Source organism: Lynx rufus, unplaced genomic scaffold (assembly GCF_022079265.1).
Source record: "Lynx rufus isolate CCGP_SWC_20201006 ecotype Redwood Valley unplaced genomic scaffold, mLynRuf1.p SCAF_2, whole genome shotgun sequence".
NCBI lineage: Eukaryota > Metazoa > Chordata > Mammalia > Carnivora > Felidae > Lynx > Lynx rufus.
In genome coordinates this window covers 221,214,950-221,285,530 of record NW_025814834.1, presented here as the reverse complement: position 1 = coordinate 221,285,530, position 70,581 = coordinate 221,214,950, and the positions used below count along the sequence as shown (strand labels likewise).

The following is a 70,581-nucleotide window of genomic DNA, read 5'->3' as shown; positions in this document are numbered from 1 at the left end:
GACGATGTTTTCTTTCCTCAAAGCCCCCCTCTCTGCCCCCCCCGGTCAGACTGAGTCAGGCAAGTGCTGGCTCACTGCCACGATGCTAGCTCTGAAGGACCAGAGTGGCCCAGTGGCCCGTACTAGCCCACGGGGCCACGCAGACCGCCCTCCTCAGCCCCATCCGGGCCTCGGGAAGGCCAACGGGCAGACAGGTGGGCCGACAGGGGTCCCAAGGGAGCCGGGTGCGGGCGGCCGGCCCGGCAGGGGAGCCCGGGGGTCAGGCGTGCCCAGCTCTGCCCTCTGGCCCCGCTCCTGGCTGAGGGCTTGGCCTTCCTCCGTCCCCGCCCTGGTGCAGGCGGGCATCGGCGGGCAGATCCAGATGTGGGATGTGGGTGGAGCCACGAACTCCCTCACCAGGTGCTCTGGGCAGGTCGGCCCCAGTCCGGGGGACACGCGGGGTCCCAGCCCAGAGGACTGCTCGGGGAGCCCAGGGGAGACCCCGCAGGGAGGAGGCCACGGGGACGGGCAGCCCCGAGGCCCGCGGAGCCCTGGCCTCCTCATGCCCTCTGTCACCGACCTGTCACCTCCCTTGGCGGGCAGGCCCCAGGGTCCTCGGAGAGTCCGCCCCGTGCCAGCCTCAACTGTCAGCCTCCGTGCGAGCGCCTGAGAAGCCTTTTTTGGGGGCTGAATTGCCTCGATTTTCCCCCCTCGGCTGGGCCCGCTCCAGGGCTGTGCGTCCATGAGTGAACAGGCAGCTTTGTTTCATTAATTTTCCCCGTTGGAAAACTCCGGTATTAATATTTATGAGAAATGACCTAATATCCACGCTGCCTGCCGTGTGTTTGCTTAACATATTTAACGTGATTTGGGGGCTATGTTTACTTTTTAACTGCCTCAGTGAGGGGGCCTGACCTGCGTCTCCCCACCGTGGAGAAGCGGCGATGTGAGCCCCGTGGCCTCCAAAGTCCGCGTCTGTGACGCCTCGGGGAAGGCGCCCGGGACCCCCCACTTGGCCCGGCCCTCGGGAGGGAGTCCTGCGGGAGCCGTGGCGCCGGGTGGGGGTCCCCTGAGCTCTGCAGCTGTGTGCCATCCAGGTCCCAGCCTGGCAAACCTGGGGCAGGAGCAAGGGGGATTTCTCCGGGAAGAGAAGAAAAAACATTTGAGCGGTTTCTGAAAATAGCTCCTTAGGCAGTTATAAGACAGCAATTTAAGTAAGTGCTTTCTCCCAGTTTCTCCTGAACATAAAGGTAATTGTTTTTGCCCTGGAATAGATGGCCGGTTTTACTATAAATCGATTCTTTTCTTTAACATCCCTTTGTGCACTGCATTAGCTAATGTGGTGTGGCGGGCCAGCCCCACGGGGGTGGCAGGGACCGCGGGTGCCCTGGCCCGGGCCGTCCGACCCGACACCAGGAAGGATGTGTTCTGGGAAGACCCGGACCCGTGCGGCTGGATCCGGCTCTGCTGTGGCACCTTCCTGAGCCCCCGCCGGGTAGGGGGGCATGAGGACAAGGACCGCCTCTGGCCCCAGTTGTTGGCGTGAGTGTTAGAAACGGTGCCCCGTCCACTCTGGCCCTGCGTGGGTGGTTGGAACGGCCAACCTGGGCGGCCGTGGGGACCTGGGACCCACCTCTCCCATGTGGCTCAGAGACTCCAGGAGCTGTTCCCAAGGGGCTCCCGCAGGGTTGCCCTCCCTCCGCCCCGGCGAGCCTGGCAGGCGACACCTCAAAGCCAGCCTGTTGCCTCGGAGACCCCGAGGTGGGTCTGGACAGGGAGGGGCCCGTGCCCGGCCCAGGGGTCACCACGCGGGGGCGATTAGGACCAACACGTTCACCGAGTGCCATCCTGAGCGTTCCGGGCCGCGAGGTCTCTGCGATGTGTCCAGGGACATTCTAACGGAGAGACCCGTGTCCTGACTGCTCACCTAATAAGGAATAAAAGGGGACATCGAGAGCGACCCCTCCACCCCCACCACGAGGTGCCCCTTCCTAGGCTTGAGACATGCACCACACCTCCCCCCACGGGGCACAGAAATGACGTGGGAGGGGGAGGGGGAGGGTGTCCCGGTGCCGCCTGCCTGCTGGGGGTCCGGCAGCCAGGGGTGGGATGTCCCCGTGATGCTCGAAGCCCACCGCAGGAGACCGGGCAGAACCGGTGGCCGGTCGTGACCTGGGCCCCGTGGTCAAGCTGAACACCTGTCGTGCCTCAGCCACGCGGAGGGGTGGACGCCGTCTCCCCATTTTATCGCCTCAGCACGGAGGCTTCCGGGACTTTCGAAGCCAAAGCCCACAGCTTCCTGGGCCTCTCAAGCGCACCTGCTCACGGTACAGCCTCAGACATAAGACATCAGACGAAACCGCTGCCCCTGCTCCGGGGTGTCGGTCAGCCGCCTGGACCTGTCCGCTCCCTCCCGACCCAGCCGCCCCGTTGTCTGTCTTCTTTTGCCCGGGGAAGGGGTGACACCCACAGCCCCCCCCCCCCCCCAGGGAGCCAGCACGGCAGGGTGGGCAGTGAGACCTGAAGGGGAGAGGGGCCGGGACCCGGCAGGGGACCCTGCACGTGTGCCGGAATCTTTCCCTGCGGAATAAAGATGTGGCTCCCGGCCCCGATCCGGCTGCCCGCCGAGCCCGGCCCCAAGGCCCCCGGGAGAGGACACCAGCACGCGTGATCAATCAGCCCAACGCTTCCCAACGTGCTTCTCGAGTTACACGCCACAGGGATGAGGTCATAGCGGCTGCCAGCCCGAGCCAGGGAAGGAAGAGGCCCCTCTTTTTCAAACCAAGGGCCAGCACAGGCCAGCTCTTAGTGCCTCAGAATCCCTCTTCTTGGCTTTGGGAAGGGGACGGCTAGTGCTGGAATCCCTGTCTCAGGTCATGGGAGCAATTCATGCTCACTGCGGAGGATTTGGAAGATCCAGAAAAGCAAGAGGAGAAAGACAATATTCAGAATCTCACTCCATTACATTGCCTTCTAGTGTTTTCCATCACACGGCTCTACTTACCTGCCTACCTACTACTCATTAATCCATCCATCCGCCTTCCTTCCTTCCTTCCATCCATCATCCATCCATCCATCCATCCATCCTTCCATCCATCTGTCCATCGTTCTATCCATCCAGTCATCCATGTAGCCACCATTGTTCCTTCCTTCCTTCCTTCCTTCCTTCCTTCCTTCCTTCCTTCCAAACATCCATCCATCCATCCATCTACCTTCTGTCCACACACCTCTCCATCCAACCATTCACTTGCATGCACTGACGCACCTCCATCCATCCATCCACCCTTCCTTCCTTCCTTCCTTCCTTCTATCCATCCATGCTTCCTTCCTTCCTTCTTCCTTCCTTCCATCATCCATCCATCCATCCATCCATCCATCCATGCATCCATCCTTCTATCCATCTGTCCGTCCATCCATCTATCCATCCATCCATCTGTCCATTCAACCATCCACCCATCCATCCATCCTTCCATCCATCTGTCCATCGTTCTATCCATCCAGTCATCCATGTAGCCACCATTGTTCCTTCCTTCCTTCCTTCCTTCCTTCCTTCCTTCCTTCCAAACATCCATCCATCCATCCATCTACCTTCTGTCCACACACCTCTCCATCCAACCATTCACTTGCATGCACTGACGCACCTCCATCCATCCATCCACCCTTCCTTCCTTCCTTCCTTCCTTCTATCCATCCATGCTTCCTTCCTTCCTTCTTCCTTCCTTCCATCATCCATCCATCCATCCATCCATGCATCCATCCTTCTATCCATCTGTCCGTCCATCCATCTATCCATCCATCCATCTGTCCATTCAACCATCCACCCATCCATCCATCCTTCCATCCATCTGTCCATCGTTCTATCCATCCAGTCATCCATGTAGCCACCATTGTTCCTTCCTTCCTTCCTTCCTTCCTTCCTTCCTTCCTTCCTTCCTTCCAAACATCCATCCATCCATCCATCTACCTTCTGTCCACACACCTCTCCATCCAACCATTCACTTGCATGCACTGACGCACCTCCATCCATCCATCCACCCTTCCTTCCTTCCTTCCTTCCTTCTATCCATCCATGCTTCCTTCCTTCCTTCTTCCTTCCTTCCATCATCCATCCATCCATCCATCCATCCATGCATCCATCCTTCTATCCATCTGTCCGTCCATCCATCTATCCATCCATCCATCTGTCCATTCAACCATCCACCCATCCATCCATCCTTCCATCCATCTGTCCATCGTTCTATCCATCCAGTCATCCATGTAGCCACCATTGTTCCTTCCTTCCTTCCTTCCTTCCTTCCTTCCTTCCTTCCAAACATCCATCCATCCATCCATCCATCCACTGGTTCATCCATCCATTCATATTTTCTTTCATCCATCCATTTATCCATCTGTCATCTTTTCAAACATCCTTTCTTCTTGATGATACCCCTCAATTTGCCCGAACGTATTTCCTAGATTCAGCTGCGGAGGAAAAACAGCAGGTCATGAAATAATGTGCTGGTCACAGGAGGTATGGGGGTGGGAGGGAGCGGCGATAGTGTGATACCTTGTTTTGTGTGTGTGAGAAGGACTGTGTGTGAATGTATGCGTGTGCGTGTGACTGTGTGCACATCAGTATGTGTGTCTGAGTGTGTACAAGTGTGTATGCTTGCCCCCACAGTGGGGGGGGGCTTGGAGGATGCAGCTGGTGGGTACGGTGGGAACCCCGCGTGGGCCTCCCGTGAGAACTCCCTCGGCCCTGCCGTCAGCCAGGACGTCCATCTTTCAGGCCCCAGGGAGCCGCCCCACACCCTGCTCTGGCCACCTTGTTTGGGCCAGGGGCGCGTCCAAAGTCAAGATGGATGAACACGTCTTTGCTTGTCATGCAGCCGGCCGTGCGTGTCGGAGCCCGCTCTCCCACACATGGTCCACGTTAGCTGCCTCCCCTGACTTGTGTCCATGAAGCGCCTGGCCCTGGTGGTCAGTCCCCGCCCCCACCACCAGCCTACCTCCATTTCTAATTGGGCCGCAAAGCCGTTTAATGGTGTCTGCGAGGCTGCAGGCTGCTCGGAGCAGAACAATGCGCTATTCATGTCCAAACAGAACACTAGTGATCGGGCTAATATCTTGAAGCTAAAAAGCAAGGCTTAATTGCGACAGATGCTGCAAATTCCAGTGCAAAAGGCCAGCTCCTATGTGATCTAAACCAGGTATGTGCCAGGGGTTCATTTTAATAGCGGCTTTTATTTTTTTTATTGGCATATGCAAAACTCACTAACGTTCTGCACAACAGACCAGCAACGGTCTCTTAGGAAACCTCCCCAGGGAAGAGCCCCGCAGACCTCGGTTGCTATTGTGGGGGTTACAGGAGACCCCCTACCATTTGGCCAGCTGTGTCCTGGCGGACCCTGGTCTCTCCTCTTCCCTGGGCCAAGATTTCGCGTCTTTCTAGACCACTGCAGCCACCGGTGCATCTGCCAAACGTGCTCAGAGGCTGCGGGTCCTCGCGGATGTGGCCTCCCCTTTGCTAGACAGCGTCCTACCCTCCCAACGCCCACCGGGCTCTTTCCTGCTGGTATGCTCCTGACGTGCAAACACCTGGCTTTACTCTGAAACTGTAGCTATTGGACAGGGTGCTCCTGTTTTTAATATCTTAGCTGAATCTTCCAATCGAGGAGGAAAGTTCCGGAAGCCGGGGCTGCTTGTGGTTTCTACAGTGTCTAGGACCTTGCTGAGAAGAATGGGCTTCAGTTTTCATGACTTCCACTTTCTCAGAAAAAGATGCCTCCCCGGGACTTGGGGAGGGCCTGTGTCCTTGCTGTTCCAAAAGGGCCCTTGCCCTGTGTGCCCCATCCCGTCTGGGGTGGACTCAGAATATTCCTAAAAGTGAGCCCGACAAGGAGGGCCTGGAAGCTGAATCCAAAGCTCACTGTTGCTCAGACAACTGAAGCTGCCACCTCCTGACCCACTTCTGGAGGTATGGAAACTGCTTTGGATTCCTTAGAACATGCTTTCTGTTGTCGTAAAAGCTAAACTGAATGTGGCTTCCTGGCCAGTGAGGACTGTGATTCCATTCACTGGGGCTCCTGAGACCCCAAGGGAGCTGTTGGTGGGAGTTTTCTGAATAAATACCCCAAGAGGAAACCTCGGCTTCAGGTAGAGTCAAAAGTTGCAGAGACTGCCATCAATTTACTCGTCTATTTACCATTTACTTATCCCTTCATCCAACTGTTCTCCTACCCAACCGTCCATCTACTCATCCAACCATCCATCCATCCACCCATCCATTCACCCAATCATTCATCTGTTCACCTGCCCACCCATCCACTTATCCAGCCAGCCAGCCAGCCATCCATCCGTTCATCTATCCATCTATCCACTCATACATACATACATTCATTCATCTGTCCATCCATACGTCCATCCATCTGTCCACCCACCCACCAACCCACTCATTCATCTTTCCATCCATCCATCCATCCATCCATCCATCCACCCACCAACCCACTCATTTCATCTATCCATCCATTCATCCATCCATCCACCCACCCACCCACCAATGCACTCATTTCATCTATCCATCCATCCATCCATCCATCTACCCACCCACCAACCCACCCATTCATCCATCCATCCATCCATCCATCCATCCACCCACCCACCAACCCACTCATTTCATCTATCCATACATTCATCCATCCATCCACCCACCCACCCACCAATCCACTCATTTCATCTATCCATCCATCCATCCATCCACCCACCCACCAACCCACTCATTCATCCATCCATCCACCCATCCATTCACCCAATCATTCATCTGTTCACCTGCCCACCCATCCACTTATCCAGCCAGCCAGCCAGCCAGCCATCCATCCATCCGTTCATCTATCCATCTATCCACTCATACATACATACATTCATTCATCTGTCCATCCATACGTCCATTCATCTGTCCACCCACCCACCAACCCACTCATCCATCCATCCATCATCCATCCATCCATCCACCCACCCACCAACCCACTCATTTCATCTATCCATCCATCCATCCATCCATCCATCCACCCACCCACCAACCCACTCATTCATCCATCCATCCACCCATCCATTCACCCAATCATTCATCTGTTCACCTGCCCACCCATCCACTTATCCAGCCAGCCAGCCAGTCAGCCATCCAGCCAGCCAGGCACTCATCTATCCATCCATCCACTCATACATATATCCATCCATTCATCTGTCCATCCATACATCCATCCATCTGTCCACCCAGCCATCAACCCACTCATTCATCTATCCATTCATCCATCCATCCATCCGTCCATCCACCCACCCACCCACCAACCCACTCATTTCATCTATCCATACATTCATCCATCCATCCATCCACCCACCCACCCACCAACCCACTCATTTCATCTATCCATACATTCATCCATCCATCCATCCACCCACCCACCAACCCACTCATTCATCCATCCATCCACCCATCCATTCACCCAATCATTCATCTGTTCACCTGCCCACCCATCCACTTATCCAGCCAGCCAGCCAGTCAGCCATCCAGCCAGCCAGGCATTCATCTATCCATCCATCCACTCATACATATATCCATCCATCCATCCATCCACCCACCAACCCACTCATTTCATCCATCCATCCATCCATCCATCCATTCTCCCTCCCACCCACCCACCAACCCACTCATCCATCCATCCATCCATCCATCCATCCATCCAAGAAGTATTTACTTGGATCCTACTAGGTGTTCAACTGATGTGTGAATTCCCTTCTGGAATTATGGCAATACACCACCCTCTCTCGGGCTATGGGGTGGCCATGGGGCTTGCACCAGTGGCTGGTGGTTCAGTGAAGACCAGAAGAACCGGGAAGTCAGTGAATAAATTGCATGTGCACAGAGGCCAGATGAAGAACAAGCCCTCTGTCTGGGACTGGGGCCGGGCACCTGGAGGCCCTTCCTGCAGGAAAGGCTCTCCCTGTCCAAGCCAAATCCCCCAAGAAACCCCTTCTCAGGCCCAGGATCTGGAAAACCTCCAGATAATTAGTGGGCAGGGAGGAGGGGGGCTTAACACCGGGGAAGTGAGAGTCAGGGGCCATTAACTAGGGGTGGCCCAGGCTCCACAGCCTTCCTCTCCCTCCCTCTACGGTGCCCCGGGCCAGAGAAATACAGGCCAAGTGGAGCAGTGGCCCTCCTGTGACCCCCACCTGTGGGAACCTGGGCCCAGCATTCCATGAGCTTCGGACTCTCCTTTGAATGGTAGCCGAGCACTTGCCCACGGTCACAACAGGGATGGACCACAGTGACCGCTGTGGTCCAGGTGGCCTGACGCTCGGTCTGGCCGAGCGAGATCTCTGGTGGGGTGGCAGGCTGTAGGAGTCAGCGGCGTGGGGACAGCCTCCCCGTGCCAGCACTCATTCCATAGGCTTCCTGCGTGGTGTCCTCCGGTGGGGACAGTAAGATGGACTGGGGATACCTGGGGCCAGGGAGCTGGGACCAAAACCCAAGGCTGTTCCTCTAGAGACCCTTAGGAAGATGCACCGTACCACATCCCCGTGGGGGAGACGCAGGCAGAGGGGCACAGGGGCCTCGCTCGGGGGAGGGGAGCCAGGCTGTGTTCTCATTTCTGTTGGCTTCTTCACAGGACTCTTCCGCCTTGGAATCTTACAAGCGTAGAGAAAAGTACAGAGAACAACAGGCAAACCCCCTACTCACACTCCCGCCCACCTTTGTCACATTTATCTCGTTGGACAGCCCTTGATTCCGTCCTGTTTCCACTTGGAATCTCTCAGATTTGGTCTCGATCATTGCCAGGCCTGGTTTGTACTCTTCCGCTGGGCATCGCACGTTTAGTCCTGCTTTGCATGTGGTCTGGACGGGCTGTAAGTGGCTTCCCGTGTGATGTGCTGTCGGGTGGAGCACCTGTTGGGAGGAGCGAGGCTACACCCCGTGGTGTTCACCAGCTGTCCTGGCGATGGCATTCGGGGCTATTCCTGCACGCGATTCCTGGGTGCACACCAGTGAGCTCTTTTAGGGAACGCGCCTAATGGTGGGATTGCTGGCAGAAGGTGTGACTTTACCGACGAAGCTGGCCAAATGACACGGGGGGTTGTTGCACCGACTCGGGGGCCTCTGGCCCCAGCGGGGTGAGAGAGGTCGCCCCCGCTTGGTGCCTCAGACCCTGTGTGGCTGCCCATCTGGCATCTGTGGGGCGGCCTAATTAACATTCCCTCCTGCCTGCTGACTTCGAGCATCGCTGCCTCAATGCCCAGGCGGTTGTGTTTCTGCATCTATAAAACACTCATAGCCTTTGCCCATTTTTCTGTTGGAATGTCTTATCTTTTCTGTTTACTCTTGATTTTTAATTTTTTTATAATGTTTATTTTTGAGAGAGAGAGAGAGAGAGAGAGAGAGAGCATGAGCAGGGGAGGGGCAGAGAGAGACGGAGACACAGAATCCGAAGCAGGCTCCAGGCTCCGAGCTGTCAGCACAGAGCCCGACGTGGGGTTCGAATCCACGAAATGTGAGATCATGACCTGAGCCGAAGTCGGACGCTCAACCGCCTGAGCCACCCAGGTGCCCCATTCTTAATTTTTAAATGAACATTTATAAAAAGACAACACCATACAGAAAAAAAATGTGCAAGTCGTTAAGTGTGCGATTGAATGCATTTTCAACAACTGGGCGCACCCGTTCACTCGGAACCCAGACTGAGAAACAGAACATTCCAGAACCCCAGAAGACGGCTGGGTCCTTCCTGGGGAAGGACCTTTACACCCCCACCTTTGCACTGAAGGTAGTGACTGCCCTGACTTGCACTGCTGTGGACACGTTGCTATTCCTGAACTCTGCGCGAGTGGAGTCACGTAGCCTGCTCGGCCGTGTCTGGTCTCTTCTGTGCCATGTTTGTGTGTGGGGTGCACGGTGTCATTGCCAAGAATAATCACCAGGGCCTTCTTGTTAATAATCACTGTTGCCTTCTTGTGCTTTCATAGTGGCCCCTTGTTTAAATGCGTGATAGATTTGGGGCGCCTGGGTGGCTCAGTCGGTTGAGCGACCGACTCCAGCTCAGGTCATGATCTCGCGGTTTGTGAGTTCGAGCCCCGCGTCGGGCCCTGTGATGACAGCTCAGAACTTGGGACCTGCTTCAGATTCGGTGTCTCCCCCTCTCTCTACCCCTCCCCTGCTCGTGCTCCGTGTCTCTCTGTCTCTCAATAATAAATGTTAAACAAAATTTTAATGCACGATAGATTTGTACATTTTAACATTGATGAAGTCGGGTCGTTTCCGGTTTTATGATATTTTGATTGAGGGTCATATCAACCACCTTGTAAATGCCTTTTGACTCGCGTGGGCGCCATTTCTGTTGGGCATCAGCACCTGGATCTGAGTGACGTTCTGGTTTTAGCGGGACTTCCAAACAGTCTCTCACAGGGTCCGCCCTACTGCAGACCCTCTGGCCACGCACGGGGGGGCCTGTCGTTCCCCATCCTGCCAGCACACGGCCGGCTGAGGTGTGCGGTGGTGCTCACCGTGGCCTTGACTTGCATTTTGCTGCCGACTAAGAAGGCCGGGAGCTGTTCCGGGTCGTCTGGCCCTGTGGTGTCCCTCCCTCATCTGGGGCCTGTTCAAGACTTTTGCCCACCTTCCTGTAGGGTTGCCTGTTGTTTGTGTCCTCTGCGAACACCAATTGTATTGCCGCAGGGGTGCTGTTCCACATGCCGGCTTGCTCTTTGCTCTCATAGTAGCATTTTGTAATGATTGAAATTCAATTCTACACAGTTCAGTTTATTACTCCCTTTCTTATGGTTAGTCCTCTGAGTGCTGCTTAAAATCCCGGCCTGCCCACGGTCGTGAACATACTCCACGATGTCCTCTGGAAGCTTTATCGTTGTTCCTTTTACATTTACAGCTACACCCCATCTGGGTATATTTTTTTGCATGGTGTGAGGTAGGGACCAATTTTCATTTTCTTCTGCATGTGACTATCCAATTGACCCAGGACAATTGCTTAACAATGTCTTCCTGTCCCCACTCCTCTGTGCTGCTATTTTGTCAGAAGTCAAATGTCCATATGATGCATCTGCTTCCAGACTCTTCTGCTTCGTGAGTCTGTAAGGATGGGAATGACATTAAAATGGAGCTAGTCGCTTGTAAGCAGAGACAGAAAGTGTAGTAGCCCCCTAGGCTGCGTAACAAATACCACACATCGGGTGGCTCACAACACCCCCTTTTTATTACCTCAGAGTTTCTGAGTCAGGAGTCAGGGTACAGCCTGGCTGTTCTCTGCTCAGGACCTCACGTGACTTCAGCCAAGGTGTCGGCCAGATTGCGTTCCCTTCTGTTAGGGGTCTCTTTCAAACTTACGTCGTTGTTGGCAGGAGTCAGTGTTTCCTTGCTGGCTGGTCTGTTCTCAGCTCCCAGAAGCTACTCTCAAATCCTCACCATGTGGTCCCCTCCATCCTTAAACCCAGCAGCATAGACCATCCCTCTCATGCTTCAGATCTCTTCTGCCAGAACAAGCCTACTCCCTTTAAGGGACCACCTGATTAGGTGAGGCCCACCGGGGAACATTTCCCTATCAGCTGATTCGGCACTTAATCACATCTGCCCATGAAATTCCTGCTCCCACCATTGTGTTGTGGGTGTCTGTCTGGGGGGTATATGACGTGTCTTCTCCTGCTCTGTAGGGAGGCACATCCAGACCTGGAGGCGAGGCCCACATGTTGCCGAGAGATGGAAGCATATTTGCTCTCATAGCAGTAGAATTGTTGGCTGTGTGCTCAACATGACTCAGCTCAACATGATTCAGCTGCCCGAGGTAATAAGCCCCACAGCCCGGCCTCCCTTGTAGGCAGTCGTGGCCAAGCTAACGATGTCACTAACAGCGGTGGAGTGACACGTGCAATTCCAGGACTGTTTTGGGATTGTGCACGGAAGGATGTTCGGGCTTTTTGGTTGTTTGTGTTTTTGTTTTCTCAGCTTCTGCTCTACGCAGACATGCGGTTGTGATCTGAATCCTCTTGGACCAGACAGCTGAGGGCCGTACCCCGGAGGCGATGAAGACAAAGCAGAAGGAGGCTGGCTCCTCGGAAAATCTCCTGAAAGGGAGCTGCCATGCCGGCCAGATGGCCTCTCTCCAACTCTCCACGCAAGGGAGAATGAAACCTTATGTGTTCAAGCCACTTTTGTTCTGTCAAACGCTTTCAAACCTGAGCTCAGTTAATACTCATGGCAACTAATTTGAGTCAGACTTCCTACTGTTAAACCAGCCTTGCATTCCTCTGGTAAATCTACTTGGGTCATAATATTTTGTGTTTTGCTTGTATGCATGTTTCACATTGCCAGATTTAATCTTTAATTATTTATGATTTTCACTATGATCATAAACGAATTTAGCCTATAACTTGCCCCTTCTTGTGCGGTCCTTTCCCAATCTTGATTATCAAAGTGATTTTAGCTTCACTAGATGATTTGGGCGGGTGTTTCTTGTTTCTAGTTTCTGAAACAGTTGATTCAGAATCGCGATGTTATACTTATCAAATATTTCAGAGACCACCCTCTAAAATTCGTAGATTCTGATGATGTATTTTATGTGTATATTTGGAATTATCTTTAATGGGCAGAGATTTGTTTTTCCAGATAGTTATGTTTCCTTTTTTGCTTCTGTTTTTAAAAACCAAATGATGGACTTCGTTTGGATTTCACCAGGTTTCCTGCTAAGGTACTTGTTATGAGCCAGGACCCAGTCCCTGATCCCACAGGGATTTTGTTTTCTCATGGTTACATTGTGGTGGTGGATCTGGGGGGAGGGAATTCTATGCCCTCGATGCTGTATGTCAGGGAGCCTGGGCTGGTGCTACAGCTTGTAGCAGTGACATTAACCTTCATCTCTGTCAGGGTTTACACTGCAAAATCGCGATTTTCCGTTTGTATTTGAGGAATGCTTTAAGGCTGCCCAAACATCCCATTTCTCCGTAAGCTTTTACCCACTAATTCTAGCTTCCATGGGTGGATCTTGCCTACAGCGGTTATCACCACGGTTTTGTAGAGGTGATCTTAAAATTGCTGTCCATCCAACCATTTTACGTGTATTAATCGGAATATTACCATGAAGAAGAGTTGCCCGTTTCCTTCCTTCCTTCCTTCCTTCCTTCCTTCCTTCCTTCCTTCCCTTCTTTCTTTCTTTCTTTCTTTCTTTCTTTCTTTCTTTTTTCTTTCTTTCTTTCTTTCCTTATTAAAAGATTTTATTTTTTTATGTGATGTCTACACCCACTGTGGGGCTCGAACCCTCAACCCCAAGATCAAGAGTTGCCCGCTTCTCTGACTCAGCCAGCCAGGCGCCCCCTTCCCACATTTATTTATTTATTCAATCATTTGCTTATGGACTTGTAGATATCTTCCCCTCTGGGTTTTAATCAAATACTAGTATTATTTATTTTCTTATTCAAATTGTTTCAGCTTTGGCTGGTGAGCGCTCTTTCTGATTGGTTCCTGTGTCCTTGAGATATGCCTCGCTCAAATTTGTTCTTCTTCTCCCCTCCCAAGAATGTTTATTCTGGGCCTTTTGCATTTCCATATGACTTTTAGGATCATTTATCAGGTTCTGTTTTTTTTTTAATTTTATTTTATTTCTTTTTTTAAATTTTTAAAAAATGCTTTATTTTATTTTTGAGAGACAGAGAGAGACAACATGAGTGGGGGAAGAGCAGAGAGAGAGAGAGACACAGGATCCGAAGTAGGCTCCAGGCTCCGAGCCATCAGCACAGAGCCCAATGCGGGGCTCAAACCCACAGATTGCGAAATCGTGCCCTGAGCCGAAGTTGGTCGCTTAACCGACTGAGCCACCCAGGCACCCCTCAGGTTCTGTTTTTTCAAAAAGGCAACTGAGATTTGACAGGGATTTCATTGTCTCTGCAGACCAGTTAGGGAATGGTGCTATGTTCCCAGGATTAAGTCTTCTGATCCAGGATCACAGGTGTCTTTCCATTTATTTACGTCCTTTATTTCTTTCATTTAATCATGGTGTTCTCAGTGTGCAAGCAATAAATACCTTTTGTTACATGTACTCCTTACGATTTCATTCTTTTTGAAGTCATTACAAATCAAATGGTTTCCTTAATTTCATTTTCAGATAGTTCACTGATAGTATGTAGAACTATAATCCCTTTTTGTATGTTGATCAGTGTTCTTAGGTCTTATAGGTTTTTCTTTCTTAGGATTTTCTATGTACAAGATGATATTATCCGTGAATAAATGTAGTTTTGCTTTTTCTCCAACCCGGGTGCCTTTTATTTCTTTTTCTTGCCCATTTCTTTATTCGATTTATTCAATTTTTTTAAAAGTGAATTTTTGAAGTTCTTATTTTGAGAAAGAGAGAGAGCAAGCAGGGGAGGGGCAGAGAGAGAATCCCAAGAAGGCTCTGTGCATCGGTGCAGGACCCCAGGTGGGGCCGGATCCCATAAACTGTGAGATCATCACCTGAGCAGAAACTAAGAGTTGTACACTTAACCGACTGAGCCACCCAGGCGCCTCCAATGTTTTCTATCTGAGCGTAATTAACACACGATATAATAGCTGATTTCAATGTTTGTCTAGTAAGTCCAACAATGGGGCTTCCTGAGGGGCAGGAATACATTGTCCTAGTGTGTGTGTGTGTGTGTGTGTGTGTGTGTGTGCACGTGGCAAATTTTTGTTGAAAGATCAACATTTTAGGGGTGCCTGGGTGGCTCGGTGAAGCATCCCACTCTTGACTCCAGCTCAGGTCATGATCTCACAGTTTGTGAGATCGAGCCCCACATTGGGCTCTGGGCTCACAGAGCAGAGCCTGCTTGGGACTCTCTCTCTCCCTCTCTCTCTGCCCCTCCCCTACTTGTGCTCTCTCTCTCTCTCTCTCTCTCAAAATAAATAAATAAACTTAAAAAAAAAAGGCAGATCAACATTTTAGGTAATATAACATGGCAAGTCTGGAAATCAGATTCCCTTTTCCCCAGAGATTGGCTGCTGCTTCTCTTTCTTTTTTTTTTTTTTTTCAACGTTTATTTATTTTTGGGACAGAGAGAGACAGAGCATGAACAGGGGAGGGGCAGAGAGAGAGGGAGACACAGAATCGGAAACAGGCTCCAGGCTCTGAGCCATCAGCCCAGAGCCTGACGCGGGGCTCGAACTCACGGACCGCGAGATCGTGACCTGGCTGAAGTCGGACGCTCAACCGACTGCGCCACCCAGGCGCCCCTCTTTCTTTATTTAGTGACTTTCCCGAACTCATTCTATAAATTAGAAGTCAATTGTCCTTGTCGTGGCGGCCACAGAAACTTCTGCTTGGTTGCTTAGCAGGTCAGCTTACGTTTGGGAGAAGATGTCCTTAAATACCTTGAGCCAATAAGCGCTCCGGACTTTACTGAGAAGGACATCAGTGCCCCAGCAGGGTGGTTCTGAGTTCACCTTCAGTTCCTGCTCGTGCCGAGTCTCAAGGTCAGCGGGAGGTGAGAGATTCACACCCCCCCCCACCCAGGTCCTTGCTGGGCACAAGTCCCTGCACACGCACGTGGCCTTTGGCTCCTTGGGAACGCACTCACACGTCCCCCTGGTCTGTAGGCTGGTCTCTCACAGCCCACGTGCTGGTGTTCAGACTGTAACAGTGCCCAGGGGGTGGGGGGGGATGGCGAGCGAAAAGGCCACAAACGCCCTATTCTCATCCGGATTCAACCGTTTTATGAACAAATGCACTCCCAATTGTCGAGGCCTTAGGGGGAATTTCTAGAACTTTAAAAAGTTGATGTTGATGATTTTTGTGAGTGGCCCCCTTGCTTTTGTGGAGGAGCATTATTCTGAAAATGCTTCTTCTCAGGCTTTCAAACTTTCTATCTCAGTCCAGGTAATGACCGATGACGAGCCTGCTTGTGACATCCGTGTGCGGGCGGGCGGCTTTTGTTGGTTTGCTCCGTTCGCTGAGGTGGCTTCGCGCAGAAGCCGTTTCCCCAGCCTGCGCCCTAGGTGTCGCGGGGCCTCGTGCCCTGTCGTGGAAACACATTTCAAGCCCGTTTACATCACATTCCGCATCTGGGAGCCGGCCCCCAGGCAGCCGCGGCATTAGCTAACCTCGATTACTGGTTTGGGTCATGTTATTCACTTTTGGGCCCCTGGAAAATTCCATTACTCTTTTGCAAGCTCAGCTCTCTTTAAGAGATGTGTGTCATATTTTACCTGGCCATTCTAAGCTATTTCGTAAATAGGAGGGCTCTCGGGTTATCTCGACTGGAATCTTCCTGGACAGGAGAGCTCTCTCTCTCTTTAACACTCATGCAAACACACACACACACACACACACACACACACACACACCTGCCAGGCAGGGAGTGCTAAGCCGTGACAGGGACAGCGCGTGTGGTTCCCCAGCATGCGGACAAGTGAGCGTCTGACTTGGGTTCGGGGGTCTTCACGTGGTCCCCTCCAGAGGCGATTAGTGAGACAGGGATGAGGTTTCTGGGGTGTGTGGACAGGCAGGGGTTCCTGGAGTCCCAGGGCCTCTGCCCACCAGAAAGGGGCCTGCCTTTGCTGAAGCAGGACATTGGAGGCTTCAGGACTATTTGGGGGCCTCAGGAGCACCCCCTCAGCGTTCAGAGACAGCGAATGTGTCACCCTGAGGTGAGGGTGTTAGGAGGGGGGGCCTTGGGGAGCTGACCGTGTCTGAAGGGGGGGCCCACGATGGGGCTGGTGCCCTTGTGCAAGACCCCAGAGAGCTCTCTTGTCCCTTCTTGCAAGTGAGGATACAGGAGAACACATCGTCTATGAATCCGGAAGACGATCCCCACCGGGCTCTGAATCTGCCGGTGTCCCACTCTGGACTCCTGGCCTCCGGAGTGCGAGGGGTGAGCGTGTGCTGTTGATGTGTCCCCATCAGCTGAGTAGCCCCAGCTGGCACAGAGGGCGTGTCCCCAGCGGGCACAGAGGACGCGTCCCCAGAGGGACAGAGGACGCGTCCCCAGCGGGCACAGAGGGCACGTCCCCAGAGGGCACAGAGGACGTGTCCCCAGAGGGACAGAGGGCACATACCCAGCAGGCACAGAGGGCACATCCTGGGAGGACCCAGGACGAAGCTGGCACTCCCAGAAGCCACCCCGTTTGTATCAGAGGACTTTCCGAGCTGGGAGTGGGGACGATGGGACGGCTGGCCAAGGACGCCCAGTGGGGTGACAGGGTCCAAATCCAGAGGGAGAGGTGTGAGGACCAAGGGAGAACGGTGGTGGGTCGTTCAGACGGTGGATGTTTCCTTAGAAGAAGTGTGTGGGGACATCCCAGTCATCGGGATATAAATACCACGTCTCCCTCACCCCTGGCACTTGAACATATATACATATATGGGCACACAATTCTACTTTTCTTTTTTCCCCCGCTTTCCAGCCATTCAGTGGTTTTTATAAGCTCTAAATTTAGAAAGCAACAGAGTGTCTGGGACCGGGCTGCAGGCACTGGGGTTTCTGGGGCCCTGTTTCTGCCACAGCGACCGTTAGGAAGGCCGGCGAAGGATGAGGCCCCAGGGGGTCGAACCGGATCTCGGCCTCGTCCTCAGCGCTCTTGTCCCCGGGGACCTCTCGAGGTCTGTGTCACTCGGACCTCCCGGCCCCCCAGGGCCTCCCTTGCTCCCGGTGCCCCAGCCGCGGGGCACATGGTGTGTGTGTTCTCAGGCAGCGCTGGTCTGTGAAAGCCTGCGGGGGGACGGGAAGGGCCGGGGCCGGGCCCTGGGGCCTCAGAGAAGGCAGAGATGGCCGTGAGCCTCCCCAGGGGACAGCTGACTTCCGGGGCGGGGCGAGTCCTGCCCATCGACACTGGCGCACCGGGCAGACGGAGCCTCTGGTCCAGCGGGGGGTCCGAGCGGCCCCAGCAGCACCCACGCGCTCTTGTCTCAGGAAGCGCACCTTGCCCAGGCACGGGTCCCGGTGAGTCTGCGACCTCCATCCCTGCGGAATCTTCCGGAAAGGGAGCCGGTGCCATCGACCACAGCCCCACGGCCCCGACGGATCTCAGGACCGTGACAAGCACTCGCCGCGCCCCGTCCTCTGTCTTGCCTGCCCCGGGGCCGGGACTCCTCCTGGTCCAGCTGACCTGACAGCCTGGGTCCTACGCCTTTTCAGGCCGTCAACCCCAAGCTTACCCGTTCACAGCTACAGCCGGGCACTCGAGCACAGCAGGTGCACACGTGGGCGTGTCCCAGTCCCTGGCATCCCAGACACCAGACTCCTCAGGCTCGGCCGCCGCCAGAGTCAGCCTTTCGCGCCTGGGGGTCTCCTGGCACAGTCCGGCGAGAGCGACCAGGCAGGACCGTCCGAAACTCATGAGGGCTCTTCCTAGCGTGACCTCGGTGACACGCGTCCTCTGGGCACCAGAACGTCTGAACCCACAGGGGGTGGGGGGGTAGGGGGCTCACAGTCAGTCCCTCGGGATGGGTGGGACCACCTGCGTGCCCGCCCACTTCCCGAATCCGTGGATGCTACTACCGCGGCCACAGTGCCACCCACCTGTCGCTGGCTCCGGGAGGAGACCACGGGCAGAGGAGCGGCTCCGCATTCACAAAACGCCGTGTCTGCGCCGCATCTATAGGGGCCCGTCGTTCGGGAATCCCGTGTGCGGTGCTGGAAAAGCAGGAAGAGCAAGCCCGCGCCCGGAGCGCACGCCAGGCCCCAGGTGGAGAGCCGGCCTTCCCAGCCCGGAAGCGGTGCCACGGGACAAGGGCCGCCGAGCGGCCGGTTGGTATCTTTGAGGGGTGGTGTCTCAGCAGGGCCCAGGGTCAGTCTCCGATACCGAGACGGGTATCGGACGGGTCCAGACGATGGCGCCAACGTGCAGCCCAGCAGTGCCCCTTGGGACTTGATCCGCGCGTCTGTCGCTCGAACTCGGAGGAAGCCGGGGGAGGAGGTGGTGGGGAGTTGGCCCAGGCACCCCGCGCCCTCAGTTGCTGGTGCCCTCGCACAGCGGAAGCTCCCCGCGCATGCCGACGGGGGCCTGTGTGCCCACCCTCAGAGGCCCGTGCGCGCGCCCCGTGCCCAGCGCACCCCGTCCCTGAGCAGCTCCCCCCGCCGCGGCCCACTGTCCGCGAATCAGCCCGTCTGCTCCTGGGGCCGCTTCTCCCCACACAAAGCTCGGCCCATCGGGGGGTGGGGGCTCCCTCCCTGGTTCCACCTGTGCCTGGGGGGCCCGGTCCCCTTGCGGCTGGCGCCGCGGTTCCTAGGCTAAAGCCCCGAACCCCCACGGGGTGGCGGTAGGAGGCAGCACCTTGGGGGGGGTCATTCGGGTGAGATGAGGTCACGGGGTGAGCCCCCCGGGGGAGCAGGAGAAGACTGAGCTCTCCCCCCTTTCTCCCGCCCCCCCCGCCGACCCATGAGCAAGAGGGCAGCCGCCTGCCAGGAAGGGAGCGCTCATGGAAATGGAACGTGCTGGCGCCTTGATCATGGGCGTCCAGCCTCCAGATCAGCGAGAAGGAGATGTCTGTCCTTGAAGCCTCGGGTCCTGGGTGTGTTCCAGCAGCCCGAGCGGACCCCCCGAATCCCACCTCTAGGACTGGACCCCAAAAAGCCGAGGACGCCCCGGGCAAAGGTGCGTGCGTGAGGGGGTCCACTGCCCACTGCTCACCTCTTCCGGCTCTGAGCAGGCCGGACGGACCCTCGGCAGGTTCGCAAACCCTGCCCGAGGTGTGGGGGGCCCCAGCCGGGGCGTGGGGAGCACTCGGCAAAGGTGCAGGCCAACAGCCAGCGCAGATGGGGCCCCTCGGGGCCTGCCCGTCGGGATTTCAGCTCTTCCTGGGAGCGTCCATCCCCAGCGGCCCAGGCCTTGTGGCCACGTCCTGGGGGAGGGCCCGGCTGTGGCTGCATTCCCAGGGAGCAGAGAGGGGCCGGAGACCAGGGCACCTGCGCCCTGGGGCCTGGCCCACAGTACGGGCTCCCAGCTGCCGCAAACCCAGCGTGGCCCTGACCCCGGGGCCTGGACACCACACGTGGCTGCCTCTCTGGCCGGGTTTGGTGGTGATGCGTCCCCCCGCAGGGGCCTCTTTAATATACCAGGTCAGGGCTGGTCAGGAAATACCCTAAGCCAGAGAGCCAGTGCTATGACAGGCAAAGAGCCAGGGAGGGTGACACGATTCCTGCCCCAGGGCCTTTGCCCGCCCCATGCCGCTCCCTTGCCATGCTGGAATGCTCTGTTTCCAGGTCTCCCTTGTGCTCTTGGCCTCGGCTTTGGGGTCTCAGCTCAGGGGGGACACCCCCGACCACCTGGTTTAACTTGTCCCCCAGCCCAGTCTGTGCTGACCGTGTTTCACGTTATGTGTTATTTTCCTCATGGCATATCTGCCCCTCCGACACCATCTGGACGCGTGTTTGTTAACTGGCCTCTGCCCCACCCCACCGCCTCCCGACCGTCCCCAGCCTGCCCAGCCCTGCCTAGGGGGCCGATGGCAGGTGCACGGTGGAGGGGGAATGGCAGCCGTTACAGAGGGCGGGCGGCGGCCGGAGAGGGCGCAGGGGCACTTGGGACAAGGCAGGGACCCTGGCCTCGTCCACACTAAACCGTTCATGTGATGTCCTCAGAGGTTTGGCGGCAGGAGGGGACAGGCAGGGAAGCCGCTGCACTTGGCCCTCCCCTGTTGAGCCAACGGGGCCCATCGCTCTGCCCCGCCCGCGCGGCGGACCCCCGTCTGCAGCTCCTGACGTCCGTCAAGCTCCCTTTCCTGGCTTTGGTCGCTTTGGCTAACCGATCTTGTGGACATCTTGGGAGCTTGGTGACAAGACCCGAGGGCGGGTCACGGTTACCCCCCGGCTCTCGCGAGGCGCAGGGTGGGTGTTTCAAGTCTCCGCCGGCCGAATCCCGGCACCCCTCTCTTGGGAGTCTGGGCGGACCGGCGGGGCCCGCGGAGAAGGGGGCGGGTTTCTATTCTTAGGTTGAATTCCCTTCTGGAAGGCTCCGGGCGTGTCTGTGGCACAGATGCCCGGGGGCCAGAGCTCCCTGGGTCACGTTCCCTTCCTCGTGTGTCTCCTTCCTCCCGGCCCGAGGGACAGGGCTCCTCTCTCCTGCCTTCGAGCAAGACGTCTGTCCGTGTTTAAGGCTCCTGAATGGAAAACACCAACCACCCGCACACCCGGCGCCGTGGAGCTTAGGACACGAGGCCAGGGAGGCCCGGCTCTGGGGGACTGCACACGCGGGACAGCCCGCCCCAGCCGCGTTTCAGATAAACGCGGACGATGTTCAGCGTGGGCCCGTCTCCTGGCAGCCCCATGAGTGCACGGCCGGGGAAGACTCTGGAAGACGCGCGCACGCCCCCCGACCGACGAGACGCGTCAGGAGCCCTCGCGGGTGAGCGAGGCCACGGCGCCCGTGAAACGCGAGCGGAGGTGACACGTGTCCCTTCCAGGCAGAGGCGCCGACCCGCTCTCCCGTGGCCCTCGGCGTCTTTCTTACCACGGGGACAGATGGCGCGTGGACAGCGTGGAAGCTCCCGCCGGCCCGGGTCTCGGGTCTGCGGGCAGCTGATGGAGAAGACTTAGGACGCAGAGAAGCGTCCCGGGGGCTGGGCGCCCAGAGCGGGCCGGCCTTCCCGCGTCGTGTCCAGCGGGCGATGGGAGCCCGGCCGGCTGCTCGACACCTGCCCTTGGCGGACGCCCTCAAGGGAAGAGAAGAAGGAGAAGAGACAGGTCACTGCTCGCATGGGAGCCCGCAGGACGGAGCCCTTGGATTGCCCAGCTCGTCTGTGATTCCCACCCTTGAAGGAGCTGCTTCCTCTTCAGGGGGTGGACACTGGGTCTCCGGGAAGGGCCAGGGGCCGCCCAAAGCACCTTGTTCTCATCCGTCCATTCATTCGTTCATTCATTCGTCCGTCCGTCCCAACGGTTGTCGTTGGGGCAGGTGCCGGGCTGGCAGGTTCAGGGACACTGGGCTCACAGAGCCCCTCCTGGAACGCGAGCTCTGGTGGGAGAGACAGACGGACCCGATCACGGTCAGAGACTAGCTAGAGGCGGTCAGAACTCGCAAGGACGAGTGTGGGAGGCAGAGACTCCCTCCGCTGTGGCTCTGGACACGGTTCCAGTCCTGACCGCTGGAACTCAAGGCCCGCACCTGTGCGTCCGGTCTGGCGGCCGCCAGCCACACGTGCCCGGGGCCCCGAGCGTCTTATTCTGACCGACGCCAACGTCTGTGGTCACAGGTGTCTGAGTTACCGCACGGATCTGTCAGGTTTAGAGGCTGCTGGCATCGGGGAATTGGGAGGAAAACCTCTCCAGGCAGAGAGACGAGCCCCTGAAGCCCGAGGAGCTGGAGAGAAGCCGGGGTTGGCGGGGGGGGGCAGAGGGGAGGATCGGGACTGAGCAAGCAGTCTGCACGCGGATTTTATTCAGCCCGAAGGAGAAGTGTAGACGGTGGTACCAGGGTTATGACCAAGTGACTTGCATGTTTTCTAGATCCTTCCGGCTGCTGCTTCTCCCACCCAGGGCAGCGGGTCTGTGCCGGGGGCTGATGCCACCGACCTGGCTGCCCCCGGCCTGAGCAGGGGGGCGGCTGTCAGTGGGAGGGAGCCGTGGCGGAGCAGGGGCACGGGACTGAGGCCCACAGCTGCGGTTTCCCGTGCGGCGGGTCGGGAAACCCCTGTGGTGGCTCCGGGCTCCGGGCGCCGGGCTCGGGTCCCCCAACCCGCCCGCAGTGGCCGCCCAGACCTCAGACCCCCCCCCCCCCGCTCCGCCCAGGGACGCTTCCCCAGAGTGCCACGGAATGTCACGGAATGTGCCACTCCTAAAAGACGGACGGTGTTCGTTTCTCGAGAAATCTTGCCCCCACCCCGTAGCATCCTAGATCTGCTTCCAGTCGCCCAGGATCGGACAGTGCCTCGCGGCACAGAGGAGACCTGCACGGGACGTGGCTGGGGGACGACAGGGAGGGCCCGGGGCCGAGACCCAGGTCGGGCTGGGCTCTGCTCTGGGCTCTGCTCCTCCTAGAAGATGCTCCCCGGCCTCCGCCAGCCAAGCCGGGGACAGATGCTCCTCTTTGGAGCCTTCCAAGTGAAGGTCCCACGGATGCCGTTTAATAGAAAAGGCGACAGTAAGGAAAGGGGGAAATGGATCATTTTCGAAAGGTGAGTTGGGGGCTGTTTCGTGTCCCCGGACAGCGTCTCGGGGATCAGAGCGCCAGGTGCCACCTCAAAGCAGACTCAAGGAGGGGAGGGGCCGGAAGGGTGACACTGTTCGTCACCGTCACATCGAGAAGAAGGGTGCACGTTGCAGCCACACGGCGCACACGTCGGACAGCCTCCTACGAGACGCAGGCGCAGGCCTTACGACGACAGAAACGCGTCCCCTCCCTGGGCGCCAGGTGCGGGCAGGGCTGGCCCCTCCGGGGGCCCCAAGGGAGGGTCTGGGCTGCTGCGTCCGCCCTTTCTCCTGAGCACACCCACCACTGGATTTGGAGCCCATTCTCATCCAAGAGGACCTCATCTTATCTAACTGCATTTCCAGACAAGGCCAGATTCTGAGGTTTCAGGTGGCCGTGACTCTTCGGGGGACACCGTCAGCTCACGGCACATAGCTCTGCAAAGCCTTCAAACCCGAACACGATCCCTGCGGCCCGCATCGCCCCCACCCCAGGCTGTCCCCAGCTCCTGGTGGCCCCGGCCGCTTTCCCGGTCTGCGGCTGACCGCGGGCTCTCCCTCCTCGGAGGCGCCTTGGCCGTGCCGGGCCTGCAGTCGGACCCGCCACCCTGCCCCGTCCGGCCCTGTGATGGGGACCGGGCCGCCGAGTGCACAGCGCCTGTGCAAGCGGGTCCCCCCTGAGCTGTCGGAGGGGCGAGCGTCCGCGGGGAGGGGGCAGCGCCCTCGGCTCCCCCCGGCAGACTCGCCGTGGACAAAAATCCTTTCACCTGGAACAGAAACTCCGCAGAGATGATAAATCTTCTTGCCCCCACCTCTGGCTTTCAGAAACGACGCCTGCCACTTACGGTCTGAAAAATGCCGGCGAGCCGGCTGCGAGCGGCACATGGTAAAAAGGTTAGTCCCCGTACCGCGGGCTCACAACCCGCCACCCTGCCCCCACCCCGCACACAAAGCCTTTTCTTTCTCCAGCTGGAACCGCGAACACCACATGAATGCAAAGAGCTCTTTCAACCTTAGATTTTAAATTATTTGAATTAAAGCTGGGATCCTTCCGGGCCTTGTGCTTTCCCGGTTATTTATCACTGGCTAAATGTACGGGTCTGCCGAGCATCTCCAGGGACCGCCCTCACTTAGACGCGGCCTCGGAGATGTTATAAACTATTTAAAACCCAAGGCTTGGCCGTGTCCGGCTGCAGGGAGGGCGAGCACGCTCTGCTCGTCGGAAGCTCTTTGGGAAAACGGGGGACTCGTCGCTCGTCATTCGCCCTGGCTTTCCTCTGGGTAATCACTTTAATACACTTGAAAATAAGCCTTTCCCCACTGAGGCACGGTGATTTTTCCCCCCTGTTTAGCAAACATTGATTTTTTTTTTTCCCTCCCCTCCGATCCCCCCCCCCCGCCCTGTCCTGTCTCGCCTGAAACTAACAAGCTTCCTTTTGTTCCAGGGACACCCCAGCCACCCCGATTTGCTGACACTTCCGCCGGGCGCCAGCAGGGGGCGGGAGACCCTCTTTTTTGAGGGCCACACTAAGGTGCTCCCGCCGGACCCACCATGGGTCTGGGGCAGGCAGGGTGACTGTCGGCACCAAGACCCGGGGGCGAGGGAGGCCGAGATGGCTCCCCTGGGTGCCTGGGGAGAGGACGGCTCAGGTCAGGGACGCGACACGTTGAAGCCATCAGAACGGGCAGCAGCAGCGGTTTAAGTTCACGAGGCCAGAGGAGAGCCCCCCGCTAATCTGTCAGGGACCCCGCTGCCGCTGAGGAAACGGAGGCCAGAGAGGCACCAACAGAGGCTTGGGTGACCAGCGCTCTGGTGGATGTGGACAGCCTCCAAGGTAGCCCCTGAGAATCCTACCTCCGGGCACGCGCCCCTTCACGTGCGCGGCTCCCCATGGGCTGGGCCGGCAGATGGCCCTCGGAACGACAGAAGGCGGCACAAATGACTGGACGTCCTTCCCGGGATCAGGTATAAAAGGGGTGTGGCTCCCGATCTGGGCGAGACGCCTCACGCGGCGAGGGACGGAGGCCTGCCCACAGGCACGTGTGTGAACTTGGAAGCAGACCCCCCCACCCCGGCCTCCCCGTGGACCCTTCAGATGAGACCGCGGCCCCAGCCTCCGGCACCCAGATGAGCGGAGCCCGGATTCCAGGCCCACAGAGACCTCGAGATAAGAACTGACAGCTGTTTTCAGTGGCCAAGTGTCGTGTTAACTCATTGGGCGGGGCTAGGTGGCACCCCAGCTCCTCTCTCTGGGTCGTGTGCGGCCTCCCCTCCCCTGAGGTGCTCGCTGGGCTCCCGCCTCCTCACCTGGTCCCTGCTCATCAACACACTCTGTTCTCGCTGAGCAGGTGCAGAGCATGGGCTGAGTTGTGTCCCCCACATTCTTAGGCTGAAGTCCCGACCCCCAGACCTGTGCAGGTGGCCTTACCTTGGCAGGTGATATAATTAAGATGAGGCCACCAGGGTGGCCCTAATCCAATATGACCGACGTTCTTATACAGAGGGGAAACTGGCCACAGACCCGTGCATGGGGTGAATGCCACAGGAGGACTGGGGTTCTGCTGATGCCAGGAGCCACCAGGAGCCTGGAGACAGGCCTGGAGGGTCCTTCCCCGGGGGCCTGCAGGGGGCGTGTGGCCTCTAGGGCCGCCTGGCTGCATGTCTGTGGTCAAGCCGCCCTGGCCGCGGGCTCCGTCACGGCAGCCCCAGGTCACAGGTGGTTCCAACCCCCCTGTTCTACCCTTCCCCCGGGAGGCTCCATGACACCCGGAGAGGAAGGGACTCTTGGAGCGGTAGGTCCCTCCTCCTCCAAAAACAGGGGCTCAGATCCTGGCAGCCTCTGCCCCCGGCATAAGCGTGTGTCCTTTCGGCCGTGGGGCACCCGAATCAGACCCCTAACGTACACACCAAGCCTACGAAGACAGACGTACAGGACATCCCACTCCGGCCTTGTGATCGATTAAACCTCGACAGCGGAAAACTCACTCAGTGCAAACCCTGAAGAGAGCTACACGGTCAGAAGAATCGGGTGAAGTGGGCAGCCGGTCGCTGAGCAGCCGCTCGGAAGGCGGAGCCCGAGCTCTGCAGGCCCCTTGAAAACAGAAACTCACGATGCGTACCGGTGGGAAGGACGGGACGGTGCGCGGGGAGGGAAGGGCGGGCCGCGTCCAGTCTGTTCACCTCCGCTCCGTCCTGCTGGGGCTGGAGCCTCGCCAGCCTCCGACGGGGTGCAGGATGGCCATGGCCCCACGGCCTCCCACCCCACGCAGGCATCGTCCCGTGAAGGGGAGACGAGACGGTGGGACCCCAAGGTGTCCGGGTCTAGGAGCGGGGAGAACGGTCATTCACAAGCCTGTCTCTTGTTCCCCTGGAGGCTGGTGAAGCCCCGCCCACCCACCCCCAACCAGCTGGCCTCCCCTCCGCTCCTCCCCCCTCTGCTTTCCTGCCTTCCACGCGGAGGCTCCCAGCAGCTCAGCACGTCTGGGCTCTCCCCCCTCTCCTCTGCGTCCTAGATCGTCTTCCACCTGCCCTGCAGTTGGGTGGGGCCGGTCACGCTACGGGTTCCTGCCGCAGAGGGGCAGACGGGACAGCGCCTGGGATGGGCCGAATGTCTGTTTTCTCCCACCAGATTCCTACGCTGAAGCCCTGGTGTGACGGTGGCGGGAGGGGGCCTTTGGGAGGTGGTTAGCGTCAGATGAGGTCACGAGGGTGGGCCCCACAGCGGGATTAGTGCCCGTCCAAGGAGAAGGAGAGACCCCAGCCCTCGCTCCGCCCTGCGAGGATCCAGAGGGAAGGTGGGAGTCCACAGGCCAGGCCAGGAAGCAGGGCCTCACCGGGACCAGGCCCCGCCGGCACCCCCACTCTCGGACGTCCGGCCCCCAGAGATGCGAGACACGGATGTCTGTTGTTAAAGCTGCTCTGTCTGTGCTGTTCTGTTATGGCGCCCGAGTTGCCCAGGACGGCCCCCCGACGGCAACGGCTGGGTCTCGGGGCAGGCCTGGAGCTGTGCCCACCCACACGGGGCCTGATGCCCCCGAGATGTGGGCTCAGGTTACGGTGGTTAGCGGTCCGGTGGCCGCCACCCGCCACAAGGAGAGATCATCCTCTCCTGCCTGCCCTGTGGTCAGGCGGACCAGGCACGGAGCCCTGGAGTTGCTGCACGGAAGGCCTCTGTCTTGATGGATTGGGAACCTTGGTCCCCCCAGAGCTGCCTCGGGTCTCCGGCCATACCCGCCGTGATGAGGGGTCCACTTCTCACCAGCATGTACCCGGGTGAAGTTCATCACCCGCCGGGGCTGGGCCCCCACTCCCGCCGGGCCACAGAGCCACGTGTCCCGGGAAGTTTCCTTCTGCCTCCACACCGTCAGCGGCCTGAGCGCTCGGGGACGCCACAGGCCAGCCCACCACAGCACATTTGACCGCAGGTGCAGAAGGCACGGCAGACCACCCGACTGCTGGCCACAGGCCACCCCCACGAGGCGATAATTTAGGCAGATATTGAACAGTATATGAGAATTCAGGGGGAGGGGCGCAGGGAAGGGCCCTGCACCCTGACGCTCTCACCTATGTGACAAAGGCCAGCCGTCACTTTGAAAATGACCAGGCACCTGTCACAGCGCCTGGCAGGAGGTGGTGCGTGAAGTGGGGCGGGGCGAGGGTCAGGTGGGGGAGGGATGGGATGCACGTACAGCACGTCCCCGTTGTAGTTTGACATCTAAAACCCTAAGGAACACGCCAAGGTATCAGCAGTGCTTAGCGTGACCGGGTCGGGTCTACTTCTTATCAGCTTTATAATGCTTTTTCTTATGTTTGCCAAATTTCTTCCAACAAATGTATTTAGAAAACACATTTTGTAGGTGCTGGGGACCAGCGTTCCATGAGGGTGGGGGACAAAAAGCAGGAGAGGGGTGGTCTGGCCTCAGACCGTCTCTCCCCCCAAATAGGCCTGCCTCACCTTTCCCGCCCAGCAGTGTCTCCACAGAGCCACCCTGAACCGTGGAAAGCTCTGCCAAGGGCTGTGTCGCCGAACTCCCAAGAGGATGTCAGCTCAACACCAATTCCTTCCTTCTGCCCCCTGAATACTGACTTGTTGCTGTCACGTTGGCTGCAGTGAGCCCGGTCTGCCCATCCAGGCCAGTTTAGTGAGTCAGGCTCATGGGAGGCTGAGAGAAGAGTCACCTAACGATGTTATTCCTGACCCAACTGGCTGGAAGGGGACAACGGTAGGCAGGGCTCATGATTGCTGTGCTGTCAGCTGTAGGGGCCCCATAGGCTCAGCTGAAACCCAGAGGTCAGAAAGAAAGGAGGTAGATAAAGACAAGTGAGGGGCGCCTGGGTGGCGCAGTCGGTTAAGCGTCCGACTTCAGCCAGGTCACAATCTCACAGTCCGGGAGTTCGAGCCCCGCGTCAGGCTCTGGGCTGATGGCTCAGAGCCTGGAGCCTGTTTCCGATTCTGTGTCTCCCTCTCTCTCTGCCCCTCCCCCGTTCATGCTCTGTCTCTCTCTGTCCCAAAAATAAATAAAAACGTTGGAAAAAAATTAAAAAAAAAAAAAGACAAGTGAGTATGCTGACTTCAGCTACCAAGAGAAGAGAGGGGGATGGGAGGGATAATTGAAGAGGAGGTTGGATGGATAGATGGGTGGGGATAGGTGAGTGGTGGATGGATGGATGGATGGATGGATGGATAGATGGATGGATGGATGAGTGGATGGATGGGTGGGTGGGTGGATGGATGGGTGATAGATGGATGGTGGATGGATGGAAGGATGGATAGATGGATGAGTGGATGGATGGATGGATGGATGAGCGGATGGATGGAAGGATGGAAGGATGGATGAGTGGATGGGTGGGTGGGTGGGTGGATGAGCGGATGGATGGAAGGATGGAAGGATGGATGAGTGGATGGATGGATGGGTGGGTGGATAGATGGATGGTGGGTGGATGGAAGGATGAATGGAAGGATGGATGAGTGGATGGATGTGTGGGTGGGTGTATGGATGGATAGATGGATGAGTGGATGAATGGATTGATGGATGGGTGGGTGGATGGATGGGTGGGTGGATGGATGGATGAGTGGATGGATGGATGAGTGGATGGATGGATAGATAAGATAGATGGATGGATGGGTGGATGGATGGGTGGATGTATAGATGGATAGGTAAATGGATGGATGGATGGATGGATGGATGGATGAGTGAATGGATGGGTGGGTGGATGGATGGATGGATGAGTGGATGGATGGATGGATGGATAGATAAGATAGATGGATGGATGGATGGATGGATGGATAGATGGATGAATGGGTGGGTGGGTGGATTGATGGTAGATGGAGAATAGATGAGTGGGAATGTGACACAAGTTCCTTCTCAGAGATTCAAAAGAGCCAGGACACCACACAGAGTGCTCAGGGCTTTGGGCTCCCTGGGGCAAAGAGTTAGAAGAGAAAACAGTTGGGGAAACCCTGTAAGCACCCGTGGCCCCTGCACTCCCACATCGTCCACGGACACGTACCCAGTTCTCTCCTGTGGGAGCAGTGCCCATCCTGTCGCTCACACAGTGTCCCTGTTCCATCAGGCTGCCGGCCAACACTGGACCAGACCCTGGCAAACAGGATCTGGCCGCCAGATGTCAGCCACGACTAATGAGGCCAGCCTGCTGGTCACTAATTGGCTGAGGCTCTGGGCATCAGTGGCGGATGGAACCAGGGATGATGGGACAGCCAGGGCGGCCCCCAGCCCGGGACTTGTGTCGCCCAGTCGCGCTGCACCAGGGCAGTAAGGAGCAGGGGCGCTCGGCCGATCCGGGGCTGCCCGCTCCTGTCTAAATGCCTGGCAGCTTTCCAAGGCTGCCCAGGGGCTGCGCACCTCCCCCCACGGGCCGGGGCTCCTCCAAGGGTGTGGGAGGCGGGGTCATGCAGGGGCTGGCGAGGGCTGCCGTTGGGCATGACTGCTGGACCAGAAATAAGAGCCAGCCTTCCCGTGTAAGACGGAAACGAGTGCCCTCCCGGACGATCACGGTGGCGAGCCTTGCCCTGTGGAGGGGGACGGAGTCACAGCCGGTTCGCCCGTAAACTTGTTCGAGCGATTTACGAGGCATGGCCGGCTGGGGTGGGGGCAGGGCAGCCTCAGAGGCCGGCTTCTCACCGGAGTCTGAAGGGCGGTAACGTCCTTGCGTTAATAGCAAATGCAACCTTCGCGGCAAATGCCGAGCTGCAGGGAGCATCGCCTCCGCCGGAGTGTCAAGGACGCTTGTGGACTCCGACGTGGACACCTGCACAGGATGCGTGCTGCCCCCCTCCCCAGATGCACACCCCCGGGGCTGGGAGGGGCGGGGGCGGTTCCGCGAGGGACCGCAGACACGGCGAGGAGGCAGGGCTGGGGGGGGGAGAGGTTCCCAGGCACCTGAGCCCCACGGGGTGGAATCTCTGCCCCCGGCTGGGAGCTTGAAACCAACACAACATCACGTGGGCTGTGGCTCCTAAACCCACTCGGTTTCCTCAGCGGCCGCGTGGTACCGCCCCCCAGCGGATGTCCCGCTTCCTGGTGGTGGGTCTCCTCTCCGTGAGGTGGACAGTCGTGAGCCAGACTGGACGCTGATGGTGGGGGCAGAGGCTTCCCCGAGCCCGGGGCCAGGCTTCGAAGGCACAGGCACACGTGACAAGCGGTGGGGAAGGTGCCTTCCGGGCGGGGGGCGGGCGTTTGTCCCAAGCAGGCGGAGAAGAGTGAGGTGAGGACCGCTTCCTGGGGTCGCTCTGCCGGGCGTGCGGCGACCCAGCGGCCACGGCTCGGCAGGGAGACTGGAAACATTTGGAGAAGGGGTCCTGGAAACACTCGGATGGCTTTGCTGGAAACCACTGTCCTGACGGCTGGGCCCCCTTTCCCGGCTCTGTCCCCGGGGGTCTGAGCTTGTCCGGGGCTGGCAGGTGTGGTTTCTGTGTGCTCGTGTGGCCTGCGCCCGGGTCAGAGGCAGCTGGCCTCCAGGACGCGGTTATTGTGCCGTTACGACAACGGGGTGCCCAGTGGCCACAGGACGGTCCCACACCCCCTGGCCGGTCTAAGCTGCGCCTCTGCCTTGGTCTTCTTCTCCTTCTCTGTCCCTCCTGCAAATGCCCCCCAGCCCCTGCCCCCCGGGACAACCGTGTCACCCGTGTGCCTCGACCTGGCGTGTGAAACTGACATCTGATGTTACATCACCTCCCACGTGGGCCGCTTTGGGGCCCAATTTAGAAACCTCGAGAGCACATTTCTCCTGATTCTGCGTGGAGTGTTTGGCGACAAGGAGAAAATTCTAGCAAAGCCTGAGACCCGGGCACACAGGCCTTTTGTGGTGTAAGCAGAGGCTGGAACCCCCCAGACCCAGCCTTCCACTGACCGTCCCCATGCCATCAGCAGCCTGCCGGGGACACATCCTTCCCTAAGTGCTGGAGCCTCCAGATGGTGGGAGCCCCCGCAGGGGCAGTTGATGATGGTTTGGGGCTGTGCAGACCCCGCCCGGGGTCATCCCGAGGCACCAACCCCATTGCCCTTGTGACTCAGTTTCTACCTGAGGTGTCCTTTGGGGAAAATGTCCAGCAATGCCAACTTTATATCGATTCTCACCCAGGACTTAGCCCCGAGGGTGCCCCCAGAGTCCTACGTCTGTCACTTGTCTACACGACACGTATACACCACACATCTACACCACGCATCTACACTACAAAATAACACGTGACTGTTTTTGCTGGTGGGTTTAGAGGGGTCGGCCGGACACACAGGACCACCGGCAGGAGGAGGCCAGGAGGTCTAGTGGGGAGGGGTCCTCTGGGAGGGCTCTCCGGACGGGGGCGGAGCTGGACCCCCCGAGGCTGATTTGGGATGTGCGGGGAGGGGAGGGACCATCGGGGACTCACACGTCCCCCACGCCCCCCTCCACCCTCCAGGGCTCAGTGCTGTTGGCCCTGGCTCTCTGGGAGGCTGCGGCGGGTGCCCCTTGGCCTGGCCCCTCGGGCAGAGCAGGACTGGGGCTACAGCTCACAGCCTTGCCATCGTTCAGCCTCCCTGCCGGCCTCAGATTTGCTGACCTGGTCATCTCTGACCAGGGGGCGTGGCCGGCTGTGTGATGGTCCGTAGACACAGGTGTCCCCGACTCCAGAGACCTCAGATCCCGTCTTCAGAGGTCGTGTCCCAACCCTACTGCAATGGCTATGCATGCCTAGAGAGACAGCCAGCAGGCCCAGACAGCTTTGCTTAGCATCTCTTCTGTGGGATAGAGAGCCAGGGCCACGGGCTAAAGGGAAGAGAAATCCCTGAGGCCTTCCTGGAGGAGTCTGCATGTTCTGAGTACCTGCTGTGATGGGCTCTGGGCACTGTCCCTCCAACCTGGACCCGTGCAAAGGGAAATGTGTTTTTGCCCCCCCATAACGGCAGCCCGATGGGTGCTGGGTGGACCCAGGCTGGGCTGCTTTTCTCAGTTCCGAGGCCGGGCCTCGGCACATGGGCCTAGCAATACCTCCTGTGGGTCTGGCTTATCCTGTGACTGTTGGAATCTCACCAGGAAGGGAGCGCTGGGGGGCTCCGAGCCCCCCGCCCCTGAAGGTCCCGTGCCGCTGGCTGAGGACAATTGTTGCCTTGGCTGCATTGTTACATGTGGGACCGTCACCCCTGAAGAGGCCACGGCCCCCGGACCGTCTGAGAGCAGGGCAGACCCGTGGGGAGGATGGGGGCCTTTCGGGCACGGGCCGCCTGCTAGCGCCTCCTGGGAGTCGTGGAACCCCGTGCCCTTAAAGCTTCCAGGGGGCCTCTCGTGTCACAAAGTAGCTCGAGAGAGTTCTGTCTTTATCTCGGCGAGGCGAGGAAAAGGCTACTGCAGACATGTTTAATCCACACGTGTTAGATTCTCCGGCCGTGATTTTCGACAACGGCTCCGGCCTCTGCAAGGCAGGCCTGTCTGGGGAGATCGGCCCCCGCCACGTCATCAGCTCCGTCGTGGGGCACCCCAAGTTCAAGACGCCTTCGGCAGGACCCAACCAGAAGAAGGACTTTGTGGGGGAAGAGGCTTTGCACAAGTGTGAGGTCCTGCACCTGTGTCGCCCCATCGAGCGGGGCCTGGTCACCAGCTGGGAGGACGTGGAGACCCTCTGCAGGCATCTGTTTGAGTGGGAGCTGGGGGTGAAGGCCAGCGACCGGCCCGTGCTCATGACCGAGCCCTCGCTGAACCCCCGGGAGGCCCGGGAGAAGATGGCCGAGCTGATGTTCGAGAAGTTCAACGTGCCCGCCTTCTACCTGTCGGACCAGGCGGTGCTGGCCCTCTACGCCTCAGCCTGCATCACGGGCCTGGTGGTGGACAGCGGGGACGGGGTCACGTGCACCGTCCCCATCTTCGAGGGGTACTCCTTGCCCCACGCGGTCACCAAGCTCTACGTGGCGGGCAGGGACATCACAGAGCACCTCACCCGGCTGCTGCTGGCTGGCGGGCGGACCTTCCCGTGCGCGCTGGACAAAGTCCTCGTGGACGACATCAAGGAGAAGCTGTGTTATGTGGCCCCGGAGCCAGAGAAGGAGCTCTCCCAGAGGCCGGAGGAGATCCTGAGGGAGTACAAGTTGCCGGACGGGAACATCGTGCGAATCGGGGACCAGCTGTACCAGGCGCCCGAGGCCCTGTTCGCACCCGACCGGCTGGGCATCCAAAACCCGGGCCTCTCGAAAATGGTCTCCTGCAGCGTCACCAAGTGTGACGCCGACATCCAGAAGAGCCTCTTTGGGGAGATCGTTCTGTCGGGGGGCACCACCCTGTTCCGGGGCCTCGACGACCGTCTCCTCAAGGAGCTAGAGCAGCTGGCTTCCAAAGGGACCCCCATCAAGATCACGGCCCCCCCCGACAGGTGGTTCTCCACGTGGATTGGGGCCTCCATTGTCACCTCCCTGAGCAGCTTCAAGCAGATGTGGGTCACCTCCGCGGATTTCAAGGAGTTTGGGACATCCGTGGTCCAGAGAAGGTGCTTCTGAGGGGCCGTGGGCAGGGGTGGGTGCAAACTCTCCCCTCGGCATCAGCAGGACGTTCAATAAAAGACCGAACGGTGCAGCTTTTGGACACATTGGGCCGTTTATTCTAGGTGGCACCAGAGTAATTTGCGACCCTGGTGGCGAATCTCTTAAGTGGTTCCCCCCCACCCTCCTCTCCCGAGAAAGCCCTGGGTTACATCTGCAGAGTTTGCACCGAAGGCAGGGGCCCAGGCCTCATGCTGGAGCTTGATTCAGCAGGGCCCTGGGATCTGCATTTCAGGTGGTCTGAGATGGTCAGCCCTGGTGGGGGACAGGGACAATCATGAGTGCTGCCCTGCTCTGGGGGCCAGCAGACGCTTACCTGGTGCATCCTCAGCAAAGTATGGCTTTCGTTGCTTGTACAAGGCCGGGCAGCGGGAGCAGAACGGAGCCCTCGTCCTGGGCGGTGCGGGGCAGCAGCAGAAACTGCCGTCTGTTTAGGACCCTCTAGGGCCCCTGCTCCGAGGGGGCATGGAAGCATCGACACCCCTACTTGATTGTTGTGATGTGTCTGTTTGTTTTTACCTCCCAGGGTGTTGATGGCGTTGTTTGGGAGTAAAATACCGGCTGCAAAGTGAACAGCCGTCGATAAAGTAATGGTTGGATAAGTTATGCACAAAGGGAACTTTTCCTCATTGAGTTGGCAGAATTCTCCCAAAATAATATTGGGAGAGGAACAAAATACAGAAATGTCTTTATAAAATGATCTCCTTTTTTTTTTTTCCTGGCGAAGAAAACAACGGCACTTCCCCACGCCTATCTGTGCATGTTTTGACCAGTGAACACGTGGGGATTTTTTTATAGGGTAATAAGCACGTGGAGCGAAGAACGGAAGGGTAGATGCCACTGGTTGGTGCAGGAAGGAGGGGACGAGGCAGAATGCAGGGGGAAGGGAAGAGGGCAAGAGGGAGAAAAAAGTCTTAAAGACAGGACTACGTGAAATCTTAGCCTGCATGAAATACACCCATTTTTCTACACGTGTGTGTATTTCATGTCTGCATCGTCCATAATCTATTCCTATACTTTGGCTGTCAAGCTACTTATGTCATAGTTAGAGTGAGCACACAGTGTCTGTGAAGGTAGCCCTTGTCGAGGCCGTGATACCGATCTCTGCCTTTTAGATGGTGTGTTTGGGTTGTTTACATTTAAAGCAGTATGTTCTATCTTAACTCTGCCTCCTTATTATTTTGTTTCCTGTTCTTCCTCTCTCCCCTTCCTGTGGGTGGTTGAACTTTTTTTTTTTAATCCCGTCTTGATGTATTGACAGGGATTTTCAGCATATGGAGTTGTATTGATTTTTTGGTGATTGCCCCTGGTGCCCATCACAGTCCACTTGGAGTGATGTTTTAGCACCTGGAGTGAAATGCAGAAAACATACTTCTATTGAGGTCCCTTCACCCTCCCAAGTATTAAGATACAATTGTCCTGTTTCTTCTACACATGTTGAGAACAACCTTAAAAGGTATTCGATTTTTCCTTCTACCATCAAACGATTTAAGAAACTCATTAGGATACCCCATAATTTGGGGCGCCTGGGTGGCTCAGTCAGTTAAGCATCCAGGTCTTGGTTTTGGCTCAGGTCACGATCTCACGGTCGTGAGATCAAGCCCCGCACGAGGCTCTGCACTGGGTGTGGAGCCTGCTCGGGATTCTCTCTCTCTCCCTCCCTCTCTGCCCCTCCCCTTCTTGTGCTGTCTTTCTCTGCTCAAAATAAAACAAAAAATAAGCGTTAAAAAAAAAAAGACTACCGTGTCATATGGTTACCCTTATTCTACCCACGTTCTTTGGTGCATCTGAGGTTCCAAGGCCCCTTTCTGTTTAAAAGAACCTCCCTTAGTCTTTCCTTAGGGGTAGTTTTCTAGTGGCGAGTTCTCTTAGCTTTCTGTCATCAGAGGATGCCTTTCTTTCTCCTTCGCCCCTGAAGGATATTTTCTGTGGACATAGAATCTGCAGGTAACCGTTCCCTTTCAGCACCTGAACGATGTGTGGGCCCCTTCTCCATGGCGCCAGGGCTGCAGATCAGAGACCCTCAGTTATTTGCTGCCCTCATACAGGTAACGTGCTGTTTCTCGCTCGCTGCTCTCGAGAGCTTTTCCTTGTCTGTAGTTCCCAGAAGCTTAATGATGGTGTGTCCGGGCGTGGATTTCTTTGGGTTCATCCCTTGGGATCTACGCCGCCTCTTGAATCTGTAGATGTCTTTGGCCAAATTCGGGAAATTTTGTCCACTCTTTTCGCTCCTCCCACGATGTATCGTCCCCTGGACTCCTGACAGTCCGTTCATCTCTTTTGGCCTCTTTTCTTGGTGGTTCAGTTTGGATAAATCCCACTTGCCTGCCCTGAAATTCACCAGTTCTGTCCCCTCCCATGCCCCACACCGGCCCATTTGTAAATTTTAGGGGTATTTTTCAGTTCTATAATTTGTCCTTCTTTTGTAAATTCTAATTCTTTGCTGAGAGTTGCCGCTTTTGCATTTGTTGCAAGGAAATTCACAATTGCTTGCTGAAACATTTTTGTGATGGCTGCTTTAAAACCCTGCCAGACAATTCCAGCCTCGGATTCAGCTCAATCTGCTGCGACAATCGTGCCTGCTCCTCGCCCTTTCTCATTCAGCCTATGATTTTCTCGGGTCTTGGTATGAGGAGTGATTTTCTATTATACCCTGGAAGTTTTGAAAGTCCTGAGACTCTGGATACTATCTAATCTTTTTTGTAGTAGACAGTCCCCCCCTTGGGGTGTAGCACGAGGGCTGGGTGGAGTTTTCTGAGGATCCCCACGGCCAACGCCCCAGAAACACGGGCACTGACTCACACGGCCTGCTGTGGACGGGGGTGGGGCGGTGGACGTTCAGCTCCCTCCTCGGCCCCACTGAGGCCTCGGGAGGAAGTAAGAACCGACTAACTCTGCCTGCCTCACTGCCTCTGAGTGGGGGTGAACGCCCAGTTCCCCACTGAGTCCCACGGACACCAGGGAAGGGGGAGGCAGAGAGTCAGCTAGCCTTCGTCCACCATTTCCTCCGACCATCTTGTTAATGCCGGGTGGGGCTGGGGACTCAGCTCACACATGGGGCTCCCGAGGAGTGTGTTTATCTCTTTCCATCATACCTAAAGGTCACTAAAGGAACTTAGAGAGGGCCACTGGTCCTTACTCTCAATACCCTCCCCGTCAGGGTCACCGCTTTCCAAGTGAGGATGTCAAGCTCAGGAGCCGTGACTTTCCAAAACCACGTAATAAGTTGAGAACCGCTCTCAGCCCAGCTTCTAGGGCTCTTTCCTCCATTGTACACTCCTTCGCACCCCGCTCTGCCCGAGACTGTCCTCCTGTTACCCAGCCACACTACAAAGAGTGACTAAAACGAAGCCCCCTTTTATTCTATTCAATACACTCTGCTTTCGGGGCGCCTGGGGGGCTCAGTCGGCGAAGCGTCCGACTTCGGCTCGGGTCACGATCTCGCGATTTATGGGTTCGAGCCCCACGTTGGGCTCTGGGCTGATGGAGGTGATGGTGGTGATATTGGCGATGATGATGATGATGGTGATATTGGCGATGTTGATGGTGGTGGAGGTGATGGTGGTGATATTGGCGATGATGATGATGGTGGTGATGGTGGTGATGATGGTGATGGTGATGATGATGATGGTGATATTGGCGATGTTGATGGTGGTGGAGGTGATGGTGGTGATATTGGCGATGATGATGATGATGATGGTGATATTGGCGATGTTGATGGTGATGGAGGTGATGGTGGTGATATTGGCGATGATGATGATGATGGTGATATTGGCGATGTTGATGGTGATGGAGCTGATGGTGGTGATATTGGCGATGATGATGATGATGGTGATATTGGCGATGTTGATGGTGGCAGAGGTGATGGTGGTGATATTGGCGATGATGATGATGGTGGTGATGGTGGTGATGATGGTGATGGTGATGATGATGATGGTGATATTGGCGATGTTGATGGTGATGGAGGTGATGGTGGTGATATTGGCGATGATGATGATGATGGTGATATTGGCGATGTTGATGGTGGTGGAGGTGATGGTGGTGATATTGGCGATGATGATGATGATGATGGTGATATTGGCGATGTTGATGGTGATGGTGGTGGTGATGGTGATGGTGATGATGATGGTGATGGAAGTGATGGTGGTGATATTGGCGATGATGATGATGATGATGGTGATATTGGCGATGTTGATGGTGGTGGAGGTGATGGTGGTGATATTGGCGATGATGATGATGATGATGGTGATATTGGCGATGTTGATGGCGATGGAGGTGATGGTGGTGATATTGGCGATGATGATGATGATGGTGATATTGGCGATGTTGATGGTGGTGGAGGTGATGGTGGTGATATTGGCGATGATGATGATGGTGGTGATGGTGGTGATGATGGTGATGGTGATGATGATGATGGTGATATTGGCGATGTTGATGGTGATGGAGGTGATGGTGGTGATATTGGCGATGATGATGATGATGGTGATATTGGCGATGTTGATGGTGATGGAGGTGATGGTGGTGATATTGGCGATGATGATGATGATGGTGATATTGGCGATGTTGATTCCCTCCCGTGAGACCGAGGGGAGGCCGCCCTCACGCAGACACACGGGGGAAAGGGGTCCCCGCTTGCTCACCTCTCGGCCTGGGAACGCGCCCTCTGCCAAAAGGGGCTTCAGCTGAGGTGACTGTGGTGACCGCGTGCACTCACTCACTCATTTGCTCACCTCACGGGCTCTGGCGGGAGCCCCTCCCCCCCTCTGTCCCCCACGGGGCCACGTGGCTGCCAAGGACGGGAGGGGGCATGAGCAAAGAGGGGTGCACGTGGATGGGAGCCACAGCCCTGACGTGTGTGGTGAACACCCGCTCGCTCCACAGGAGGCAGAGCAGAGGGCCCTAGGGAACTTTGAGTCTGGCACCGGCCCAGGCTCTGTGCTTGGACACCACGCCACGGGGGTGGGTCCAGAGCCGTGAGCCGCTCCCCCGCCAGCAGCCCCGCACGCCTGCATGGACGGGAGCCTCTGCCCGGTAGTGCTGTGGGCACCAAGGAGCCTCAGGCGTCCGGGCCCCCGCCCAGCGCCCCCTCCCATCCTCAGCCCTGAGGTTTGAAGACCCCTGTGGGACCGTTGAGCACGGACCACACTGTCCTGACCCCAGACAGACTCCCCTGGAGTCCATGGGCAGGGGGACACCTGTACCCCCTCCTCCTGATCCTGTCCCCGTCCTTCCCCGAATGTGGCGACAGGGCTCCTCTGGCCCCAGGCCTGGGGCTTACGGGCTGTTGGGAGACACAGGCCTCGGAGGCCCAGTGCCAGCAGGGAAAACCTGTAAACCAATGAGGTGCGACCATGGACAGTTTAAGTATGATACGGCTCGCTGACTTCCATATGAGAGGGGATTTACGGAAGCTTAGCGTTGAGACCCGGGGAATCCAGGGCAGATAACAAGAGAACCGGGGCGGCTGCAGGAGCCGGTGCCGGCCGCCAGGGGCCCTGGGGCCCATACCTCCCCCCGGGCGGCCCCGTCCCCGCCCCTGCCCCTTTGCACTGACTCACAGGGCTGCCGTCCCCTGGGAAGGCACGGGAGGTGGGCCATTCTCGGGGCCCCCGGCTGCCCTCTGAACACGTGGCCCGAGGGGTGGGGCGGGCATCTGTGGGCAGAGCAGACCGACCGCATCGGCACCGACCCCCAAAGAAATGCATGTGACTCTCCAGCCTCCCAGAGGCCCCACGGAGAAGGATCGGGTGGTGCCCCGGCTTCTGGACCCCCGAGCCGTGCGGGCCCACGCGCGCGGCCCCCGCACCCTGGGCCCAAGGAGACGGCCGTGGGGAGGGGCTGCGGCTGAGGGGCCGGGCAGATCGACATGCCTCCTGGGGTCCACGACGCGGGCTGTGTGAGCGCCGGGAAGGTGACCTCAGAACCTGAGGTCCGGGGGGCAGGCACGAGCTGGGGGGGACAGCGGTCAGGCCTGAGTTTCCTCACACGCTTGCCCGGGGCCAGCACAGAGAGGCCGGGCTCCAAGGGGTGGTCTGGATGGCTGGCCCTAGATGAGCAGCTGGGTCCCCGTGGCAGGGCTCAGGGTGAGCCCCGTAAGGACAGAGACACAGCTCCCCTGCCCCCACCCCTGCCCTCGAGGCCTGAAGCAGGGCAGAGAGAGAGGAGCGCCCCGGGTGGGAGAGACCCTTCTGGGCTCTGCTCACTTTTCATTGTTCCTACAAGGTTCCTGGGGGCACTGCCCCATCCTTGCCGGGCCCCACGGGGCGGGCAAAGACCCGGGCCCTGGAACATTGTCGTTCCTGGTTCCCCTGGCGCAGGACCTGGCCTGTGCTCGCTGCTGTCCTGGGGAGGGGAGAGGGAGGGAACCTGAGGCAGGCCCGGAGCCCCTGGGCCCTCAGCCGCTCCCAGTCAGGGAAGCCGGTGCTGGTTCCAGCCTCACGGTTTTGCTCAAAATGAAAACCCCACGAGGGTGCCCACGATCCTTCCATGAGCGCCTGTCCCAGCTGCGGGCAGACCTGTCACCAGGCCGCGTGTGCACGGCCGTCAGCAGCAGGCGGCGTGTCCCCCGTCCTCTTTCTGGTGAGCGTCCAGGGCCTCGTCCCCGTTTCCCAGTGCGTGCGGATCCCCTGTGTTCGGGGCTCGGTCAGCCGGTGACAATGCCCAGCACCCGGAACAATGCACTCATTGTCACGGCCGGCCCTGGCTCGCGGCGCGGAAATGTAAGACGCGGGGCCCCCAGTTATCACGCTCGCAGGGAACGGGGCTGGGCTCCAGCTCACACGAAGACATAATAATTCTCACCCATTATTCGGATCTCCTGTTTCCCTCGCCCCACCTTTTGGCGGCAACAGCCGAAGGGAGAGGGTGGCGGGGCCGTAAGGGCACAGGACCGTGGAGTCCTCACACGTGGGCATCTGGCCACATCGAGGGCCTGGGGCCACGGCCAGGGCGCCGGACACGGCTCTCGAGGGGGCCTGGCCGGCGGCGAGGTCATCCGTCCGAGCACTCCGGCATCGGCTCCCCACGGCAGTCGTCTCCTGACCCGAGGCCCACGGTGCTGGCAGGGCCGGGGATGACGCCAGGAGGGACGCAGTCACAGGGCGGAGGCGGCCCTCGGCCCGTGCCGGCCAGCTCGGTCGGAGACGGTGGCTCCTGGCTCCCGGAGGCCGGGGGCTCCTTCTGCCACGGCCAGTCCGCCTGCCTGTGGTCGGGGGCCACCGCCAGGGACCCGTCGCAAGCCTGGGGGAGGGAGCTGGAGGCCGGCCCGCCCGCTCAGGGCCATTTCAGGCCTCGCGGAGAGGCGTCCGCGGAGAAAGCGGATACCTCACGGTTATGCAAGCCGGGTCTCCGAGGATGGCCGCTGTCGGCAGCCAAGACAAGCACGGTCCGCTCCAGAGCGAGAGGTTGTTGGGCCTGTGAGGGGAGGCGCGGGGAGGCGGGGAGGGGGCAGGCGTCGCGGGGCTTTTCCAGCGTCTCCCCCTCCGCACGACGAGCCCTGCTCGCCTCACGCACGAGCCGCACATCTGGGTCTGGAAGGGCGCCCGGATGGAGGGGTGTCTGCCGTCTCCCCCGGCCCCGGCGGGGGCGGGAGGCCGAGACCCGTCTGATTCCCGGACTGGTGCTGAGCGAGCAGCGGTTCTGTGCACCGGGGGCCATCCGGCAGGAGCCCACAGTGTCAGGTGTCCCCCCGTGGTTCAGGAAACACGGGGACAGTGCTGTCCCTTGCACCGGGGTGCCACGGAGTCCGTGAGGGCCTGGGGGTGCAGAGCCCCCCAGCGTGGACCAAATGGAGGGCTAGGTCGAGGCGGGGGGCGGGGTGGGGCGCTCCCGGCTGCATGGGAGGGGCCGTGAGCCAGAGGATGGCGGGAACCGGGAGCAGAGAGCAGGCTGTCCCTGCGCGGGGACCCCCCTGTGGCGAGGCAGCACACCCCTTTCTGGCCGACGTGGCTCCGGAACCCGGGATACGCGGCAAGGGCCGCACGTCCAGGCGGAGGCATTGCCCGCCGGGGGCAGCCGCACCCCTGCAGGCTCAGCGGGGAGGGACACGACTCAGCGGCCCCTCGTGTGTGGCCCTCGGGCTCAGCCTGGAACAGAGGGACGAGAGGCGGTCCGGCAGCGAGCGGAGTCCCCCCTCCACGCACCTGGGCTTCATGAAGACAGACGAGCCGGGGGGGGGGGGGGGAGGCTCTGCACCCCCAGGGCGGGGCCTTTTATCTGCCGAGGAGCTCAGAGAGTGTTTCACAGAAAACTCATCCCCAGGACCATCAATCAGAAAGTGGAAGGAAGACGCCGTCAAGACCTGAAAATATGGGCTTTGGCCTGTGCACGTGGGCGGTAAGGCTCTTAACCAGAAAAACCTGGGAGTCCACAGCCCCGGGCGAAGTGGGAGCAGCGCCCCCTGCAGACGCCTTCTGGCACCTGCCCCGGGGCCCACGCGGACCCGCGGGGCCGCCCTGGGGCTCCTCCTCGCCCTGAGGTCCGCGGGTGGGCGGGAGGGGTGGGCTTCGGGGGAGCCCCTGGATGGGGCGGCGGTAAACCCCGCCGGAGCCCCCCGGCAGGGGCGGGGCCGCACCCCCGCATCCCCGCACCGGCTGTCCCGGCGGCGTCCCCAGCGGGGAGGGCTGCGCGGCCAGCAGGGCAGGGAATGACCACAGCTGGCCGTCCCCCTCCCGGGTCCTCACAGCATGCCTAACGCTCCCTTTCTCTTCCGGTGAGCGGAACAGGGCAAGTGGGCGGCTTTAGCAGACAGGGGGACACCTAGACGGTAGCCGCGTGCCGGGGACAGAAACGCACGACGCACCCCGCGGCCGTGTGACTGCGGGCCGGCCCCGAGGCTTCCCGCGACGAGAGACGCGGTTCCAGGCTGGGGAGGGCGGGTGTGCCGCCGGAGGCCAGCGTGGACCTCGCCCGGCAAGACGCTGGGTGGCCGGCCGGCCTCTCTGGGTCCGCGGTGTGTCCGGTGATTGACAGGCCCGCGCCCCGGCCCCAGGGCCAGCCCCCATCACACAGGTGGCCGCTCACAGACGTCGGTGTCCCCGCAGCGATGGGCGGCCACCCGAGCACCCCTGGGGCTAGCGCAGTGCCAGGAGGCTCGGGGGACGCCTCGGGGTCCTGGGGGTGCCTGTGAACTGGGAGCAGGGGGAGCCCCCCACCCCAGCCCCACTCCCAACCCCACCCCCATCCCTGCCCGTCTAGCCGGGACGTCTCTGCCTTTCGTTTGGAGAAAGGTGCCGCGGTGGGGGCTGCAGCGTTAGGGGTGGGCGTCTGTCAGCAGAAACCACAGATTTTTCACCCTCAACAGAAACGCGCATCGGTGATAAACGTGCCCGACGTTTCTGCGGGTGTGAGCCTCCCTCAGCCTCAGTGCACGGGGCCCCCGCCTCCCGGTGTGGCCCTAGCGCGTCCCCGGTGATTCCCGGTGGGTCTGCCTGGGGCGGGGGTGCTGGGAGTGCACCAGACCCAGCGGGTTTTCCGGGGCAGGCAGCCTGTGTTCCCAGGGGCAGGCGGCAGGGCCCTCCCGTCCTCTCCCTGCTGGGGACACCCTCGCGCCCTCGAGGGCGGACGACCGGGCTTCCCCGATGCAGGCCGTGGTCAGCGCGTGGAAACGCGCCCCCAGATCCCGCTTCCAGGCCTGTCCCGGTTTCCCCTCAGGACTCCGTGGTGACATCACCTTCACGAAATTGTCAGCATCGTTTGAGACGTGAATGGCTTTACTTGTTCGCAAGCCAAGCTGCACGTGATCCAGTCCCTTCCGTGAGCTGAGCCACAGCCAGAGCTTGGGACACCCAGCCCTCACCGTGGGGTCCAGGGCAGGGCTTCCTCTCACCGTCCTGGCCGAGCCCGCAACAGGCGAGCGATGTCCAGTGTCATGGGTCGGCTTGACCAGGCCACAGGGCCACACGTTGGGTCAAGCACCGGTCTAGACCGGGCCGTGAAGACGTTTTTAGATGAGATGAGTGTTTAAGTCAGTAGACTCTGAGCAGAGTATGTGGTGGGCCTCGTCCGATCAGTTGAAGGCATGGATAGAACAAAGAGGGAGCTCCAGCCGGGGGTCGGGGGGCGGGGAGGAGCTCTGCCATCAGGCAACTTTCGGGCTCAAGCTGCTTCAGTTCTCTGGGGCGCTCTGCATGCGTGCGCACACACACACCCTAAGGGAAAGTGTTTAGGACATTCAGGGCAATGTGCTTTCTACTCAAAATACCCCTCACCGTCAGGCACTCCCCACAGCGCAGGGGTGCCGGGGGACGAGCTGGGCAGGGCCGGCTGGGGACTGGCACATTCTGGGCGAGCAGGTGGAAACCCACGCTGGCCGGCTAGGGGTCCCTCTGCTCAAAGCCGGCTCACCGCTCGCCACCAAGCCCGCCCCACACGCCTCGCACCGCAGGGTCAGTTTCCCTAGGCACCTCGGGGCCGCACCTTTGCCGGGGGCATCTCGGACGCCTGGGCCGGTTGCCCGCACTGGCCAAATTCTGCGCCTCTGCACACAGGTCTGCATGAGCTCCAGAGGCGCCTGGGTCCGAACGTGAAGGGTAGGAGAGTGACGTTCGGCCACTGAGCAGCCGGACGGCGTGGGCCCCGGGCAGATCCGATGGCCACGCGCCAAGCTTCTCCGAGCCCCTTACGCCCCGAGCTCGCAGAGACGCCGCGAACATCGCCCGAAATGGCTCAGTCAGCTTGCAGGAGGCTAGAAAACAGCTCGCTTTTCTGAGAGCCGGTGAATAAAATAGAGGAGCCAAGCTTTCAGAACCCAAGTACACACTTAAAGTTTCTGCAGCCAAAGCACAGCAGAGCCCAGACTTCGGGGGAAAAAGTCACTCTAATGTTGAAACTAGGCCACATAACGTAAGTTACCGTGAGCCTGATGAACCGTTAGCGGAAGGAGTTGAGTGACCCATTTGGCTGACGCGTCTTCGGTGACTCAGCCCCTGGGCCGTGACTCTGGCCCTCAGGGCACGGCCGTGAGCACCGAGCGGGCTCCTGGCCCTGCCCGGCTCGGCCTCCTGGATCTTGGGGACCCTCGGAGGTGGGGGGACGTGCATCGCCGGCTGTGGGGGCGCACGCACACGCAGAGGCACACACACGTGCCCACACGCACACACGACAGAGGTGCAGACACACGTGTGTGTAAACACGCGTGCACATGCGTGAACACGTGTGCACACGCACGTACACGTGCAGACACGTGCACCTGCCGACAAGCAGACACACACACACACACGTGCGCACACGGAGGGAGGGGCCACAGCAACAACCGGCTCTACGTCCAAGTTGGCCCCGGTTCCACTCTGGCCCCGGGGACGGCCACCCCCTGCTGTGCACAGGAAGTGCCAGAGATTTCCAGGGAGGTGCATGTGACCGTCCAGCGGCTGAAGACGCGGGCTCCGTGGCCTGAGTGTCCTGCAGAGGCGGGGTTTCCTGGGCAGCCCCAGGCGGGGGGGGGGGGGAGGGGGGCGGTGGCGCGGGCCCTGCTCCGTCACAGCATCACGTCGGGCCCACCACTCCGCGCACACGTGCCCCCCTGCCATCCGGACCCGGGTGCCCCGTGCGGGTCCTCGGGGCCAGCAGGTCAGGGACGCCCAGCTGCGGGAGCCCCCAGGCTGGGCACCGGGGACAGACGGAGGGAAGTCGGCGTTGAGGCCGGACCACGTCACGTGACGCTCGCTCCCTGCCGCCCCCGCCGCCCCTCACCCACCGGCACTCGCGAGCGGCTGGAGTCTGACATGACCCCGGCAGCTCTCATGGGCTTACACGAAGCCAGAGTCACTCTTTCCGACGATTACACAACCGCCTTTCTTTTACACGTTTCTCCCTCTGTCCTGAGGACAAGGAGGGAAACTTCCTGCTCCAAACCCTTGGCCGGAGGACCGAGGCTTCCTTCCAGGACAAGGCGAGGGGACGGACGAAGACCTGGTCCCTTCCAGCGCTGGTCTCCCGGGGCAGGTCATCCCCTCCGGCCACGGGGTGCTGGGAGGCGGGGGAGCCATGGGGGGGGGGTATCTGCCCGGTGATGAGCTGCGAGAGGTGGACATGTGCCCCCCGCACAGACGGTGCTTTGGGACCCTGGGGTGACCCCCGGGAGGGGGAAGCAGAGGGGGCCACGGAAACCACGAGGGAGAGAGCAGAGCGCCGAGCAGGCGTCGGTGGGGGGCTGGGCGGGGGGGCGGGGCCGCCGTCTGCAGGGCCGTGGCCGGCTGTGCTGGGCCCCTCAGAGAGGACGTCACAAAGACGTCGGGCTCGGGGGTGGCACCAGCTCGGCCAACCTGGTGGGGCGCCAGCCGTCGGCGGGGGCCTCATAACGCTACAGGCTCGTGGGGGACATGACAGCCATGCGTGGGGGGCCCGTGTCTGTGGAAGGCCACGGCGACCAGCCCCCCAGTCCCGGGTCTCAGCAGGAAAATCCCGAGAGTCAGGGGCGATGAGCACGAGGGGTCCCGGTCTGTGGCAGAGAGGGGAGACCCCCCCCACCGGACCAGGGCTCCCTCCCGGACCACACTCCTCTGAGCCCAGTTTAGTGAGAACCCCCACCCCCAACACCTGACTGGACTCCCCTCGGTGGGTTGCACCCCTGCCCTCCCCCTGCCGCTCCTGGAAGCCAGCCGCCCCCGCCGTGTCCAGAGCTGGCTGGGGGCTGCACCCGAGCCCCCTCCCCGGCCCCAGAAGCCCCAGCAAATCTGTCTTGCTGACACACATCTGTGGGTCTGTGACGCCCCCAGGACCCGGGTCCTGGCGTGAGACTCTCACCCGGCGGGGGGGGGGGGCAAGCGCTGGGAGCATCCCCAACTCTCCTGCAGGACGGGGTCTTAACCCCTGGGATGCCTGAACCCGAGGGCTCCTCTCTGGGGTCCCCATCCCGCCCAGGGCAGACCCTCACGGAGCCTTTTCCGCACGGTCCCCGCTCCTTCCCTCACTGGTGCGCTGGGCAGAATCCCCTGGGCGCCGTGGTCAGGAGCCCGGACTCCAGAGCCATAGACGTGGGCTGACCTCTCCCACCCCCGTGTCTTCCTCGGGACCGCGGTTCCCCGGCCTCTCACCCCACACCCGGGCGGACGCTGCCGTGCTGAGGTCCTGAGGCTGGGAACACAGGAACGGCCCAGGGATGCTGCCGGGCCCCACGTGCCACCGGGTGCTGGCCAGGCCTGACCACGGGCGCGTCTCCGGCAGGCCGCACACCCGGGACGCTCGCCTCTGATCTCCTCCGGCGACTCCGCCGTCTTCACCTGCCCCGGGTGGCTGCGGCGCGGGGCAGCCGGCCAGCCTCGGTGCAAAATGGAGCTCAACGCTCACCAGCCCTGGGACCGTGGGGACCTTATCTGGTTGCCCTGGGACTCAGTTTCCTCAGGTGAAAAACACGGAAGACGTGAACAACCTAGAAAGTGCGGGAAAACGGCTGAATGGGTCAGGCAGGTGGGGAGTAAGGCGCGAGCTGACCGCCAGGGACTGTGAGGAGCGTGCCTCCCCGCCCACTGTCAGGACGACCCTCGGGAACGCCGGTTCGAGCTGGAGTTCGCACCGTGAGCATGGGGGGGGGGGGGCGGGGGTCACGTGGCCCAAATCTCCCACCCCTCACCCGTCCCCGCGCCTGAAGCCTGTGGCCGGAGGGGTCGGGGCTGGAGTAGGGACAGGAGGGCTTAGGGGAAGCCCACGGCCTGCGACCCCAGCTGGCACCTGCGGCCACACACCTGCGGCCAGCTGGTCCTTCAGGCCCCACACCTGCTGTTCAAGCAGCTCCGGGGACTCAGCCCTAGGCACCCTCCAGTCCCCGCGGCCTGGGGCCTGGGGTAGCGGCTGCCTTCAGGGTTCTGGACTCGATGTGTGTGCGTGTTGCGTGGGTACCTGTGTCGTGTGCGCCCCCAGGCGCCCCTGCCTGTTCATACATTTAATTCAGACATGGCCTTGATCCCCAGCTACAGGTCAAGACGTTAGGTCTAATTAAGAAAGTTCTTTCCCCCGGGGCGCCTGAGGGCTCAGTCGGTTAAGCGTCCGACTTCGCCTCAGGACATGATCTCTCGGTTCGTGGGTTCGAGCCCCGCGTCGGGCTCTGTGCTGACAACTCGGAGCCTGGAGCCAGCTTCTGATTCTGTGTCTCCCTCTCTCTCTGTCCCTTCCCTGCTCACGCTCTGTCTCTCTGTGTCTCAAAAATAAATAAATGTTAAAAAACAAAAAAAAAAGTTCTTTTCTGCCCCAAGATGACTGATACCCCCGCCTTTTCTTTCCTTACTAAACGCACTGTACGTCCGCCTGTCACACCTGGGGTTTTCTCTGTCCAAAGTGCACCTGTGCGAAGACTTGATTTTTTTCCCCACCTGGTGAGTCAGTCTTCCAAGTGCATCCGTGGAAATGCACATCTTCTCTGCAGAGCGAAAGCTGGCCTGGGCCGGGCCTCTCTGAGCCTGTTTCCGGACGTGCTGTCTCTCAAACCCAACTTGTCCCCAGCGCGGCTCTCCTTCCGTCCGGCTGTTTCGCTCCCACAGAGACGCATCTCCCGGAAAAGTCTGGGGAGTTCTTGCTTAGGCCAACTCTGGGTCTCCCAGGACGTTCTGCTGCCGGTGTGAGCAGCATCATATGCTGTCTACTACTTTTTCTCACTGATTCCTGCTGGTCTGTGTGTGAGTTGGTCTCTTTTTAAAAAATGTTTTTTCTAATTTTTTTTATTTTTGAGAAAGAGAGAGAAAGACCGAGCATGAACGGGGGAGGGACAGAGAGAGAGGGAGACACAGAATCCGAAGCAGGCTCCAGGCTCCGAGCTGTCAGCACAGAGCCCAACGTGGGACTCAAACCCACGAACTGTGAGATCATGACCTGAGCCAAAGCCCGACGCCCAACTGACTGAGCCACCCAGGCGCCCCAATGTTTATCTACTTTTGAGAGACAGGCAGAGTGCAAGCATGGGAGGGGCAGAGAGAGAGGGAGACACAGAATCCGAAGCAGGCTCCAGGCTCCGAGCTGTCAGCACAGAGCCCGACCCGGGGCTCGAACTCACAAATGGCGAGATCATGACCTGAGCCGGAGTCGAATGCTCAACCGACTGAGCCCCCCAGGTGCCCCAAGAATTTTATTTACTTTTTAAAATTTTTTAATGGTTTTTTTTTTTTTTTTCCTTTTGAGAGAGAGTGAGAGAGAGAGAGACAGAGCACAGGTTGGGGCGGGGCAGAGAGAGAAGGAGACACAGAATCCGAAGCAGGCTCCAGGCTCCGAGCTGTGAGCACAGAGCCCAACGTGGGACTTGAACCCACGAACCGTGAGATCGTGACCTGAGCCAAAGTCGGCCACTCAACCGACTGAGCCCCCCGGGTGTCCCAGGTTGGTCTCTTTTTTTTTTTTTTTTTAATTTTTTTTTTTTTCAACGTTTATTTATTTTTGGGACAGAGAGAGACAGCATGAACGGGGGAGGGGCAGAGAGAGAGGGAGACACAGAATCGGAAACAGGCTCCAGGCTTGGAGCCATTAGCCCAGAGCCTGACGCGGGGCTCAAACTCACGCACCGCGAGATCGTGACCTGGCTGAAGTCGGACGCTTAACCGACTGCGCCACCCAGGCGCCCCAGGTTGGTCTCTTTTTAACCTAGAATCTCACCTATGTTGCTGCCGTGGCTGTTGTCTGTCTGTTAGTCATTTAGGATTTTGACGTAGTCGTTAGATAGACAACCATTCTTTTTCAACGTTTTATTTTATTTTTGGGACAGAGAGAGACAGAGCATGAACGGGGGAGGGGCAGAGAGAGAGGGAGACACAGAATCGGAAACAGGCTCCAGGCTCTGAGCCATCAGCCCAGAGCCCGACGCGGGGCTCGAACTCACAGACCGCGAGATCGTGACCTGGCTGAAGTCGGACACTTAACCGACTGCGCCACCCAGGCGCCCCTATTTTTTATTTTTTTAATGTTTGTTTATTTTTGACAGAGAGAGAGAGCGTGAGCGAGCATGAGCGGGGGAGGGGCAGAGAGAGGGGGAGACACAGCATCCGAAGCAGGCTCCAGGCTCCGAGCTGTCAGCACAGAGCCTGACGCGTGGCTCGAACTCACGGACTTTGAGATTGTGACCTGGCTGAAGTCGGACACTTAACCGACTGCGCCACCCAGGCGCCCCAACCATTCTTTTTATCTTCATTCTTATTTTATGCCTTTTGTATTTTCATTCCTACAAGTAAGGGTAGATTCATTCTTCCCTTTCAACCCTCATCTCCTGTGTGCGTCTGCTGGAGGAGGCAGGACCGCCCAGGGCCAACGACCAGCGGTGGGTGCAAGTGTCCCTGATCACGGGGAGGACACCCCCAAACCCCGTCGCAGGGACCCTGCTGGCGGTATTGTAAAGACCACCTTCATCAGGCTGAGAAAGCTTCTTGTGCTCTGGTCTTCGGAGTCTCTAGAAAGACGGTAAGTGATAACCTTTATCACATATTCACGCTGCACCCGTTAGTTTTTTCCTCAGTCCGTTGACGTAACGGGTCATTTTCTGAATGGAAACCACGTCTGCATCCTGGGGATAAACCCTACTTGGCCACGTTGTATCCTTTCCATCATTGTATTATGAAATTTTTCCGACATATAGAAAAGTCGAGTCGTACCGTGAGCACCTGCGTTTAGAGGGCTTTTTAGATTACCCTATTACTAATAAAATTTGCTAACATTTGACGCCCTTTACGTTCGCACTTGACTAAACACGCTTTATCACACCGCTACGCACTCATCCGTCCGTCTATCCATCCATCGGCTCATGTTTTTCTAATTTTTAATTTGTTAAGGGCAATTTATTTTTATTGATCTGTATGTAACTGGCACACAGCGCCGGGTGGGTCTAAAGCGTATCACGTGTTGATTTGATGCATTTATATATTGCAGGATGATTAACTAGGATCTGCGTCGCCTCGCGGAATTATCGCCCGTCTCTCGTGGTGACGACAATCAGCGCCCCGTCTCTTAGCAGCTGTGAAGCGTGGGACGCAGTGCTGACGGTAATCGCCGTGCTGTGCACATTGTACCTCTTTCTGAGGCGCGTCGAGGTACCTCGCGACTCTCAGCTCACTTGCCCCTGAATTTCCAGCACGACATTCTGCCTGGTCCTTGTCGTTTCCCTTTTGAGATGAAATGTACGTACAACGCCCTTGCCGAACGCACACGCCTGTGTGGCCCAAACCCCGACGGCGGTGCAGGACGGTCACCCCGGGGAGCTTCCTCGTGCTGCTCCCCAGCCCCCCGCCTCCCCAGAGGTCAGCGTAGCTCTGATTTTCTTCCCCACCGTGAGCTGGCTTTGCCTGTGCTAGAGGCTCGCGGAAACTGAACACAGTGCGTACCCTCTGCATCTGGCTTCTTTCAAAGAGACGTCGGGTGTTGGGATTGGCCGTGGCGTCGAGCGGCTGGCGGTCCGTCTGGTGTTATCACCGAGTAATATTCCGTCCAGCCTGCTAAATCCGTCCTCCCGCTAAGGGACTCGTGGGATGTTGCCACTTCTGGGATGTTACGGATCGAATTCTCGTACAAGCCATTTTGTGGACATGTGTTTTCACTTGTCTTGGGTAAACAACTTGAGGCGGGCTGCTGGGTCAGGGGCACCTGCGTGTTTCGATGTATAAGCTACGGCCAGATCTCTACCCCGCGTGCCCCGTCACCACCGCTCTGGGTAGTCCCACGTTCTTGTCAAATTTGAAGTTACCGTCTTTTCAACTTCAGCCGTTCTGGTGAGTGTGTACTTTTTAAATTATCATTCTAGAGGGACACAGAGACAGCGTGAGAGGGGGAGAGGTGCAGAGAGAGAGGGAGAGAGAGAGAATCCCAGGCAGGCTCTGCACTGTCAGTGTGGAGCTCGACTCGGGGCTCGAACCCATGAACCCGTGACATCATGATCTGAGCTGAAACCAAGAGTCAGATGCTCAATCACCACCACCCCCGTCCCAGGCGCCCCGTGAATGTGTACTCTAAAACATGCTGTGGGATCCCGTTAGTTAATATTTCATTCGAGATTCTCCTACCTGTGTTTATAAGGAACATTGACCTCGTGTTGCCCTTATCCAGCTTTGGAACAAGAAGGACACCAGTGTCTTGAAATGAAACATATTGTTTTGCCTCTATTATTATTTTCTGGAAAAGCTTGTTTAGGATACGGACTTTCTGTCCCAGAAAGGGGCTGTAAACTGCTTTGGCATAAGGCTCTTCTCCTGAGAAAGCTGCGAAAACTCCGATTCCCATTTTACGTCTATTTATGCTTTTATTGTTTCTTGGGCCAGGCTTGGCACTTTGTATTTTCCCAGAAATATGCCCATTTTATCTCAAAGTCTTCCTTAAATACCCTTGCCTCATACCTCAGCTGGGCATACAGAGAGACCTGGGGGCCCCCGGGGCAGAGGATCAGAGAGCTGCTCCCGGAGGCCAGAGTGGTGCAGCGAAGGGCGGGAGGCTTCCTGGAGGAGGTGAGTCCTGGCTTGGGCTCTGAGCTCCAGGACCAGCCACCCTCCAGACACTACTCCCTCTTCCCAACCTTGGAGGACCTGGTGTGATGTCCGAAGGGCTGAGCTTCCCCTCCGGGGAAGCCGGAAGGACGTCTGCACTTAGAAGCTCTGGGTCTGTAGGGACTTCTGGAGGCTCCTCGGGGCCCTCCCCTGGGGAATGGGTGTGGTGGCACTTGCCTCGGGTGTGTGCGGGGGATAAGATGAGGACCGCGACACTTGCCCCAGGCGTGTACGGGAGACAGAGTGGATTGTGGTCGCTGCCTCCGGTGCGTCCGAGGGACCAGGCAAATTCAGTGAGAAGCAGGTGAAAAGCACATCTCGCAGCAGGTGTCTGTGCAGCCACATTTGCTTCCTGTCTCCCTCTCAGGAAATACAGCAGCAGTGAGGTTCCGAAGGCTTGCTTTCTTCTCTTTGAAGTCCAGAGGAGCAAGTCTCTGCTATGTGAGGCCACGTGATCCTGAGTCGGCGGTTGCCAGAAGCTTCTGGGTGCTTCTCAAACCACAGCGATGTGCGCCCGTCCCAGACAAGAGTGAGGCAGCAGGTCTCCCGGGATGTGTCATCGGAGCCTGACTCCCGCCCGCGACGGCCCTGCTCACTGTCCAAGGAGAATTTCCAGGCTGTCCCCAGGGAGGGGAACCTGAGCCGAGCCTAAGGTTCGTGAGGAATTGGGGCAGATGCGTTCAGGGTCCCCCAGATGTGCGCAACTGGTGAAATTCAGAGGACACGTATGATAAGCTGATCGTAGGGTAGCAGTGAATTTCCCGGCTTGTACTCGGGTTACGTAAAATGGTGGCACTCGGGCAAGTTGAGCAAAGAGGATGTTGGAACCCTGTGTGCCCCTCTGCAGCTTTTTTTTTTTTAGTTATTAAATTCAAGGGGCGCCTGGGTGGCTCAGTCGGTTGAGCGTCCGACTTCGGCTCGGGTCGTGATCTCACGGTTCGTGGGTTCGAGCCCCGCGTCGGGCTCTGTGCCGACAGCTCTGTGTTGGAACCTGCTTCGGATTCTGCGTCTCTCTCTCTCTCTCTGCCCCTAACCCACTCGCCTTCTGTCTCTGTCTCTCTCAGAAATAAATAAACATTAAAAAAATTAAATTATTAAATTCAAGTTACTTAACAGATAGTATTAGTGGTTCCAGGAGAATTCAGTGACTCATCATGTACATATGACACCCAGTCGGCAGCTTTTTAAAAAGTGAGATTATAAAACAAATATTTTTGGGGCGCCTGGGTGGCGCAGTCGGTTAAGCGTCCGACTTCAGCCAGGTCACGATCTCGCGGTCCGTGAGTTCGAGCCCCATGTCAGGCTCTGGGCTGATGGCTCAGAGCCTGGAGCCTGCTTCCGATTCTGTGTCTCCCTCTCTCTCTGCCCCTCCCCCATTCATGCTCTGTCTCTCTCTGTCCCAAAAATAAATAAACGTTGAAAACAAAACAAAACAAAACAAAACAAAAACTCTCCCACCTTAAAAAAAAAATAAAAAATAAATAAAACAAATATTTTCAAATTACCAGGCATGAAAAAAGGCCAGAATATATGTCCCATGACCAAGAGATTAAGCAATAATTACAAACAGACCCCAATAGGCTCCTGGGTGGCTCAGTTGGTTAAGTGTCCGACTCTTGATTTCAGCTCAAGTCACGATCCCACAGTTCACAGGTTCGAGCCCCGTGCTGGCTTTGCACCGCGAGTGTGGAGCCCGCCTGGGATTCTCGCTCTCCCTCTCTCTCTCTGTGCCTCCCCTGCTCTCTCTCTCTCTCAAAATAAACTTAAAAAAATTTTTTAAAAGGTGGAAGAAAACATAAATAAGATGGGGGAGAAATACAAAATGCAGAAAAGACCCAGAATGAACTAGAGATGGAAAAAATGCATTTTCTGAGATGGGAAGATGTACAGAATGGGGTCAACAGTAGATTCGATGCTGCAGAACAATTTTTTTTTAAAGATCAGTGGGATCTTTTAAGAGAGCAAGAGACTTTTCCAAAATGATATACAAAGAAAAATGACTGAAAAAAATGAACAGAGCAACAGTGACCAGTGGGGTAACAGGAAACAATCTAACAGACATTATCATTGAGATACAGGGAAGAAATGAAGGATATAAAAGTTTCTGAAGAAATGGTTACTGAAGATATTAAAAATTCCATTTAAAAATGCTATAAACTCACAGATCCAGGATCTCAATGAACTCCAAACAGAAAAAAGCAAGAAGAAACCCATATCAAAATATATCATAATCAAATTGCTAAAGTGGTAAAGGGAAAATCTTACAAGTAGCCAGAGAATAAAAGACATATTATGGACAGATGAAGAAAGAAAAATATATAAATAAATTTCCCAAGGCACCTGGGTGGCTCAGTCAGTTAAGTGTCCTACTCTTGATTTTGGCTCAGGTCATGATCCCAGGGTCATGGGATTGAGTCCCACATTGGGCTCTATGCTGAGCGTGTTATTCTCCCTCCTTCTCTCTCTTTCTCTTTCTCTTTCTCTCTCTCTCTCTCTCTCTCTCTCTCCCCCCCCACCCTTCTCCCCAGTTGTGCTCTTCTCTCTATATGAAAATAAAAAAAAAAAAACTTCATCAGAAACTATGCAAGCCACTTAGACTTCTTTAAAGTTCTGAAGGGAGAATACTGTCAACCTAGAATTCTATACTCAGCAAAATTTCCAAATGAAGGCAAAATAAATAATTTTTTAGCCAAAAGAAAAGCCAAGAGAATTTATGGTCAGCAGATCAACACTGCAATAAATATTAAATAACATTTTTCGCATGGAAGAAAATTCCATCAGATGGAAAGAGGGACACATGCAGAGAAATGAATACTGTGGACGTGGCAAATATGTGGGTAAATATAAGAACATTTAAATAAAATTTTCAATTTGAAAAGAAATTAACTTTTCAAAGGAAAACACTATATTAACCAATTGATAAGGTGGAAAAGCAACCTCTATGACAAGAGCACAAAGGACAGAGGAGGAGAAATAGAAGCATGCTACCGTGAGGTTCCACACTACCATAAGGTTCCACGCTATACACAAAGAGGTATAACACTATTTGAAGGCACTTTGATAAGTTAAAGATGTATGTGGCAAACTAGAACAGTCACTAAAGAGAAAAGATATAGCTAGTAAGCCCCTATTGGAGGTAAAATGGATGTTTGAGAACATTTAATTCAAGAGGGCAGAAAACCGGGGCACCTGGGTGGCGCAGTCGGTTAAGCGTCCGACTTCAGCCAGGTCACAATCTCGCGGTCTGTGAGTTCGAGCCCCGCGTCGGGCTCTGGGCAGATGGCTCAGAGCCTGGAGCCTGTTTCCGATTCTGTGTCTCCCTCTCTCTCTGCCCCTCCCCCGTTCATGCTCTGTCTCTCTCTGTCCCAAAAATAAATAAATGTTGAAAAAAAAAAAGAGGGCAGAAAACCAAGAACAACAAAGAAATGAGACAGATAGGAAGATAAAAGGTAAGACGGTATATTGAACCCCAACCATATACAATCACATTAAATGTAAATGGCCTAAACTTTCCAATTTAAAAGTCGAAATTTTCAGGTTGAATTAAAAAAAATCAAGACCCGATTTTATGCTATCTACAAGAAACATGATTTGAATGCCAGGAAAACATACATAAGTCAGGTGGAAAAGACACACCATGTAAACACCAGTCAAAAGAAAGCAGGAGCTGCTGTATTAACATCAATAACGTTTATTGCAGAATAAGAAATATCACTATGGATGAGGAAAGACATTTCATCCTGATAAAGGAGTCAATTCTTTAGGAGGACACGGTGATTCTAAATATGCATGCACTTAACAAGAGCAAAATACACTTTCTTCCCATGTGCACATAAGAGCCATCAAGAGAGACTGCATTATGGAAAAGTCCCAGTACACTTAAATGGACTGAAATCATACAAAGTATATTTTCTTTTTTTTTTTTGTTTGTTTATTTATTTTAGAGAGAGAGAGAGAAAGAGAGAGAGAGAGCAGGGGAGGGGCAGAGAGAGAGAGAGAGGGAGAGAGAGAGGGAGAATCCCAAGCAGGCTCTGCACTGTCAGCATGGAGCCCAATGTGGGGCTCAAACTCTTGAACCATGAGATCATGACCCGAGCTGAAATCAAGAGTCAGACACCTAACTGACTGAGCCACTCCTGTGCCCACAAAGCTTTTTCTGATGACAATATAATTGAACTAGAAATCAATAATAGACGATATCCAGAAATCCCCAAATATTTGAAAACGAACACATTTCTGAATAATTTATGGGCCAAAAAAATCACAAAAGAAATTATAAAATATTTTGAACTGAACAAAATTGAAAACACAGTATTTTGAAATTTGTGGAATGCAGCCTAGCAGTGCGTAGAAGAAAATTTGTGACATTAAATTCTTATATTAAGGGTGCCTGGGTTGCTCAGTCAGTTAAGCGTCCGACTCTTGATTTCTGCTCAGGTCATGGTCTCGTGGTTTCATGGGTTTGAGCCCCACATAGTGCTCTGTGCTGACAGCGCAGAGCCTACTTGGGATTCTCTCTCTTCCTCCCCCTCTGCCCCTCCCTCACTCATGCTGTCTCTGTCTCTCTCAAAAATAAACTTAAAAAAAAAAGAAAGCTACCTAGAATTTAAAAATGATCCTTAAAAATTCTTACATTAGGAAAGATAAAAGGTTTCAAATTAGAAATCTATGCTCCCTTCTGAAAGAACTATAAAATGAAGGAAAATCTAAGTCAACAAAAAGAAATAATAAAAAGAAAAAAATAAATGAAATAGAAAAAAGAAAAATAATAGACAAGAATCAATAAAACCAAAACCTGTTCTTAAAAAGGTTTATTGATAAACCTCTAGCCAGATTGATTAGGAAGAATAGAAGACACAAATTATCAAAGTCAGAACTGAAAGAGGAGACATCACTACCAACTCTATAGACAGTAAAAGGGTAATAAGGAAATGCTATGAACAGCTTTATGCTAATATATTCGAAAACTAAGATGAAAAGAATAAATTTCTCGAAAAACACAAACTACCAGGGTTCACTTAGGGAATAAATAGGTACAGATAATATATTTACCTATGTAGAAAATTCAAAGGAAACTGAAAAAAAAAAAAGCCGTAAGGATTCATAAGTGAGTGTAGCAAGATCACAATGTACAAAAGGTCAATGTGCAAATATTTATCAGATTTTACATGCTAGCAAGGAACAATTGGCAACTGAATGAAATTTTTTAAAATTTATAATAGGATAAAAATCATGATATGCTTAGAAATCAGTTTAACCAAAATTGTGTAAGGCTCATTAACTGAAAATAACCAAACATTGCTGAAACAGATTAAGATCTAAATAAATGGGGGAGATATACCATTTTCATGGATTAGAAGGTTCAATATTGTAAGAATGACAATTTTCCTGTAATTGATCTATAGATTCAATGCCATAGCAATTAAAAAAATCCCAGAATGCTTTCTTGGAGAAATTCACAAGTGAGTCTTAATGTTTATGTGGGGACACAAAGGCCCTAAAATAGCCTAACCAATTTTGAAAATGAAGAAAAAGATTGGAAGGCGTACTGTATCTCAAGGCTTATTGTAAAGCTACACTAATCAAGACAGTGTGGTGTTGGTGAAAGAATAAATACAGAGATCAACAGAACAGAGAGTCCACAAGTAGACCATACATGTTTTGTCAATTATTTTTTGACAAGGTTGCCAAGGCAACTCAAGGGGGGGGGGAAATCATCAACTTTTCAACAAATGATGCAGGAGAAATTGGACACTCATATGCAAAACATACACACACTCACACACACAAACCCACAAAAAACCAAAACTTCAACACTTACCTCACACCACAAAAAAAAAACAACCCAAAAAACCTCAAAGGCACTACAAAAACAAACAAATTCAAAATGGATTCAAATTTAAGACTTAAAACCATAAACTTTTTAAGAGAAAAGGTGGTAGAAAATCCTGGTGACCTCGGGTTAGGCAAAACAGGACAGAAACAAAGGCAGTCACTCTAAGTTAAAAAAATAGTATATTGCTAAAATTTAAGAAGTTTCTTCTTCAAAAGACACTGTTACAGAAATGACAAGGAAAGCCAAGTCCTGGGAGGACATATCGTCAACTCACAGATCTGGGGAGGACACATTGGATGATGAAATGTCTGGGGAACAGTGGGGAAAGCTTCCGCCTAAGGACTCCCAGGCACTCGGGGGCTGTGCTGGCAACAAAACCAGGCATCCTGACCCAGCGTGGTTGGGCGTTCTGATGCTCTACTAAGCACAATTGAATCTTCCAGCAAATCTCCATCTTCCAAGCAGCGAAGCCTCTCACTACGCACGCTCACTGGCCAGAGGGTCCTAGCTGGGCTGGGTGCCCTCTGTCTGGGCTACACTCATCACAGTTGGCAGGGTCCCTAATCATCACTGACACAAAGATGTCAGGTGAACCTGGGTCCCCTCCCTCCCACCCAGCCGGGTGGGGTGGTCGGCTGGTCTGTCGGCACACGGACCCTCACCATGCTGGACCCTTGTCCTCCTGGCTGCACGCTGGGAAATGCCACCCGTGGGTTGTGTCTCTGGGAGGGGCATCGCTCCCCTTGCTGGCCAAGGCTGGGGTGAGGGGCAGCTGAACAGATGCTTGAGGCGCTTCTGGAAGAAATCCACCTTCAAGGCAAGAGGGTAAACGAGCGTGATGTGGTTATCCTGGCAGAATTTGGAGAAAAAAAAATAACGTTGCCTTTATAAGGGAGTCAGCTGACTATTTTACAATTTTTCCCTAAATCGACCGAGCCATTTTCACAACATAAAACAAGCAAAAAAAATGTAATTATTTCAAGGTGTCCTTCACCTCGAACTCACTGGAGGCTCACAGCTTAGGGGGTTTAAAAAATACATATATTTAAAGCAAATATTATTGCAAATGACTACTCTGTAATTTGGATTAATTGCTTTCGGTTTTTTCTGGAAATAAAATCTTTAAGGCAAACCCATAAAAACCTTGGAGCTCGAGGCAGCTGCTCTCTCAATGCCTCGTTTACACAGAGCCTGGAGCTGCCCCACAGGGGAACTTGATGGGTCACAGAGTCCCCTCTACGGGGCCGATGACCCTGAAGGAGGCTGTGCTGTGCCCAGCACGGCCACAGCCAAGCACAGTTCTGGCCCACCCTATGGTGCCTGTCTACACCCGACTGGAAGGATAGCCGATGGGCTGTCCCTCAGGGGTGATCCCAAGACCCTAACCCAGGGAGGGGTCTGAGCATTGTCACGGGGGGACGCGGGTTTTTGGGAATGTTAAGGAGTGAGTTGAAAGAGCATGTGCACGTGCAGTGCTGCAGGGGGACAAGAGACAAAGTAGAACAGAGTCGTCTCGGATGTCTCTGGGGGCCCGGAGAGGAATTTCAGCAGGAGGGGTACAGAACAGAGTGTGTGGCAGGGGCAGGGCACAGGTGTCACGTGACCACCTTATTGGTTCTGAGCAGCAGCCCTGAGAGGTGGGCATCACCTTGTCATTTTTCCTTCCCTGGGTCCTGAGCCTGGGGTCTCACAGTTAGGAAGGACACTCAGGGCTACTGTGCTGCCTACAGGTGCGGGCGAACAGAGGTGAGGGGTCGCAGATCCGGGGCCCTGGAGAGCTCCACCTTGGGGCCAACAAAAGGCCCAAGACACGCATCCTGACTGCTTGTCAAAGTGAAACGTAACCACTGTGGGCAGCCGGACAGGGAGGGCAGAGCTCTGGGTCCCTGGCCGGCTCTGTTGCCAGCGTGCGCTGTGATCGTGAGAAAATTCTACCCTCCCCTCTGCTGGGCCTCAGTTTCCCCAGTGCATCTCTAGTTTCATCATGAAACTCCAGTTCCTCGGTTCATTGGGCGGGGGTTCGTCTATCCACCATCCATCCACCCCCCTCTCTATTTTTCCTTCCTCCTTCCTTCCTTCCTTCCTTCCTTCCCTCCCTCCCTCCCTTCTTTCCTTCCTTCCTTCCTTCCCTCCCTCCCTTCTTTCCTTCCTTCCTTCCTTCCCTCCTCCCTTCCTTCCTTCCTTCCCTCCCTCCCTTCTTTCCTTCCTTCCTTCCCTCCCTCCCTTCTTTCCTTCCTCCTTCCTTCCTTCCTTCCTTCCTTCCTTCCTTCCAAACATCCATCCATCCATCCATTAATCCACCCATCCATTAATCCTTCTTTTCCTTCCTTCCTTCCTTCCCTCCCTTTCTTTCCTTCCTTCCTTCCTTCCCTCCTTCCTTCTTTCCTTCCTTCCTTCCTTCTTTCCTTCCTTCCTTCCTTCCCTCCTTCCCTTCTTTCCTTCCTTCCTTCATTCCCTCCCTCCCTTTCTTTCCTTCCTTCCTTCCTTCCCTTCCTCCCTTCTTTCCTTCCTTCCTTCCTTCCCTCCCTCCCTTCTTTCCTTCCTTCCTTCCTTCCTTCCTTCCTTCCTTCCTTCCCTCCTTCCTTCCTTCTCTTCCTTCCTTCCCTCCTTCCTTCCTTCTCTTCCTTCCTTCCCTCCTTCCTTCCTTCTCTTCCTTCCTTCCTCCTTCCTTCCTTCCTTCCTTCCTTCCTTCCTTTCTTCCTTCCTTCCCTCCCTCCCTTCTTTCCTTCCTTCCTTCCTTCCTTCCTTCCTTCCTTCCTTCCTTCTTTTCTTCCTTCCAAACATCCATCCATCCATCCATTAATCCATCCATCCATTAATCCTTCCTTCCCTCCATCCCTTCTTCCTTCCTTCCTTCCTTCCCTCCCTCCCTCCCTTGTTCCCTTCCTTCCTTCCTTCCCTCCCTCCCTTCTTTCCTTCCTTCCTTCCTTCCTTCCTTCCTTCCTTTCTTCCTTCCTTTCTTCCTTCCAAACATCCATCCATCCATCCATTAATCCATCCATCCATTAATCCTTCCTTCCCTCCATCCCTTCCTTCCTCCTTCCTTCCTTCCTTCCTTCCCTCCCTCCCTCCCTCCCTCCCTCCTTTCCTTCCTTCCTTCCTTCCTTCCTTCCTTCCTTCCTTCCTTCCTTCCCTCCTTCAATCCAAAACCATTGTTCATCTCCATGTGCCACACTCTACTAGATCCTAGAGAATAAGAGGAAATAAATCAGGCGAGAAGCTCACCTCTTGGCCCTGAGGGTAGTATGGGAGAACAGACTGTGGTTTGGGGACCAGCCAGGAGGTAAGAGAGCCGGTGAGAGATGGCAGTGTCCTGGAAGAGGCTGGTGGCAGAGGGCACAGAGAAGCTCCTTCCCTGGAGCCTGCCTGAGCCTGAGGAGCTGGCCTGGGGTTGAGTGAAGGGGCAGGTGCCGGGCTCCTATGGTCCAGGGGTCTCCCTGAGAGGAAATGCCAGGAGCCCGTGGACCCTGGCCAGCCTAGCCATCTTTGGAGGAACGGATCCAATTCTAAGGGTGCGCATGGAGGCCAGTCTCTGCCTTCAAGCCTTCAGCGAAAGCCCCCAGTTCTCCCAATTGGATGGGGTTCTGCCCCATCCCCTGTGTCCTCCTGGGGTCCGGGACAAAGGGAAGGCAAGGACCTGGGAACAACTACAGCCCCCAGCAGCCCTCAGGGTTGAGCCTCAGGTAAAAAGTGAGTAAAATCTCAAATACAAAGCAAATTGTCCACGTAGTGATGAGTGGGGCACTGGATGAGGGGGAATCCGATCAGACCCACGTGGGCTCAGGGAGGCCAGTGTCAGGAGGGAGAAGGCAGAGGTGCGAGAGGAAGAGCCTGTCCCCCCAGGAGTTATAATATAATATAATATAACCCTGAAATCTCATCACTCACATTAGACTCCTGTTAATATTTCAATTCGTATTCCTAAAGGCCCCTCCCCCCCCCCGTGTTTCAGGGTCATATCAGTGGTGGCAACACGCATGTGTCTACACCGTCAGGTTCACTGTCTGCACAGCAGTCCGCGTATGGACCCCACGGACACGGCTCAAGGGGGTGGGGGCTCCAGGGGACTCACAGGTCAGGACCCAGAAAACCTCAGAGCCTGTGGAGCCCACACGGTGTTAAACCCGGATCTAAAGTGGACACAGCCTTTCTAATATAAGCGCGCAAAAACTAAAAGGACAAAATGAAATAAAAAAATGGCCACAAAAGACTCCGGGTGAAGACAGCAGATTAAACACACCTATCGTCCCCACTCTGCAACGCCCACTCCAACCGCACAAAAAAGGAGACTTTAAAAGACATCTACCCATGGGAGTGGTGAGGACAGGGCAGGGCAGGGCAGGGCAGAGCAGCGGCAAATCTCTGAAGACCCCCTTGCAGAGGGACCCGTGGCACCTGGCTCATGGACGAGAGGGAGAGACGGCCCCGGACCGAGAGAGGGAAGGTGGGCACCTACAGGATTAATTTCATTTGACTTGACTTCACTTCACTTCAATTCACTTCACTTCTATTTTACAGACAGAGACAGCATGAGCTGGGGAAAGGGACAGAGACGGAGGGAGAGAGAATCTTAAATAGGCTGCACACTCAGCACAGAGCCCGACACAGGGCTTGATCCCACGACCTTGGGATCATGACCTGAGCCGAAATCGAGAGTCGGACGCTCAACCCACTGAGCCACCCAGGCTCCCGGCTTTCGCCGGATTTAATACAAAGAGCGCCCCAAACCCAGGATTGGCCATAAAAGCAAGCTCGAGACTTGGGGGGCAGGAACGGCTGCGGGCGGGAAGGTTGGCGCGAGAGGCAGCTGCGAGGGAGAGGATTCCTGGACGCGCTCCTCCCTCCCCTCCCCAGGTTGACCACAGTCCAAAGGCCTCTGCCCTGGCACGCAGGCAGCCGTGACCCACCGCCGACTGCAGACACCCCTACTTGGCTCCCAGAGTACCGGCTGGCCCCCCCTCAGCCCCTGGAGAACTTGCCTGGGCATCAGACCCGTCCCTGAAGACGCTGACATCGAGTGCTGCCAGGATCAGCCCGCTATGAGCGCCAAGGGTGACGAGCCCCTCCCTTACCTCCATCTTCCAACCAGCTCTGTGCCCCCCGCTTCAGATCAGAGCGGTGACGGAAGATGAACTCGCAGAGACTAAAACGACTAGAACAAAGCCAGCTGGAGGACACACAGACCACGTGGACAGAAGAAAACTTCTTAGTGTCCTTCGGATTCCAAGAACAAAGAGTGGAGGTAACAGAGGGCAGAAAATCCGCAACGAGGGATTTCACGGAAATTCCCCAGAACTGAGGGACGCAAGCTCCCAGTTTGAAAGAAGCCCCCCTGGAGGAGAGCAGACAAGCCCCAGCGCCCCGACATCCCAGCACCCCAGAGACCCAGCACCCCAACATAACATTGCCCCAGCGCCCCAGAGCCCCAGCGCACTAATATGCAAGCATCCCAGAGCCCCAGTGCCCCAACATCCCAGCACCCCAACATCCCAGCACCCCAGAGCCCTAACATCCCAGCACCCCAGAGCCCAAGCGCCCCAACATCCCAGAGCCCCAGAGCCCTAACATCCCAGTGCCCCAATGTCCCAATATCCCAGTGCCCCAACATCCCAACACCCTAAAGCCCCAGCACCCCAACATCCCAGCACCCCAGCACCCTAACATCCCAGTGCCCCAATGTCCCAATATCCCAGTGCCCCAACATCCCAACACCCTAAAGCCCCAGCACCCCAACATCCCAGCACCCCAGCACCCTAACATCCCAGTGCCCCAGCACCCCAATGTCCCAGTACCCCAGCACTCCAGCGCCCCAGCGCCCCAACAGCCCAGCACCCCAGAGCCCCAGCACCCCAACATCCCAGCACCCCAATGTCCCAGTACCCCAGCACTCCAGCGCCCCAGCGCCCCAACAGCCCAGCACCCCAGAGCCCCAGCACCCCAACATCCCAGCACCCCAATGTCCCAGTACCCCAGCACTCCAGCGCCCCAGCGCCCCAACAGCCCAGCACCCCAGAGCCCCAGCACCCCAACATCCCAGCACCCAATGTCCCAGTACCCCAGCACTCCAGCGCCCCAGCGCCCCAACAGCCCAGCACCCCAGAGCCCCAGCACCCCAACATCCCAGCACCCCAATGTCCCAGTACCCCAGCACTCCAGCGCCCCAGCGCCCCAACAGCCCAGCACCCCAGAGCCCCAGCACCCCAACAGCCCAGCACCCCAGAGCCCCAGCACCCCAACAGCCCAGCACACATTGGTCTGATGCTCCACCGAGTGGGACACTTGGGACAAAGAGAAGGTTCTATGAGATTCCCAGAAAGAGAAAGCACGTTGTACCCAAAGCACAAGGGGACAGAGTATCCTCGCTTTTCCACAGCTCCTCCGGAAGCAAGAAGATAATCTTACAATTCTGCATGACAAGCATCTCCAAGCTCGAATTCCACGCCCGGCCAGGCTTTCACTCGTGTGGAGGGAGAATGAAGGCATTTTCAGACATGCAGGTCCTAAAAGATGTACCTCCCAGTCTATCGGGAGTTCCTAGAGGATGTGCCCCAGAAAAATGAGAAAATAGGGGTGCCCGGGTGGCTCAGTCGGTTGAGCGTCCGACTTCGGCTCAGGTCATGATCTCACGGTTCGTGGGTTCGAGCCCCCGTCGGGCTCTGTGCTGACAGCTCGGAGCCTGGAGCCTGCTTCCCATTCTGTGTCTCCCTCTAGCTCCACCCCTCTCCCGTTCATGCTCTGTCTCTCTCTCTCCCTCTCTCAAAAAGAAATAAACATTAAAAAAATTTTTTTTATTTTTTTAAACGTTTATTTTTGAGACAGAGAGAGACACAGCATGAACGGGGGAGGGTCAGAGAGAGGGAGACACAGAATCCGAAACGGGCTCCAGGCTCCGAGCTGTCAGCACAGAGACTGACTCAGGGCTCGAACACACGGACCGTGAGACCATGACCTGGGCCGAAGTCGGATGTTTAACCGACTGAGCCGCCCAGGCGCTACCCCCCCCCCCCAAAATTTTTTTTAATGAGAAAGTAGGCCACGACGATGTGGGTGCCGGGGGAGCGAGAGCCCAGCGGACGCCCCCCGGGGACAGTAGGGGCAGCAGCCCCAGGGCCACGGCTGCAGGCAGATGTTGAGGACTCCCAGTCCCTACCCGAGTAGAGTGACTAAGGGGCCGGGTGTGCCAGCACCCTTGCGGTCACGGTCCCTCGCCTTGTCCTGACCACGTGTGAACTTCCCGCCTCCCCTCCTGCCCCTGCGAATTTCCTGTGGCCGCTGCAACAAAATCCCATAAATTCAGTGGCCCGACACGGCGCCCTTTGTCATTTTGCGGTTCTGCGGATGGGAGGTCTGAAAGGGGTCACGCCAGGCGAAAACCGAGGTATCGGCAGGCGTGCCTCCCTCCGGGGACGGTCTAGAACCAGCGTCAGAAGCCCACCCGCGTTCCTTAGCTCGGGGCCCCCTTCCACATTCAAAGCCGGTTGAATCCTTCTGCCTCCCTTCACCACTTTAAGGTCCCTTGTGATTACGTTGAGCCCACAGACGAATACAGGACAACCAACCTTGAGAAAGGGAGACTGATTAAAAGTCTTAACCCCATCTGTAGCCTTGACCTGCACCGCCTCGCCCCTGCCCCCCGCGCCCCCGCACTGATCTCCTCCCTCCATCCTTGTGTTCCAGCCACTTTGACCACTTGTGCCTCAGGGCCTCAGCACTGGCTGTTCCCTCTGCCCAAACGCTGTTCCCTAGACACTCACGGTGTTCCCTTCTGACTCTCTCGTGTCTCGGCTCGTCTCCTCATTTCCCTCCTCGATTATCCCCCACGTCGCACAGAGACTTTGAACCTGCTGGGCAGGGTCTCAGCCTGCTTCTGCTGCCTTCCTCATGGGAACACGAGCTCCACGGCGAGGACGCCTTTTACCTGTTTCGGTCACGGCTACATCTACGGGCCTCTGGCCACACCAGCACACACTAGGCGTGCGGTGAATGTGGGCTGCTTGAATTAACAGAAGGGCCGGGGGCCGTGAGTGGTCAGCTTTATTTCCCCCCCGGCTTCCAACTGAGGATCTTAAGACTCGGGTCTGGCTCGTCCCTTGAGACCTTCACCCGCCCGCGACGCCACTGCCTTTCCTTCCGCAGCTTGGCGACCGGCAACCTGTTCTCTGTTTCTACAGGTTTGCCTATTCTGGAGACTTCGTATAATACGTTTATTTATTTATTTTGAGGGGTGGGTGGGAAGAGGGGCGGAGAGAGAGAGAGAGGGAGAGGGAGAGGGAGAGGGAGAGGGAGAGGGAGAGGGAGAGGGAGAGGGAGAGGGAGAGAGAGAATCCCAAGCAGGCTCCGTGCCGTCAGCACCGATCCCGACACAGGGCTCGATCTCCCGAAACCGTGAGATCATGACCTGAGCCCAAATCGAGAGTCGGATGCTTAACCGACTGACCCACCCGGGCGCCCCTCTGGGCACGTCATATAGAGTCGTAGGACCCGTGGCTTTTTGCGACCCGCTTCTCGTGCCGCGCATCACGTCTGCAAGGTTCATCGTGTCATAGCTACGTCAGTGCCCTTTTCAGTGGCCAAACGATAATCCGTGGTGTGGACGGATCACGCCTCCCCTGCCCTTTTATGGTGACTTTAATGCGTCTCACTCATTTTCGTTCTAAACGGACTCTGCAGCTCGACTCTGCACCTGTGTTGGGTGAAGACGCTGTAAACTGAGGCAAGGAGATGGTTAACGCAAAATGCCGGGTAGGGGTTCCCTCCGGGCTGGTGGGAAGGAGACAGACTGAGGGGAGGGGGCCGCACAGCCAGCCCCGAGGAAAGGGGCCGTGGCTTTGGGCTTCACCGAGGTGCCGGGCCAGCGCTCGCGGATCCCTTCACGGGGAGCACACCCCCGTCACCCGCCCTGCCTGCTGTGTGCTCGGTCCCGAATTTAACAAGGGTTTCGAGATGGGCGCGGAGGTTTGAAACGTGCACGCTCAGCGGTGACTTTGCAAAATAACGGATGTATTGAGATCCAGTCCACACAGTGTAACATTTACCGTCTTACAGCGAACGGTGTGATAGCATTGAGTACAGCCAGCTGGTTCCAGAACACGGTCCTCACCCAGCAGAAGGAGACCCACGTCCGTCAACAGTCACCCCCCCCACTCCTCCCCCAGCCCCTGTCAGCCACCCCTCCACCTTCTGTCTCTGCGGACTTTCCTGTCCTAGACACTTCTTGTAAATGGACCCAGACGACACGTGGCCTCGTGACTAGTTTCTTTCACCGAGAATAATGTTTCCGAGGTCACACGCGTTGTGGCACGTGTCAGGACTTTGTCCCTTCTCGTGGCCAAATGTGCCACATCTCCTGGACGCCTTCCCGGTGATTTTCCGGTTCCTCGTTCATTTCAAGGGGATGACGCCGCAGCCAGCGTCACCGTCAGCTCCGGAAGGACCCAAAGGGCCTTCACCTCCCGCTGGGCGCTGCACACGTTTCTTCTGGACGCGTTCACGGCCTTTCAACCTCAGAACCTATGGTTCCAAAGCAAAGCTTCCGAGCAGTCTGTGGAGTTGGAACTGTTTTCGCCCTCTGGACCCGGTCGTGCCGGGCTGACCCAGGCAGAGACCTTTCCGGCGTCCCGGGCCGAGCCCGAGGCCGGGCCCTGGTCTTGCGGAAAGGGTGCCCGCACGAGGAGGAAAGCACCCAACGCTGATCTGACGGGGGAGGCGGCCTTCAGCGGATGACGTCACTCGGAGAACACGAGTCTCGCTTCGTGTGATTTATTTACGTGAAGAAATCCACGTACGATGCTGAGTTTTCAATGGCTCTAAGTGATAGTTTTTCCTTTCTTCGTGAGAGTTGGAAGATGGTAAACAGCTCCAGCTGTAAAAATTCAAGGCAGAGGTGAAGCCAAGGTGGTTATTACACAGAAGGGCTGAGGGGGGAGGGGGGTTTGGCCCTTCTACCCTCTGAAACGAAAATTACTCTCTGCCACAATGTGCCACGAACAATTACCCGCTGTTTATTAATTAGCCTCTGTTAAAAGCACCGCCTTTCCACGAGAAACTGTTCCCTCTCTAATGTGAACACTGGCCCATTCGTGTTTATTAGAACAACTATGTCCCATGTGGTCCAGGCTCAGTGAGGACTCCACTGACACATATGTTTTTTGAACGACACATTTTACGATTGGAAATACCTCCGCGGAGGCCCAGATACAGAGCATGACTAGTTGGGCACGTCAGCCCCACGCGGAGTCCCCAAAGCCACCGGCTGGGGTGCGGGGCCTGGCCCGCGGGGGCCGCCGCGGAACGGCCCCAGGGGCGGGTGTTGGGAAGGAAAGGGGGACCCTGACTCCCCAGTGGGAACCGGACTCTGGGGAAACACGTACCACAAACGGCTCCGTCTCTCGGGACGCCCACAAATAAATGCCTTGGCCACCGCCAGGAGCAGGCGGGTGACCGTCGTGCCAGCGCGCCCTCTGGGGCTCACATCCCGGGCACCACAAGGAATCCCAGAAAGGGTCCCAGACAGAGACCCCTCTGCAAGCAGCGCCTCTCACGTGCCCACCCTGGCGACCAGCACCATAGGCTCGGCGGTCAGGCAGATGAACCCCGCTCTCCTGCCCCTCTGACGAGCCCCTGCGCCTCCCAGCGCGGGTCTCCCGTCCGTAAGGTGCGAACAATTGCAGTTCCTGCCGCGTTGTCGCGAGGGTCACGCGACGGCCTGGCCCAGGAGCCCCGGCACCGCCCGCGCTCCGTCACGGCAAGCCAGGGACCGCCATGGGGCCAGTTTCTCTCTTGCCGCCGTCACCCCCCTGCCCCCATCAATCCGCGGAGCCCCCCCCCCCACCTCGAGCAAGCTGGCTTCCTTTTCCACACACGATGCAGCAGGGGACCGGGTGCTTGTTCACCGCCGTGTCCCTGTCATGTGGGCCCGGCACTGGCGGCCTGTGCGAGTCGGGACAGGTGCAGGACAGGGCACGCGGCCTCCGGCACTCAGAACGGGTGACGTCTGGTAAGGTTGCCCCTCGTCCCCTTGGGCCTCTGGACCGAAATCAGATCTCAGAGCCACTTTCTTCGCACTCGGTGCTTTTCATTCATTCGCGACTCGTTCTTTCACTCACTGAGCCCCACGCGAGCTGGAGATAACCCTGGGGCTTTGTTGAGCCGCCCTGGAGGCTGCAGGGGCAAACAGCACCTGGTAAGTTCCAGGAGCACTCCGCCTTCTGGGGGCCTCTGGCCACGTCAGCGAATGAACGAATGAGTGAGCGAGCGAATGCTAGGTCTGCAGCTTGGTCCCAGAGCCTTGGCCTCACGGAGGGCAGGGGTGCACCCGTGAGAAGACCAGGGCAGGTCCGGGGCCAGAGGGCGGGGCCTGACTCTGGGAGCCCATTGAGACCTGGGGATTCCGTGCGCCCCGAGCCTCCCAGGAGCCCTGGCCTGGCCCACTCGCCCTCCGGGTCCGGCCAGCCAGTGAGCAGCTCCTCTCCATGACTCCAGCTCAGAGTCCCTAGAGACAGACCTGAGGGGTCAGAGGGCGCAGAGATCCCTGCTGATGACAGCTGCCACAACCCGGAGGGGCCAGTGGGGTCTGCGTGCAGCTCTCTCCACAATACCCCCCGCTCGGTGGCCCCAAATTACACATTAGGAAACTGGGGTGCCCAGGAAGCTAAGGGTCCCAGAGGGAGTGGGGTCTGACTCCGCTAAGGCTCTTCCTGCCTTCACCCTCCACTGGGCTCTCTCGGCTCCCCTCACCCTACACTTCTGCTGTTCTGGAGGGGTGGGGGCGGGGGTCTGTCCCATGAATGGGGAGCCATTCAAGGCCAGGACCCTGCCCCAGGCCAGGGGGGTCTGTGGACTTGCCTGGGCTGCAGGGGGCATGGGGCTGGCCCCCTTCCTTCATGGGAGCTCCCTCCAGAAGGCAGGAGGCAAGGACAGGGGTGGGGTGGGATGCAGGGGGAGGGTGGGGGGGGGGTCGGGGAGTGGAGCTGGACAGCAGCAGGCCCTGTGCTTCAGGCACCAGAGCGGAGACAGGCATGGGTCCTGTTCCCTTCCAGAGCCCCCCGTCAGGGCACCAGCACCCGGGGCAAGGACAGGAGGCTCTGTCCTGGGAGGGAGGACTCATGACTGATTCCTTCCACCTCCCGGGTCCTCAGCAGGGGAGGTCAACTTTTGCCTTCCCCAGAGGCGGTCCTG

The 70,581-nt window shown here is 57.0% G+C and overlaps 1 protein-coding gene and 1 non-coding gene across 2 annotated transcripts; both read left to right on the top strand.

The window, feature by feature from the left end:
* Positions 1 to 32,952: 32,952 nt before the first annotated feature.
* ACTRT2 (actin related protein T2) lies at positions 32,953 to 34,086 on the top strand. The gene has a single exon (XM_047082961.1). The coding sequence runs from the start codon at positions 32,953 to 32,955 to the stop codon at positions 34,084 to 34,086; it is 1,134 nt and encodes a 377-aa protein (XP_046938917.1).
* Positions 34,087 to 53,448: 19,362 nt separating this feature from the next.
* On the top strand, positions 53,449 to 53,533 carry TRNAR-UCG (transfer RNA arginine (anticodon UCG)). The gene has a single exon. It is a non-coding gene; the product is annotated as a tRNA-Arg (tRNA).
* Positions 53,534 to 70,581: the final 17,048 nt, after the last annotated feature.

Excerpts from the sequence above, each read along its gene's own strand:
- ACTRT2 (XM_047082961.1), top strand. The coding sequence starts at position 32,953 with ATGTTTAATCCACACGTGTTAGATTCTCCGGCCGTGATTTTCGACAAC.